At 32.8% G+C, this 72,089-nt stretch overlaps 4 protein-coding genes, 1 long non-coding RNA gene and 1 pseudogene across 9 annotated transcripts; 3 read left to right on the forward strand and 3 right to left on the reverse strand.

Annotated features, from left to right (window-relative positions):
* Positions 1-18,542: 18,542 nt before the first annotated feature.
* On the reverse strand, positions 18,543-20,875 carry LOC148622243 (uncharacterized). Its single transcript, XM_088571950.1, has 2 exons — positions 19,709-20,875; positions 18,543-18,899 (listed from the first exon to the last, which is right to left on the reverse strand). The coding sequence occupies exons 1-2, from the start codon at positions 20,813-20,815 to the stop codon at positions 18,642-18,644; spliced, it is 1,365 nt and encodes a 454-aa protein (XP_088428076.1). The 5' UTR covers positions 20,816-20,875; the 3' UTR covers positions 18,543-18,641.
* Positions 20,876-23,137: 2,262 nt separating this feature from the next.
* Positions 23,138-27,256, forward strand: LOC148622244 (uncharacterized; annotated as a pseudogene).
* Positions 27,257-30,075: 2,819 nt separating this feature from the next.
* LOC148622245 (uncharacterized) lies at positions 30,076-39,814 on the forward strand. The gene is made up of 4 exons (XM_088571956.1): positions 30,076-30,302; positions 34,876-35,464; positions 36,749-36,834; positions 38,971-39,814. The coding sequence occupies exons 2-4, from the start codon at positions 34,944-34,946 to the stop codon at positions 39,192-39,194; spliced, it is 831 nt and encodes a 276-aa protein (XP_088428082.1). The 5' UTR covers positions 30,076-30,302; positions 34,876-34,943; the 3' UTR covers positions 39,195-39,814.
* LOC148622246 (uncharacterized protein KIAA1958-like) lies at positions 30,298-34,513 on the reverse strand. 2 transcript variants are annotated; one of them, XM_088571958.1, is made up of 2 exons: positions 33,959-34,511; positions 30,298-31,045 (listed from the first exon to the last, which is right to left on the reverse strand). In XM_088571958.1, the coding sequence occupies exons 1-2, from the start codon at positions 34,397-34,399 to the stop codon at positions 30,995-30,997; spliced, it is 492 nt and encodes a 163-aa protein (XP_088428084.1). In that variant the 5' UTR covers positions 34,400-34,511; the 3' UTR covers positions 30,298-30,994. The 2 variants fall into 2 exon arrangements, with proteins under 2 accessions (XP_088428084.1, XP_088428083.1); XM_088571957.1 differs by lacking the exon at positions 30,298-31,045 and adding an exon at positions 31,375-32,467 and having other exon boundaries at positions 33,959-34,513.
* Positions 39,815-40,053: 239 nt separating the features above from the next.
* LOC148622247 (tolloid-like protein 2) lies at positions 40,054-52,528 on the reverse strand. 4 transcript variants are annotated; one of them, XM_088571952.1, is made up of 9 exons: positions 52,379-52,528; positions 49,132-49,219; positions 48,494-48,602; positions 46,623-46,732; positions 45,148-45,306; positions 44,607-44,697; positions 42,959-43,077; positions 41,231-41,467; positions 40,054-40,528 (listed from the first exon to the last, which is right to left on the reverse strand). In XM_088571952.1, the coding sequence occupies exons 2-9, from the start codon at positions 49,208-49,210 to the stop codon at positions 40,242-40,244; spliced, it is 1,191 nt and encodes a 396-aa protein (XP_088428078.1). In that variant the 5' UTR covers positions 49,211-49,219; positions 52,379-52,528; the 3' UTR covers positions 40,054-40,241. The 4 variants fall into 4 exon arrangements, with proteins under 4 accessions (XP_088428078.1, XP_088428079.1, XP_088428081.1 ...); XM_088571953.1 differs by lacking the exon at positions 52,379-52,528 and adding an exon at positions 52,162-52,218; XM_088571955.1 differs by lacking the exon at positions 52,379-52,528 and adding an exon at positions 52,073-52,195.
* LOC148622248 (uncharacterized) lies at positions 48,619-55,991 on the forward strand. Its single transcript, XR_015920611.1, has 3 exons — positions 48,619-48,833; positions 55,030-55,092; positions 55,502-55,991. It is a non-coding gene; the product is annotated as an uncharacterized LOC148622248 (long non-coding RNA).
* Positions 55,992-72,089: the final 16,098 nt, after the last annotated feature.

The raw sequence follows: 72,089 nt of genomic DNA on the forward strand, positions 1-72,089 counted from the left end.
TTTGATTACCGCTATACCATTGCTTCCCTTGATTACTCAAGCACACAAAAATATCAATAAAACGCATCCAGCGAGATTAAGTGAAAGAGTAATCAAGGAATCCAAGACTCCAGCAGAAACCAAAAGAATGGAATCCAGAGCGTAAATATTTATTAACGTTAAATGTTAAGTAGATTTGTAGCTCAAAATTTGATACAGTTTTGTTATAAAATCTCAGTTTTCCTGAATCGTTATTTCTTATATGAGTCAATTGTTTTTTATATCGCTAATAAAAATGAATCGACCAAGTTACCCTACTGTAGAGCCTTAGTCAAGTCAGTTGAAATGCATATTCTTCGCGATATCAACAATAAACAGGTCTAAAATCGTAAAAGCTTCGCCTAAACCCTTGAGATTAATAAACCAGAAATAAGACATGTACGTATGCCAAGAAAAATCAAAGACTGCAGTCTTCAAAGTCGCTAATCGTCAAATAATTACTGTCACTGATTTTGGCTTACTTTCAACACCCGAAATCGTGCGAATGCGATATGCTCTAAAATTGGGTGACTTCCGCTAAAATCTTGGTTCCCATGAACAGGGAACCAGTTTAGGAACCAGATTGATCAACTGGCAATGAATATTCATAAATATAGGGGCGTGCTAATGTATATAACTGTGTAATGTTTCCAATTTACTTTTTACCTTTTTACATTTACTTTTGTTACTTTTTTATGTATGATTTTAGTTACTTTATGTCCTTTGTTGTGTATGTCTGTTTTCCATGTCTGGTCTTTGTCCCTGGATTACATTCTTTTGATTACCGCTATAACCTTGGTTCCCTTGATTACTCGTTCAAAACTAACCGATCATTTCATGTGAACTTACCGTTTTCGTACAAGCAAAATATGTACATGTCCTTATTCACCTCAAATTTAAATTTGATACTTGTTTTATTCGAAATAACTTCCTTAGTTACATGTAGTAAGGCAAGGTTTGAAAAAAATATATAGGTGATCATTGCACATAAAATTCAAGATAAGTATTTAGATAAAAATAATATATTAGAGAAATGTTCATGATGCAACGACACTAGCTGTCAATTTAAAAAAAAATCTACAAATTGTGCCATGCCAACATTGCGTATGATTCGTGTCATCGGGCGGGCTATTAAAACTGAAAAGATACAAAATGTAACGACAGCGAACCAGTAAGACAATCTCGTATAATAGATAATCGCTCGTTTTAAAGATTTTGCACGATATTAATTGTTTACTTAAATATTAATTAAGAACCTGCATTTTTCATTTCCTTATTCTCATTTCATAAGAAAATAGAGTCTTGCGGTTACCTTCTTTACTAAAGTAACGAACTGGTTTTTATGCATACGTTTTTTTTACAATTTTTAATTAGATTCGTTATGCATTCGCGATGTGTTTGATCCATCCGTTAACTCCCCGTTTTCAATGCGTTCAGATCGTTAGAAATATGTATACAGAAAGTTGGGTTTCTTTCCTTATTTCATGCTCGTTCTGTATTCATTAACAAATCATTCTGAACAGGGGCGGATCCAGGATTTTAGATTTGGGGTGCACAGTTAAAATGTCGCCGAGAGGAGCGAGACGAAACATTTGTTGAGGTTAAATTTTTGAAACATTCTTCTAGAGTGGGTGCAATGTAAATATACTTGGTAGTGAAATTAGCGAGAAATTAAAGTTCCAACCTAAAACCGCCTAAATCTGCCCCTCACAACCTATGCTTTCCAAATTTAAGTTGGGCAATCCCGCCGCGCCCCCACCTGAATCCGCCCAAGCTTAATATACAATGTCCTAGGTGCGTATTCGTTTTAAGTTCTTTCAAAATAGGAACTCTTCATCTTCATCTGACTAGTGACTGACAGGTGATTTTCAAATTTTAAATTCGTTAACAGTTCCTTCGCACAATTCATTTAAGTGTACATCAAGAATAAAATTATAGCAAAGTATGACATAGCATTAAATGCATTAGTAGTGATTGTCCAAGGTGCAAAAATCTTCAAAATCTGTAATTTGAACTTTCTGTTTCATTTCATGAATCTGTAAATGTTTTTTTTTTTTTTGCAGTAGACAGCATAGAAACCAGCTAGTTACTTTAGAACATTGCTGTTTAAATAAACACAGAAGCATTACTTGCAGTACCGCACGACTTGATCGTATGTTTGTACATTAAACATCTTACCTACCACCATTTACTCTCTTTTTAATCTTGATTTTATTGGATCCAGTCAAACTTCAACACAATTTAATCATGTGTCTGCATTACATCCAAGCAAACAACGGAATAGAAATATGTTTGTTCAAATTTTCATCACATTTGGCAATTTGCAGTGCTTATTGATGAATTTGATCCGTCTTCGTATCTGAGGTAAATATAACGAGAGTGGAAATAGAGACAACAACGCCAACGGGATGAAAAATCTAGTTTTACCCAAAACGATATTATGCAAATTGTCGCACTTTTGTGTGTATTGTATCAATTGTATAAAATGTGCGCCTTGTCAAAAATTTGATCTAGTAAACTTTTGTAAATCAAGGATTCTTGTTTTTCAGACCTCCTTCATTTTTTTTACATTCAAAACCAATAATATAATAAAATAAAAGATACACATTCATCATCGATATTTGGCCATGCAACACATTTGAGCCCCTTATCGTTTTGGGGGAAATTTCATTTTCGACATAAACAAGGTTGCAATATATTAGTTATCTTTTCAGTAAATAAAACTTTATCTTCAGTTTTAGTGGGAGTCAATTTATAATGCATGAAAAGTGTTACTTAAATTTTTTCATCAAATTCTAGATACAGCTCCTTCCTGACAGAAACATAATTATGTAAGCATTGGAAAGCTAATGCAAATTATCCACTTATCATGATATAAATAAAGGAACGTATTACTAGTATGTCCCGCTTAAATGAAAGATGTCGCTTTTTTAATGCAACTGAGGATGATTTGCATTTCCTGATGAATAGTTATTTTTATGTAATGGCATACGGTGCGATTTGATCATGAAAGTTAAGAACTATATACAAGATTATGATACTAGATATGAATAGTTAATTATGATATGTATTGAAATCATATGCTCTGTTCATTTTTAATAGAGGAAAAAGATCTTTTCCTGTAACTTAATCAATATTTTGCTCATTTGATTTTTTTTAAATTGCAACAAGCGATTTTTAATTGGTAAGAAATTTTAACGAATTATCCATTAATACTTCAATATTTTTAGATTTAAAAAAAAATCACCAGTGAATATGTTGTACGGATTTTGATGTAGAAATGGTCTGGTAATAAAAAAAAATGTACAGATTCTTAATTTAAAACTTTTTTAAGCTCAATTGTATGTAAGTGAAGTTATAAATAGCCCAATGTCAGATTTTGGTATGTATTTTTTGTCTGCAAAGACAGTAAACAGAGCACGAAAATAGATGAAGACAAATACTCTAAATAGCCTGCATCGCTTACCCGGCTTAATAATCTAATTTTTACTTTATTTTTTATTGGCAAAAGCGGCATAAAAATATTGAACAGTCATATCTGCAGGAGGAACAATCAAATCAACTTCCACTGAGTTACGCCCGTTAGTTTCTGAAAAGAAGTAACAACATAAAAAATAGCAAAAACAAAAACAAAAATACAAAAACCATAAAAAAGGCATTGCATGGGTTAACAGATTTCCACGAAAATTTGACCACAGAAAGATCTAATCATGTTATTCACTGCCGTATGTCAGAATTTGGCTAAACCGATCGGTTTTGGAAATTTATGTCCAAACTGCTCTTTGACCCATATGTTCTATTTGTTAGTGGGTTTTTTTTTTGATAGATCTAAAATCCTTGCAATCATTTTGTGCAGGATAACAAGACAAAATATACCAACTTCTATTGTTGTTTTACACGAAGAGATATTTGAGTCAGAATTTGGCTAAACCTAACGACCTTTGGAAATATACTTAGTTTGCGAAAAACTGCTTTCTTTTCCTCTATGATATATTTTTAGTAAAGGCGGCCATGTTTTTTTTTTCACAGGTCAAAAATGCAACATTATTTCTTTGTGCAGTATACCACAAGTTACAGTAATACTAACTTTCAATGAATTCTGTCAAGAAGTACATGTATCTGAGGAAAAGATTTTTGCTAGTGACAACATCAACAATTGCAAACAATATGTCAAAAGAGGGCAAAAACTCGAACATAATGTCGATATATTCAAGTTGCCTACAAATGCTTTATTCTTAGATGCATAATAAATCATTTGATGTTTAGCTAGAAATGAAAACTCTGCGAGAATATAAATAGTCAACGATCATAGAAATGAAAAAGAGCAATGCTGAGTACAAATTGGAAGGTTGGCTTGTTTAAAGGCTTTATCAAACTAGAATTTTTAATTATTTTACACATGTAAAGAGGACATATACACATTCCAACTTCGTCACAACAAACATCTATTTTATAAATCACTCTCAATACATTAACAATTTTTCAAGTTCATAAAATTACATCACAGAAAACTTTAAACTCTTTTTAAGAAATAAGCGAGGTCTTTGTACACTTCAGTATGACATAGCTTTAATAAATTAATAAATTTTTGTTCATATATTGTAAGAAATAACTAAGTATAAATTTTTGCCTAAGTTCTAGAATTTCTCTTTTCTGACAAACGAGCAGATAATGAAATTCATCGCCTGTTACATTTCTATATAATTGGCATGTTCGTTTATCTCATGGGATTCCTGACCATCTCCCGGTTTCAAAATGATCTTCAAATTTGAGCATCTGAATTTAGAAATAAACAGTCTATCTGCTTGTTGTAAACGTAGCATGTAATTTTCTAGGCCTAAATTTTGAATAGAAGTCGCCACGACTTGAGTTAGACATGCCAGACTGCCAATGGTGTATAAACTGATCTTTCAATTGTCCAGAAAGCATTGCTTTTCTAATGGCATTTGGTCATCCCAGATGAACGATAATCCAGTATCATCAAAAATCGATTTAACATGGGAAATTCACTTGAATTGTCTGGTTCTAAGAATGCAATATTAACATAACTTGGTACATGATTGAGAATATTTTCGTATTGTTGAGCAGAAGGTTGTTCCAAAACATTACCATTCTACATTTGATTCTAATATTTAAAGTAAATCGACCTAATTTTCCATAGATCGTATAGTAAGATGTGGTATTTCGAACTCTCTAAATTTTCTTACAAAATTATAAATGAATTCCTTCCATTTCATCTATTTTGTCGACACCCAAAACTTCAGATGCAGATAACAGTATTGGACTTATCAATGTGTCAAAAAGTTTAAGCGGTAAATCAATTGCTAAGCATGAAGGGTCTTTTGGCTTTGATCACACAACCTGTTCTTTGCTTTGTGAAAACTTCTATTGTAACTAAATAACACACCTAAGTATGAATAAGTGTCTACAATATCAATATATTTTCCATTAAGTTTGAATTTGAATTTATGATTTGATATTGTTTTCTTTTTTACTGAAAACCACAACTTTTGTTTTACTCATGTTTATACTTAATTTACTCGTGTTCATACTTAATTTACTCGTGTTCATACTTAATTTCCAACGCTCACAGTATCTTTCAAACCATGTCAAACTCTCTTGCATATCATCTCTGATAATAATGCCATATGATCAGCATAAAGAATAATAAACATTTTACAAATATTCCTATAGACTCTTGACATATATCAAAAAAGGTCCTAAGACTTTCGACACTGTTTTCCGTGGATTTTTTTTCCAAATCATCGAGGTCTATATATACATTATTTAACTACAATAAAAGTCTTCTATTTCTTGTATTTTCATAATTATACTTGCCAGAGATGAAGAATTATAAATTAAGCTGTGGAAAGGATCAATAAAATATTGGCGCAATTTAACTACGAAATTCGAAAAGTAAACTGGCACAAAAGTAAAACGTCCTGTTTAGTACAATACCATGTCGTATTGTTCTTCAGGGTCAGCATCTGCACAAGATTTTTGTTTCCAAACACTTACACCTTTTAACCACATTTTTATAGACACAACCTACCATGTCCTCAATTCTATCGGACTCAACCCAATCACAATTTATTTCTACAGTTGCAGTTTTGGATTTCACATCACCTACTTGACCCATTAGTGATTTAGGAAACATCTTATACAGAATTCAACCGGGTTTGAAAATGCATATAAACCACGATCAAACTGAATTAGATTGTTAATGTATGGGTTTCTGGTTTATCAAATAAACTATCTAAAAATAAACCTGTGTTTGAACTGATGGTACCCAACGGTGCTTGCATGTTTGATGCATTTATGCTGATTTGCTTGACACTTTTTTCTGTGCGATGACCACTTTTGTTTTTCATTGTCAGACACTGGTGCCTGGTAACTCTCTTGGAAACCGGATATCTGTGGAAACTGTTCTGTAAAAATTGAATGCACATTATTCATGATGTTTGACACTTTTGACCGGTTAGGATTTTTGTCTGTTTGACTTAACGTCCCTATCAAAGGTATGTTTGTCTGCCTGTATTTGTTTTGCTTTGAAATCGAGTTTCCTCTTCTTCATAGATAGGTCAAATTCACTGTCTGTAATGCTTGTCCGTTTTTTGGCTGAAAAGCATGTGGTCATTTTGGACTGACATCTCTACATGTACATGTACGTGTTTCATTCAGAGTGTCATCTTCCTCGATTGTCTCTAAATCAAATTGTTCTCTTTCTATTGTTTTTTTTTCTTTTGTTATGTACGTCAATAAGTTCAAGTTCTATGCTGTTTTTTTTTTGTTGATAGGATATGGAAGCACGTTGTTGTAGATGGACATTGACATGATTCTTTGGGAAATATTGTGCCACAATTGTTGTTGTTTTTTTTATTTATATACCAAATAGGGAAAACAAACCCCATTTGAAACACGGAGTGAAAAAATTCTAAGGGTACCCATTAGCATTCAATTGTTTACGAGGAACACCCTTTACAATATTAATCAGTCAGGCAATGAAGATACATATTTCAGCGATATTTCGGCTTATACTTGCTTTGACAATAATTTCATTCAGGAAAAACAAAGTATCAACTAATTGTTTTGCAATGATATGAATTTAGTGTACGTTATTTATACATTGTCATCTTTTTTTAATGTTTGAGTAAATTTTACCGAATATTTGATCTATGTTTGATTTTCGGTATTGTGTTTGTTCTACATTGAGAACCCCTTAACTGTGAGTAAATCATCAATTTTTACAAAAACTAGTCACAAATCATTGTGTAAAAAAATATTTTTGAACAATTAGTTTTCAACAGAAAATAATTATAAATAACAGTAAAAATCAATCACCGAAATTACCGCCGTAATTATCGCAACACGTCCGGATTCACTTGACCGAACATTGTAGACCTGAACATGACATCAGATGATAATGCAGCGCGTGGCCAACGCTTAACTTTTATTTTATTTCAATTGCAGAACATTCTAACCCGAATAATCCAGTCGTTATAGGTTACAGACCACCAATTCAACCAATGAGCATTTTGAACCTACGCAAAAATAGTCCTACGAAGAAATTACCCCCCTGTTCCTCATAGTGCTGTGAAAAAAGTTCTCATCTTATTTAAAAAATTTAAACAGTTTCTGAAAGGAAAAACATTTCTGTACATTTTATAGGTGCATTTTGCTTCTTGTGATGTGAAGCCTAATCTCCATAATGGTTTCTAAATATACCCCTATCTTGTGAAAACACTGGGATTTCCCATGCTATTTATAGACCCTTCACTTCCGGTGACCAGTACTGCACTGCAAGTCTGCTAACCCAACATGCCATTCTGAGGATTGTGAGCTGACATATGTAGAATCATGCTGATATATAGTCCTCTGCGGGTTAAAGTTAAGGTAAAGTCCAGAGAAGCCATTGAATATTGTGAAATTAGCATAGAAGCCTATGGGAAGTGGAATTAGTGGTTTCTAGCCTATATTACGTTCCCTACGATCACTCCATTCCTCGAGAGTGAAGTGAAACGGATACGGAGAGGGACTGGATTATTCGGGTTTAACATTTTCTTGAATAATTCGATTTACTGATACAGAACCGTGCTCTAAGTCAACATTCATCAAAGAAAACGATTATCATGCGTGATTAGCATTGCATAACTGGTCACATTGATAAATTCCGGGTGTTTGTCGAAAAAATAATCAGAAAAAAATGAATAAAAACAATATCCTTCGTCAAATAAAACACATTTCAATCAATTTAGAGTATATTTTGAGGTATTCTTGGATATTTCTATCGTCCGTATCAAAGAGTCCATCAAATTGGTATATCTTTATTCTCAAAGAGCCAATTTACATTGGTACAGAGAAAATCAACAAGTGCATAACATACACATTTATGAACAAACACAACTATTTACAATGTGTACAAAACTGTGACAAAGTGACGGTACAAACAGATAGTAAGAGTAACCAAGGGAACCAAGGTTATAGCGGTAATCAAAAGAATGTAATCCAGGGACAAAGACCAGACATGGAAAACAGACATACACAACAAAGAACATAAAGTAACTAAAATCACACATACAAAGTAACAAAAGTAAATGAGCAACTCGGACTCCACTAACAACTGGGAGCATGGACCAGGTGCACCGGTAGAAAACCCGCCGAGTTGCTCATAAAGAGTCAAGTCCGGAGTAGACAAACGAGGAAAGGAAAACTATGACCCGTTGAATAAATCAGTTTCCATGGTGCTGATGGATACACCATAACGATCCACGAGTTCATGATGACGACCATAAAACTTCTGTAGTGATGACTTCAATCTTGTAGCAACATAACCCTCTTCCAGAAGCCTATTTGTTAGAGTTCTAGCGCGATACAAAAAGTCTGCGTAGTTTCGGCAAGCTCTGGCATAACGTATGAGTTGTGATATGAACACTCCATACGCAGGAGCCGAAGGGATGTTGCCACAGATGAAAGGAAAGTTGACAATTCTGAATGAAAAGTCATCACGTTTGTCGTAAAGTTTGGTCAATAGTTTTCCTTTACCATCGATTTCTTAGTGTAGGTCAAGATATGAGGCTGACTTCACAGTGTCTGTAGTATCCTTTATCTCAAGTTCTTTTGGATAGATGCGATGTACCAAATCCCCGAAATTAGGATTGTTTGAAGATAACACATCATCTATATAGCGGAAACTGAGATTGAAGGATCTAGCTAAACAATATTCTTTCTTTCTGATCAAATCAACTATAAAGTCAGCCTCATAAGAGTGAAGGAATAGGTCAGCTACTAAAGGGGCACAATTTGTTCCCATTGGAATGCCGACCGTTTGTTGAAAAACACGTCCACCGCACTGGACAAATATGTTGTCGATTAAAAATTCCAGCATTTTGTAAACATCTTCCTCTGTATATTTGGAACATGATTTGGAATTATTTCTTACAAAGTATGAGGAATCTCTACCAAGAACTATATATTTGTATCTAGGTGTACCATCTTTTTTGGAAAAACAACGATGTATAATGTTTTTAAGTCGGGATTTTAACTGAGTATGTGGAATAGAAGTGTACAGTGTTGAAAAATCATAGGTTTTGATGCTATTATATTCAGATAATAGTCTTGAACTGATTGTCTCCAAAAGATCTTTCGAATTTTTCAGGATCCACATTGAATTAATACCACTACGGGAGTAACAATTGTTGTGGTAGGACTGTAGACCCTCTTTGACAGTTGTGAGTATAGAAGTTAAAAGTTTTGAAAGAGGTTTGGTGGTACATTTCGCAGATCCAGCTATGAAACGTTGTTTGTATGGATTCTTGTGAAGTTTAGGAATCCAGTACATAGACGGTAAATCACAATCATCGTCCTTGGTAGAGAGACCAAAAGAGGATAGTACAGATTTATGGTTTTTCACAATCTCTTCTTTGGAAAGAGTGATAGCAGTGTAGGTCTTATCACTGCTATTATTTTCTATGTCTACCTCTGATAATAAACATTGGATAGAAAACGTTTTTCAGACAAAGACATTGTTGTTTTGGGCTTTGTCTGCTGGTACGACAACATACTTGTCATGTATAGTAGACAATGTTTTTGCTACATTGGGGTCTTTGAAAACTGATGTAGCCTTGGCACTCATTGACCTACTTAAAACTTTCATTCGTTTCAAAATTAAAGACCTCACCGCCTTCAACCACTCTGACAGAGAGCCAGGAGATCAAACAGTATCGTTAATATGTTTAATAAATTTACATAAATTGTTCAATAACTTTTTGTTTTTACTTGACATTAGTTCAGAAAACTTAAAGGTGTCATGAGCTTTCAGATAATACTTAGGTAAAAGTCGTTTGCGTTTTTCGGTTAAATTTATACATTCAACTGTATAGTGGTATTCGTCTCCTAATTTTTGATATGAGCAAAGATGACAATGTCGGGTTTCGCTATCTACGTTTTGCCATCTGCCTTTTTCTATTTGTAATTGATGGTTTGCAGTTCTGAACCTACAAAATTTTATTGCGTCAGATTTTTGTAAAATATTAAAATATTCTTCAAATTCAAACCTAATCTTAAAGATTCTATAATTTGATGCTTTTGGAGAGTCAAACATAGTTGAATGCCAAGATTGTACGAATTGGTCTATTAGACTTTGCCTTACAACACCTTTAAGCCAGTTAACACTTTCGAAATTTTTGTTATTCCATATGTATGAAAAGCCACATTCATTCAAAATTTTCTGTATAAACGACACCCAGCATAAGGATAAGTTGTGTTCTTTGAATTTTTTACATATTTTATATAATATGCATGAGATTTTTGTCTGTTTACCAGATACAAGTCTTCCCCAAAATGCAATGCATCTTAACTTTATATCAATTTCTAGTGGGTATCTACTCAGCTCACCGTATATCACATAGTTAGGAGTGGAAGATTTCAAATTTAACAGAATTTTACAGAATTTCAAGTGAACTCTTTCCAATAAATCATTATTACCACATCCAATAACCTGACAGCCATAAAGTAATATAGGTTTTACCATTTTATCAAATAAATCAATTTGAATACTAATTGGAAGTTTATAGAGTCGTCCCAATTTAAGAAGCTCATACACAGTTCTAAGAGCTTTATCGGCCAAATGATTTTTTGCCATACCAAAATTACAGGTTTTGGTAAAGACAATGCCAAGATAATTGAATTCTTTAACAACTTCAATATCAGCGGTTCCATAAGAGAATTTTAAGTCTTTGCCGGTTCAGCACAATCCAAAAGCCATGACTTTTGTTTTATTTGCATTTACCGTTAATGTCCATGTTTCACAATATTCCTGAAAGGCATTTAATTGAGTTTAAAGATCCTCTGGTGATTCGGCTAAGAGAGCGGTATCGTCGGTATATAAAAGAAAAATATTTTCAAATATATTTTTGATTCTTTTTCTACTTCACAGGAAACAGTTTGTAATCCAAGAATTTTTTTGTCAAAAGAAAATCTCCCAAATCATTCAGAAAAATTGAAAGACGGAAAGGTGGCAAGTTTTCCCCTTGTTTTACTCCAACTTTCCATTTAAAGTAATCTGATAAACAATTGTTATAAGAAATACATGATTTGATATTGGAATACATACTGAATATAACATTATACATTTTTCCATTAACATTATTAATCAGTGGTTTGTGAAAGAGACCATGTCTCCACACCTTATCGAATGCTTTTTCAAAGTCGGTAAAAGAGCAGTACAATTTTTTTCTTCTTAGATCTCAATAATTGGAACAGTGAAAAAAATGAAAATATATTATCAAGAGTAGAATAATTTTTGCGAAAACCACATTGATTTTCTTTTAGTATCATGAACTGATTGGAAAAATTATTCAGTCGTATATTTAAGAAATCCGTAAATAATTTGCCGAGACAACTAAGTAAGTTATTGGTCTGTAATTTTTCGGATCATGGCGATCCCCTTTGTTCTTGTAAAAAGGTTTAATGATATCGGACAAATAGCTTTGGGGCATTATTCCGTGTCAAAGATCAAGTTAAAAAGTTTTTCATATATTCCTATATCGAATAATGGTTGATTTTATATACTCATTTACAATTTTGTCCTCACCACAGGCTTTATTATTTTTCAGATTTTTTTTACACATTTCAGGATCTCGTCTTGGGAAATGTATTCATTTATTTTTTTCATTTGCATTTACTGATTTTCTGTAATAAGTATGTTTTCTTCTTCCGGGGCATCGCTGTTAAGATTTTTGAAAAAAATATGCAATAAATAAGTTTCAATGTTAGGTTGTTTTTTTTCTATTTTGGGACTTGAATAACTTCCAAAATTCTTTTGGATATTTCTTAGAGGAATCTTTTATTTCGTTTGATATTTTCTGCATATATTATATATATTTTTCATCCATAATTTTCTTATACTCCTTTTCTGCGATAATCATATTGAGTCTATTTTGAATAGTATTATTTGCTTTATAAAGTCTCTTGCACTTTCGGAAATTTTGTCTGAAAGTCTTGTAGTCTCTATCAAACCAGGGTTTATACAACTTTATGGTTATTTGAACCACTATTATTTTGTACATGATAAGTTCCAAAAGTTTTTGAAGATGAATCTGTAAAAAAATTACCTAATTCGTTTACCAAAAGGTCAACCGATAAATTATCAACTGAGTCAATATCACTACATTAATATTTTTTCTAAAATCCTCAACTTTTTCATTGTTCCATGGCTTAGTCTTTATTTCAGTCGACCTAGGGGCGGTATTTAAATTGTTAACATCAGATATAAAATTATCTACCGTAAATACAATATGTAGTGGTGAATGAACATCAGAGAATAATTTGCTAGTTTCTAAAATATAAAATTCACATAACAATTATAGTAAATCAGGAGAACAAATACAATAATCCACAACGCTAGCGTTCCTACATGTAAATTTACCAATATTTTTGTCGTACCTAGCTCTACCATTCAAAATAAACATATTTGTTAACATCAGATATAAAATTATCTACCGTGACATCTTTACAAAAATTGAGCAAAAAACGTCCATATCTGTTTTTAATTTTATCCTGACTCTTTCTATGAACAGACATTTTGGCTTCATCAAGATGCCTAGTATAATCTTCTATAAATTCAGAAATATCATTTTCAGCATGCTGATTTTGGTAAAAATTTACAATCATTTTCATTTGTAGTTCGTGCATTAAAATCGCCTAATAGACATGTAAATTTAGAATTGTCTGAAAAGAATATAACTCGCTTTCTATTTCATTAAAAGCATCCTCAGATGAATATTTGGAATTTTCGGGCGTTATATATACCACACCAAAAAAAAAAACACAAGTTGATCAGTTTTAAATAAGGATTCTCTACATTTGAACCATAGAATATATTGACTTTCGGTATTTACAATTTCAACAAAATTGTTCAAGGTGTCTTTAATCCCAACAATTATACATCCAGAACGTCTATTTGTAATTTTTTCCCTATTTTTCATATGAAATTTGTAACCAGGAAAATTTATGATATCTATATTGTCAGTTTTTGTCTCAACAAAACAAAGTATTTCATAATTCTGTACAAAATTTGTAAACTCTGGATATTGTAACCTCGTTTTGATATCACAGCAATTCAAACACCCAATACGAAGTAAACTCGTATTGATAGGATTATGAATTGCCATTTAAATTTTCAATTCTTGATTCATTCGACATGGTTTGATTAATAAATTTATATTTCCTTTTGTTTTATTGGGTATGCGGACGGAGTATTATGAGTAAGTCGGTTATAGTTTGGGTATTTAAGGTCTGTTTGTATCATTTCAAGTTATCGAGTTCACACCAAACCAGTCCGACAAGTTTATTTAATAATGTTATGTTTTGTAAGTTAATTTAATGATGTTCATACAATTTATATTTTCTAGACTACTACGACATGACAGGATGATGGTCGCCACTGACAAACTTGCAGCTTTGATTTTTCTTTTTAAATAAATTGCTTTGGTGTGCCTCTCCTCCTATATTAGTCTTTTTACTTGCCCTTATAAAATGGAAATGATTTATGTTCGGACGAACGTAGTGAGGGAGAACATAATGTATATTTTCTTTATCTGTTTATGAATTAACATTTGATACAACTTCCAATTTTATTTCTGTACAATTTTCATAAAATGACGTATCAAAATTGGTGCTGCTTTCAGTATAAAAGATATCTGAATCGTTCTTACTGGTTTTATTTGGACTATAATGTAGTTCGACCTGACAAGATTTCTCCTCATAAAACCACTGTTGTGAGACTGATTAAGATTCTATGTAGAACAGTATACCTCCAATTTTCTATTTTAACTACATTACATTTTCATAAAACATATATATATTATGTCGATTAATGAAGATTTAGTTCTTCCTGTCAAGATTTTGGATTTACCTCTAAATTAATTTAAAAAATCTATACATTAAAATGTAGCAAAAAGTATAAGCTTTAAGAATATGATAAATACTTTCAAAGTAGCTTTATTATGGGCAAGGATTTATAAATTTAACTCCTTGTTATAGCTTTAAGATAATTAAACATTATTTGATAGAATGACAAATTTTCTCAATAAATAACTTTATTCAACATGTCCCCCTTTTTTTCATCGCCATTTTCTTGTCAAGATTTTCACTTTATTTTTGTCATTTTCAAAAAAGATAAGAACACTTTTATTCTTAGAAATCATTTAAATTTTTATGAATTCCATTGAGTAAAATTAATGTTAAAGCCATAAATGTATTGGAAAATGTCCGTCCTGTTTTGTCTCGTTTTATTTTTAGACCAAGGAAAATGGGTGTACCTACCCCCTCCACTCACTTCTGGCTCCGCCACTGGCGTAACACAGGTGTAGTGGTGTGTAGACAATGTAGGAAAAAAAGAAATATAAAGACTTATTTTAAAGCTAAAATAAAAAAAAGAAAAGAATAATATTGGTGTGAAGCGTAAAGTGTACAAGTGGTGTGTCTAGACATTTGCAAATGTCATAACAAAAAATGCAAGTAATATTCTGAATAATATTACTCTCAGAGTAATTTACTGACGCCACCGCGTCTTTTCTGTGGAAATAAAATATTTAAGATAATTTAAAGTAAAATAAACTTCACATAGATGCATGATCTAGATAAAAAAAGAATTTAAGAAGAAATCAGTTGAAACTTTAGGACTTATTTCCCCATAACGAGTTTGTCAACGAACTGGGAACGAATGCAATTTTTTAAACGCTCAGGGTCGACAAATTCGTTCGGTCTAGCATTCATTTCCATTTTTGTACGAAGAAAATTGATTTCAGGAATATACGGATCCCTTTATTTTAATATATAAAAAAACCACTTTGAAGTTTGTAGAAATGAAGGGATTTGTCTCGTTGGGATGTAACTTTTAGAGTAAGTCATTTTCTTTTACAAATCTTCATACAACTAACAGTTGTTTTGTATGTTAAGTACATTTTTTTTTGAATAATTAATGGAAAGCAACATCGGAAATTATGTAAAAGCTCAATTTGACTATGGTTATTTGCAGATCTCTCGTGATATTATTAAGGATTATAAGTTTTAATATTTAAAAAAAACCAAAAAAGTGCCACCAGTGGAACTTACTATGCATTTTGGTGAGAGTGAGAGCAAACATAGGCTTTCCAATCCCATGATAAATTCTTATATATCGAACCTTATCCTTATTAACTTCAAATTTAAATTTGATACTTGTTTTATTCGAAATGGGTTCCTTAGTTACATGTAGTAAGGCCAGGTTTGAAAAATATATAGGTGAGCAATGCACATAGAATTCAATTTAACCTGTATTTACATGTGCAAATGGTGGAGAACCAAGATATCACAATAGTGGATCCCGAGAACAAAGAAAACTATCATATATGTACTATTCTATTCAATGTCTGAGTAAGACTGATTTTTTAAATACTGATTTCCGTGCCTTACATTGAAGAGTTGTAAAATAATGTTATTGTAAGAAAGTGACGCCAAAATATCACTGCAAACACCCGCAATCCAGTTCTAACAAGACTAAGATATTAGATAAATGTTCGTGATGCAACGACACCAGCTGAAGAGATACAAAAATTGAAGACAACAAACCAGTATGACAATCTCGTATAATAGATAATCACTCGTTTTTAAAGATTTCGCATGATATTCATCGAATTAAGACCCTGCATTTTTCTTTTCCTTATTCTCATTTCATAAGAAAAAGGTTAGGTTCACTTTATTTATAGGTATTTCTTATACATATCATATCTAATTCTATGCTATTTACGCCAATAAACAAACCAATTAACAAGATTTACTGCGAACTGTATATGCTCATTAATTTGGTTTGTATTAACAATGATCCAATTAAAAATAATTGACCTCTAATCTCGTCTGTACCTGTTTATTTCTATGCATTTATACTGGAATAAACCAATCGTTCATTACATTATATTCAATATGTCGATATATTCAAGTTGCCTACAAATGCTTTATTCTTAGATGCATAATAAATCATTTGATGTTTAGCTAGAAATGAAAACCCTACGAGAATATAAATAGTCAACGATCATAGAAATGATAAAGAGCAATGCTGAGTTCAAATTGGAAGACCTGTCTCCTAGTATTTCATACAGGGCCTGGCGGATCTTCATTACTTACAAAATGAAGGCAGTGGTTCCGATCCAGAAACTTGTATAACGAACGAGGTTACAGACAGAAACTACACTTCCTGCTAATATTTCTGCTAATTTTTTGCTAAAATGTTAAGAAAAGGGTAGCATAACCGAGCATGGCGAGTGTTTCCTGCACCAGACATAATTGTTGAAATTTTATTCTAAGACTTTTCGTTTTGTTATTGTACGTGTCTCAGGAACTAGATGCCAAGAAACTCAGCGTTTTTATATGACACATAGGTGTCTATGCGATAACTTGTGGGACTTGAGCTTTATAGATAGTTGAGAAGGACATGTATCTAAAGACATGCTTTTCATTATTTCAATGATTGTGGCTTAAATTTGAATGATTTGACAGACAGTTTGGACCTGGAGATCTTTAATCTAGAATTTCAATGTGACAATTTCAAAACTTGGAAAGGGCAACTATAGTAGTTTGTAGTTCAATTGTGCTGTATGTTGGATGTTTTGTGTTAATTTATCAAGGTGTTCCATGTAAACCAACATTGAACTTGAATATTTCGCAAACTGGCGCACTGCATGCTACGATGCTTCACGAATTTTATTTGTTTATTATCAGAATGGTGAAATTAAAAAATAAATCAAAAAGTTCAATATTAACTATTTACAACAAAAAGCTTGTGTTTAGATTCGTTTGAATTCGATCCTGTACATTCCTTTTATCCTTGCTTCTATCCAATATTTTTTTCAATTTGACGATTTGAGGCGTAAAAATTCAAACGATCAATATAAATTGATTCAGTACATGAGTACTTTGATTTTTATAACCGCTAACAGGTTTGTCGACAGATCGAAAATCGAAACATTAACTAGTGCAGAAAACCATAAGAAAATCATACAAAGTTTCATTGAATTCTGTCCAAGTCTAGATGTTTGAAAAATGAAAAAAAATGATAACGTCAACGACGACTACGGACACCAAGTGAGTAGCTTGTGCTGCATGGACAATTATTCATATTGGATTTATTTTTTTTTTTGGGGGGGGGATCAAGTAAGTCTTCAAAATGTTCTTAACTAAGTTGTTAGCTTGAGGCAACCAGTTAGATCAGACAGACAGGCTGATGGAATGACAATGAAATGCACACTTTTGGCGCCGACCATTTTTATTCTAAGGACCGCAGTATTTTGAAAATAATAAAATTCATATAAATTTGAACCAACATTTTTTTAACTTAGCCATGGACAGAAAAAAAATATGATTCAATACTTCCCCCATTGCTAAAGCATGTAGATTTTCAAATATTTTTTCAAACTCCGACTGCAGCTGAAAAATATAAATAGCGAGAAAAATATTTCTACCTCAACATAAAATCCCCCAAGAAAGAAAATGGTACGTACTGTATTACCATGTCACTATGTATAGGGTTTGATATAAAAACAAATATCACTCCAGTGAAAAGTATTTATTTAACCGAGTTGGTTATTTAGAAGCTGAGAACCTTTGTCAGATATCACTTCTTATATTCATTAGTTTTCCAATCCGTTTTCTTCTTTTGTAACAAAATTTGTTTTTTAGATGGACACTTGTGGGTCTTGAGCTTAAAATTTCCATGTTTTGTTGAATAAAAAAGAAACGTGTTGTTATCCGTTTTATACCGGATATTGCAATTTATGCATATAAAATTGCTAAAAGATATGGATCAAGCGGGGCAGGTCCCCATTTATGCTGGAAAATTAAAGTTGATATAGAAAATCAGAGATGTTGAAAAATACGTCCCCCCCCATTATCAAATTTTCAGGATCTCCCTGGCTAATGCTGTATATTTTCAGTAAGAATGTGAGAAATTGAGGTATTTGACAAATAACAAAATAACAAATGACAAAAAATAAAAACAAACGTCGTCAGTATTTTAATAACAAAACATTTCTGTTTACGTTAGCACTCTACGTGCGCTGTCATATTTAACAAAACATCGATTGTGTGTCTTAACCACTAGGGGTTGGTTTGCAGAACTTGTTGACTTTACCAGAGAGCACACCAACTTGGGTAAGAAGGGTTGTAACCATGCCTGAAACCTGTGTGACCTTTGCCTCGGCTTGCTTGATGTCAGCTTGTGTTTGGTTCTTAATTGAATTGATGAGCTGAGTTGGATTGATTTTTCCAGAAGTACCTAAATTAACAGGAGCTTTTAACCCAGTAAGATCGGTCTTCAGTGAAAGGAGTTCGCCTCCTTGGGCGGTCAACTGTAAAAAAAAAGAAAGAACACGAATACATAGTACAGCAGAATCTTTTGATAATTTAATGTGTTCTTAGATCAAAGTATTTTTAAATTTTTAATTTTTCAAACAATGATAAATGAATCTGCTGTTGACCGAGTGTATTTGTAGATGAATATCAATGAGATCACGTCAAAGTACTTTAAGTCCATCCCCTGTCCAAAGTCAGAAATTTCAGGCCTTTGTATTTATTGTTTCGTTTTCACTTTAATGTTGCTGGAGTATATAGAGGCAACCATTTCGCTGTACCTGTGTATATCGTTGTTTTGGGGCCAGCTGCAGCTTGCCTTGCCTCATAGTTCATTAAAGACCTATAGGAGACCTTTTTCACCCCAGAGGGTTCTTGTCTTTTTGACATATTCACCATATCCATTCTTGTTATATTAAGATATTCAGAATTAATTAACAAATCATTTTCATGAATTGCCAAGTTTTGCTTATTTTAATGTTATTTTTTTCCCATACATTTGTTATAGCCAGAAAATCGTTAATATCGTACTGTAATTTCGCCTACTTTCAATTTCATGAGATGGTTTATTAAGGCACAATGCACAAAATAACTGTTTATGTCTTACCAGCATCTTAATAACATTTATATTTTCATTAAATGCATGATCAATTATCCAAAAGAGTTTGAAAGATTAAACTTACTATTCGTAATTACCTTTAAATCTATGGCGTTGATAACAGACACAGAGATAATTATCAATGTCAATGTCTAGAAAAAAGAAAAAATTAGCACCAACACAAACTATATATTTACTAGAGACACTTACCTGAGATTGTATTTGCTGGAGCTCCTTTTCAAGATCATCTGCCTGCTTCTTAACAGCACTAACATCCTTATTCTGTCCCATGTTTGCCATCATTCCAGACATCATTTGCTTTCCAACTTGTTGGAGTTGTTTCTGAACATCTTTCAGGTCATTTGTAAGAGCAGATGCTTCTTGTGATAGAATCTGTAGTTGAGGTGATGTCGACTGCTTAAATTTGTCAAAATCTTGTTTAGTTGTCTGGATAAGTTTTTCTGTTGCGTCAAGTTGTGTCACGGACTGATTCACTGTCAAGGCGACGGTATCGATGTCGTGAGACTGGTTCATCAACTGTGTCATTATCTTGTTTGTTTTGTCAGAAAGTCCACGGAATTGTTGCTGTTGCAACGAGTCCACAGTTTTTAACTCGGTTTCCAGCTGTTGGAATTTCTGCTGTAAAGTGGTCAACTGGGCATTAGATGGGGCACTTCCGGTCGGTTGTGGCAGTACAGGGGCACTTGGTACTTTGAAATTTTTAATCATATTTTCTAAATTAAGAAGTTTCTGTTCTGCTGTGGCTAACTTAACGGCTTGGCTATTGATTTGTGTCTGAATGGCAGAATTCACTTTTGATTCTTCAATAGAATTTCTCTGGAACTCTGACGACAGGTTGAATATCCTACCATTAATGTCACTGACGGCCTTTGTCAAAAGATCTTTGGTATCATGAATTAGTTGGTTTAAGTTTTGGTTGTTTGATGTACCTGGGTTTACGGATACACTCGGTTGACCAGAATTCAAATTCTGTTTTATCTTTTGTAATTCAGTGTTCAAATCTTGCACTTTTGATACGTACATGTTAGTTTCCGATTGCAGCTGGTTTAAAGTTCCTTGTACTGCACTATTTTGTGAAACATACTGCAGACGAGTTCTGTCCAAATCTTGTTTAACTTCGTCAATCTTCTTCTCCAGCGCTGTCGATGTAGCCGAACAAGCTCCTTTTGTATCAGGCACCTGGAATTGATATGTACACGTCGGCTGTTTCTTTGTAGAACCTACATTGATTGGAATATATTGAGACTGTACATATGCAAGTCCGAAAATAAACAATAATGTTACGGAACGTGCCATATTAGTATGTGTTCAGATCTCAATTGCGTTTTCCCATCTGAATAGAAATTGGGACAGATGGAATTTATAGGTTACAGAGGCGGAGTACTGATTCGTTCAGTAAATTAAGAGGTGTTGTTATATACCGATTGGCGGATTCAGATATGATAACTCACCGTTGTTTTCCGTGTTTGTTTCCCATGTTTGCATACAAGCAGTCTATCCCTGGTGACGTTTCAATGGTCCGAAATGGCCTTGTATATTTCTAATAAAAGAGATATTTTTCTAAACAAATAGAGATAAAATGAAATCTTCAACCGGATTTAGGATCTTAATCGTAAAAAATCTTTTACGGAATCGAAAAATTCTGACTAAGTAGTTATTGACGCCGTTGTAGTCTCATATCTTCCGCTAGCGATGGTGCAAGCTATAAACAAATCTGATAACAGCAAACACAGGACTTTCTACTTAATCTATCTATATTTAAATGCAATAACCAACAGAATAGATACTTTGGTTCTTTCATGTGATCAGTGAGGTCGTGGATATGTAACTCTTTCTGAAAAGCAAGTTTGGAGAATCTATTATTTAAGTGTCTATACCAAGTATCAGTCAATTCATTCGGAATAAAAACATGAGACATTTTATTTTATCTACTTTTTATTGTTTGTTGATCAGCTTTTTGAATGAACGTAGTAAAAGAAGATTCCATTCGAAACAATAACCATCAAAGGCCGATAAGTGGTAATTGTTTTATCGTCGGAATTCCTTTTACTTGTATGTTTTTATCTTATCGTACGTTATATAACATGGTCCCTAGCAACATCTTAGAGTTTGAAACAGATCACAGCAACATTAAACATTTGTTCAGCTTACCCTTAAACTAACTTTTTGTAAGATTTAATCCTTATTGTAGCTGAACGTGATGTTTGCCGGATGTTGAGGGTAATACATGGCTTTAGTAACGCACATAGATTAATGTTTTAGGGACAACTAAAATATTTGTTTTTTAATCCCAGAACCTTGATTTGTACACTTTTACACTGAAAATGCTCTGGGAATTTGATTACAATTAGAAAATTATTTTGAATGCTTGAGAAATATGTTCGTTTTATAGAATAATAACAAACAAATCGATAATGTTCTTTTTTTTTGTGATAACATATGAACAAACAATCGTTGTATTTGAGTAGTTTTGTTTCTACCTGTATCTGTTCAGTCTCATGTTCTTGTTCGTCAATGTTTATCAATACGACTTCGTAGAGTAACAGTTTTTTTCTCTCTTTAGACACTTCCTATTTATAAAATTGATTATAGAACTAAAAACAAAGTCAAGTAACAGTGAGGATTGTACTATACTATGACAATCGTGGGAAAAACATCTGTTTTCGAGAGTGTTTCTACGTTGTTTGATATCCATAAAGCAGTCATCACATTTATACACGATTTCTGTGAAAAATTTAAGGCAAACATTCCTTTCAATTAGTTTAACTGGAAACAAACAAACCAATTAGTATATTGTATGGTTAGAGAAGTTACATTTAAAACCCGGCTGTATCACAGTGTTTGCTTTATCACTGTTTTATCTAACGTCGTTCTAACGGCTTACTGGTAACAAGTTCCACCCGTATTAACCTTAGTGACCAGGGTAGTTAATAGTTTAAGATATCACTTTTTATCATTATTTACTTGTACATTTATACAAATCGAGTGGTTTGATACCTCTAGTGAGTATTCCTATGATCAATACACATCTAGTTTACTTAGGGAGGACGGTATAATTGAGAAAAGTGAGCACACTACATCTTTATGGATTATTCTCTAGACCAATTGACATTTTTTTATGTTAATAAATATGTAATTTCATATTGGCCCTGTTATAGGTTTGAGGTCTGTCATAATATTGGTCGAGGCGGTCGTATTGGCCCCGAGGCATCGCCGAGGGCCAATACGTCTGTCGAGGTCAATATGAATGACCGAAACCTGTAACAGAGCCAATATGAAATTACATATTTATGAACCAACTCAACTACATTATTTGTAGAACAGTTGTTTTCGTGTTTTAAGAAGAACATGTAGGTTTATTTGCATTTATCAGGCTAAAATATCCTTTTTGTATAAAATAGAAGATTTTTTTTGTGTTTCTGCAGCTTTTAGTCCTGGTGGTCAAAGTTCATGAAATCCAATTCTAAATCAAAATGACAATGTCAAACGACCGGAAGTTCTGATGCCGTATTGGCCCTGGTTTGATCCACATTGGCCCCGTATAGATGAATTCATATAAATTAATTAATATATGTATATTCGTGTGCGCGTACAGTCCAAGTGTTTGCATGATCTGAAATGGGTAATATGTCTGTTCAAAAGAAACTTGTCTTTATTGTGTGGAAAATCCTTTGTTTACTTTCTGTGCATTTAGATATATTAGAAAATGATAAAAGAGTGCAAGATTACCTTGAAGTAAAGGGTTCACATTACATAGCTTTAAATGTTATTAATGCTGGCTCTCCTACTTTCATTCGCGTATTAAAATATCATTCATTTAACAAGGATCTAGCACAATGTATTTCACTTCCCTCCGTCGTCTGCCGTACAGCCACTTATTCATATGTATACAACAATAACTATATGCATACGTTATAGGGACGATCAGTTGCATAATAACTGAGGCGATGAGAAGGGTTCTGTCATAATTAAGTGGGTGGGTTGGTATACATGTATCATAATTTTTTAAACATCAGTATTTTCACTGTTAATCTATAAAGAAAAAGGCGTGTACATCATTAACTCCGTGTATATCTGATATAGAGAAATAACATCGCATTACATAATACAAAATTGTTATACATCGTAAGAAACATATCGGTTGGTGGTAAATTAAGTTATTAAAAAAATGTATTCAAATTTACGTCGTGTGTGTGTGTGTGTGGGGGGGTGATAAACCGGATGCTCATTAAAACTATCCGCTTAACTTGTACGGAGATTTTGAAATAAAATGTCTTCTCTGAAAGAAAGGAATGCAATATGTGATCCCATCACTCTCTACTTCCGTAAAAAAGAATAGAATTTGTTGAAACACTTTATATTTTAAGAGATATTTTCTAATATTACATATGGCGTACCAGTCTTCTTTGTTCATTGGTTATTATTATCACGTGAAGCAAAGCATTTTCCACGTACATGAAGCCTTGTTTCTATTTTTAAATATATTGACGCTATGTTTCTTTTTATATGTATATTGACGCTATACTTCTAGGTTTAGATCCGGATATAAACCGTTCCGTTCCGTAATTACTCTCAGCCAATCAAGACGAAGCAGACAAAAAGAAAGTACATTATCTACATATGTAATGTACAAATTAAGGCCTTTCATTCAATCCATACGTTATATATGGACCTGTTAGATTATATAACGTATTGACTTCGTTAAAAGTCCATAATTGATAACCATCATTTTTCGACAATTTGATATTGCCTTTGTCTGCAACTTTAAAAAAAAATAATAATATATATGAACATGCTGGCCTTAATCAAGGGAAAAATAAATTTAGCATTGACTGTGAAATGAAATGTGTATAAAGAACAAGTGTATGGGTAAATTTTTGATAATTAAAAAATTTCAATTCTATAATTTTTACGACCTTTCTTTGAAGTTTGTTATTAGATACCTAGTATACATGTTTCTGATTGGTCACACCTGATGAATTTTTTACCTGGTAAAATTACAGAACATTTATTCACTTTCGGTTGATGTTGCATGATTAGACACATCTAAATTTTTAAAGGATAATAAACAGTAAGCTCACCCAGAGTCTGATCCAGGTTGTCCTAATAGGTATTATGACTAGGTAAAGATAAGTTGAATTCTATTTTCACCGACTGTACAGAGAGTTGTCATGTTTGTGCTAATTCACAATCATTACTTGACATATTTGGAGATGACGGTCTCGAAACTTTAATTGACATTCATAACAAAGTCTTCAATTCTAAATTACCCAATGTTTTTAGGTGTAAAATACCGGTTTATTCAAAACTTAATATAAGTTTTTTCAGGCTATTTTAGTACATTATCAGGATAGGGATGTTTCAGAATTTTTGGAATATGGATTCCCATTGAGTTGTGAGGGTTTTAATTCTGAGTATATTTCAAATTGTAATCACTCAGGCGCTACAAATTTTCCTGATCAAATGATCAATTATCTCAAGAAGGTGTGTTCGTATGGTTGTATTTTAGGTCATTTTAAATCAAATCCCTTTGTTTCTAACATGATAATTTCTCCACTTAATTCAGTCACTAAAAAGATTCTAAGGATCGTAGAGTTATTCTGGATTTAAGTTTCTCGCAATCTGATGAGTAAATTCTCATATCTCAAAAGATCCGTATTTAGGTAGTCTAGTTAAACTTTCCCATCCACCTGTTGATGATCTTGTAGATTTGATCAAAAGAAAAGGGTCAAGTTGTTTATGTTTCAAGAGGGATTTAAAACGGGCTTATCGTCAGATTCCTATCTGTCATGTTGATTGGAATTTAGTGGGTTTTTCATGGTACGGTCATATATTTTTTGATAAGGTTTTGTCTTTGGGTTTACGGTCAGCTGCCTTTATCTGTCAGAGGGTGACAAATGCAGTACGATTAATCTTGGCAAGTCATTTTGGTCAAGAACTCATCAATTATCTAGATGATTTTGCGGGTTGTGAGTTGGTTGCAGACGCATCTGTTGGTTATAAGAGGATAGGTTGGGTTTTACAGGAGTACAGTTTAGAGCAGTCTGTTGAGAAGGCGGTGCCTCCCCCTACAAAAATGGTTTTTCTCAGTGTGTTGTTTGATACAGAGAGTTTGACTCTTTCTATTACTCCGGAGCGGTTGGTTGAGATTTCAAGTTTGGTTAATCTATGGTTAGTTAAAGACAAATGTTCATTAAGAGAACTTCAGTCTTTACTCGGCAATTGCATTTTGTTAGTAATTGTGTTAGACCGGGACGTATTTTTGTTTCTCGTTTATTGACATGGTTAAGTACTTTTCTGACTGGTTCTAGTAGTTTTATGAAGAAGATTCCCAATTATGTCAAAAAAGATTTAATATAGTGGAGTAGGTTTCTTTTTACATACAATGGTGTTTTTATGGTGAGCCTAGAGGAGTGGTCACAGCCAGATATAGTAATGTCTAGTGATTCTTCTTTGGTCGGTTGTGGTGGTATTTCCGGTTCTCAGTATTTTCATGTAGTTTTTCCTACGTTTATAGTAAGAAAGGCTCTGCATATCAACGCTTTAGAATTTGTCGTCAGTGACAGTGATCAATACGGGTGCTTGTAGAAATGTTTTCATGCAGTCTTGTTTGCGGGAAATTAAGTTTTTAACAGCTGCATATGAGTTTGAATTCAGGGGTCAGCATTTATCTTCTGAAGACAATAGGCTTGCTGACATGCTCTCAAGGTGGTCTTTAGGTGCACAGTTTCGAGATTCTTTTTAAGCGGAGGCTGAGAATGGTGGATGGGAGGAAGTGGATGTTCCGGATAGTTATTTTCGGTTTTTTGCTCCATGGTAGTTTCAATTTTTGTTTTGTTTACAGATGTTCACTTAAGCGAGCTAGTGCAAGATACAGTGATCTCTAAAAAGGCAGCCTCTGCTAGAGGAGCTTACAGAAACCTCAAATTTCAGTTTACTTATTATTTCTTGTTTTGTGAGTTTTTTTGTTTAAAGTCATTACCTACTACTGTCGATATTATCTCTTTAAGTTTTTAAGTCGTTCTTTTAAGAGTGTTGCTTCTATTCAGAATTATGTAAGCGGTGTTAAGGCTTTGCGTTTTCGGGTTTCTAGATTGCATCTACATTTACCACGTAGAGCTTTTCCTACCACTACACTGATATTGTTAGATATGTTCAAGTTTTTTTTATATGTCTAAGCATAATGATTCTACATACTGGTGTTGTTTTTTGTTTGCCTTTTTTCTCAAGTCTCGAAAATCGAATCTGGTTCCAGATTTTTCGTCCACTTTTGATTCGTCTAAACAGTTATGTCGTAAGGATGTTATTCTTTTTAATGGTTATTTAAAGGTAGATATTTTGGTCTAAAACTATTCAATTTGGTCAAGACTTCTAGATATTCCTTTAGATTGATTCTCCTTTGTGTCCAGTAAAAGCCTTTCTAAATATGATTAAGCTAATAGTTCAGACCCTGTATTTCTTCTTGCCGTTGGTTTTCGTCAGCGGGTTCTTACTTAGTCAGATTTTCAATCGAAACTTCGTCAGTTATTGGATTTGTGCAATTTAGATTCTTCTCTCTATTCTTCTCGTTCTTTTCGTCGTGGGGATGCTTCATGGGCCTTTCATTCTCGAGTACCATCTGAATTGATTCAACTACATGGAGATTGGCAGAGTGATGCCTATAACATCTATTTAGAGTTTAGTTTTGAGGACAAACTATCTGTTTCTAGAGATATGGCTAGTTCATTATTTCTTTAATTTCAGCCGAGAATAAGAAACTAGTGCTGTTAATTTCTGATTCTATCAGTAGACATTTAAGTGGTATTCACATGTTGGAGATTATTACTATTCCTGGCGCTAACATTTTTCCGTACACGAATTTATTAAGGTCAATAAATCACATATTAATACCTTCAGTCATCTTATCTTGTAGGCACTGAGGATATTGGTAGTGCTCTTACTCTTGATTTGATTGTACGGTATTATTTTAATTTATTTACTTTGATGACAGATGTGCAGAAATGTAAGGCTATAATTTCGACTATTTTACCTCGTTTAGCAGATTTTGACACTTCTAAAGGTATTATTATCAGAGTAAATGGTCGTTTATTAGATTTGTGTAAGAGATTTAAATTTTTACTTGTTAAATCGTTTAAGCCTTTTGTGCAGCAGCCAGGTTCTATTCCTAGATTTTCTTTTTTTGCTAAGGATAGAGTTCATTTAAGTATTAGAGGAGTTTCAGTTTTTAGAAATTTTTTCATAGGAGTTGTTAATCATTTAAAATAGATTTCATTTATTATGTTATTTTTGTATATTTATTTTGTGGTTCTTTTTATGTATAAATCAAGGTATTTTGTGGTGTTTTTCTTTCATTTTTCAGAAGACCTTGATCAAGAAAGCTTCTTGGGCTAGATCATTGCTTCTTGGACCTGGATTACCTGTGGACCCTTATTAGTCTACAGGAGCAGGTGCGATGGGCTTTATAATTATAGGTATGTTAAATAATTTAGTATTTCCTTGCACACTTTATGGTGGCCTTTGGCTTGGTGCTTTAGGACTATTAATTTGTTTGAATTATGAATTTTTTACATAATGAAATTGAATACGATCACAACTATTTATATATATATACAATTTTCGGCCAAATATTATTATCAATTATTTTGCGTGTTGTCTTATTCTTGCCTTAAGATTTATTTGAGAATATTCCTCATATTATTTTGATTCGGTGGAGTTATATTGACATCTAAGTTGAAAAAAGGAGGATTGAATTATAACTTACTGTGAAATCTCATTGAACAAGAAGCAGACATAAAATCGATCATGTACGGCATCACCAAGATGATACGTACCAAAATCAAATCATGTTGTTGCGAGAGAAACAAGAAAATGCAACTAAAGTGGACGGACGCACGTTCGAATCTTGATCCTTAATGCTAAGGAAGCCAAAGGTAAAGGCTGAAAATTAAAAAAAAACAAAAAACAAAAAACAAAAAAAAAACACACACACACACAAAAACAAAAAAACTCTTAAAGTACTGCTTATAAATAACAAGTTTCAATGACCAACTTAATAGAGATCTCTGTCCACTCCCGACGGGGGTCGTCGCTATGGAGACTTTTGCAGAGCACTTCAAGCCGAAGGTGTTCATCTTTGTCATAGTAATATTTTTAGATATTATACATCCAAATGAGTGGCTTTATCCATATATGTTTTATAACATATGGCGGTCATGTTTTTTTTCTCGGATCAAAATATATATATAGGGGTCTGAAAAATTCCCAACGATGTTAGAACTGTCAAATTTGCGACGCAAATTTTTGGTCGTTCCCTCCGCGGGACTCAGGGGTACGAGTTCGAGTCCCGCGGAGGGAACGACCAAAATTTGCATCGCAAATTTGACAGTTCTAACATCGTTGGAAATTTTTCAGACCCTTCCATAAGTTTTAATCTTCCCTGTATCACTTTGATTCGATGGAGCAATGCAGCGTATAGAGTCGTCACATTCTGACATTCTGTGACGTTTATATATATATAATCTTTAAAATAATGTCAATAAGATGTTTAAAAGAAGGTATACAGATGACGACGGCCACCAAGTGATGACAACGTAGATCAGCTAAAAACATTTCATACCAATATAATAACACTGCTTCGTTATGAAGTAAATTGTATATTCATATTCATATGTTGATATTTCGATATTCGAGACTTTATATCAAGTAAGGCAAAGAAATTGGTTTTATTCTAGTAGCTAAAGGCGGCTTAGTTTCTCATAATTCACCAAAGGATGGAAAGGGAACGGATAATTATAGTAAAACGAAAGAATTACACCGGCGTACAACTAAAATTTATGCAAAAACAGAAATCTATTATCTATACCTGACCTAAACACACTCAACCATTATACGATAATTTTCAGTGCTATTTTTTCCGTTTGTAACTGGACGTTTTCAGGTTATGACGACCAGTGTAAGACGAAATCATGGGCTCCCGTCTTTACGAGTTGTATAATACAGGGACGTCAAAGGCGATTAAAGTGATTTGCAACGTAACGTTACGAAATGATGGAAGTATTTTTCCACACTATTGGAAGATTGACCATAAAATGGAAGAAATTGATGGTTAAACTCGACTGCCCTTAATGAATCTCAGAGATATCTTACACTCGTGAGAGGAATTAATCCCCTTTTCCCTCATTCCGAAATAAAATTAAAGAAAGATTTGAGAGTTTTCACTCCGCAATGGAAAACTTTTCCTCTGTGATCGAACTTGATATAAGTTAATACTAAATAATGTTATTTCAATCTAAGCAAATTAGATCACTAAAATATCTTGCATGCATCAACTGTAGCTTGGCAATAGAGTATTACAAAACATTTATGACAACCCGTTATCTCCACATTACAATGCAATATGAAGCTGGTTATATAACTTCACATTCCTCATTCAAAATATGATTAAAGGTAAACGATCTGAATAGAAGTGGTATTATAAATTTTATACAAGCACTCGACATCTTTTTGATATGCATGCATATCTGTTGCGGTTGAATACACATTAAAACGTTCTAAGGTAGAAAACATTATTGTATGGATAATAAATGTTGCACACTTACACCACATTAAAGAAATCGATTGAAAATACAATATTTTAACATGAATGTATGAAGGTGCGCACAGTTTGTGTCAACTTGTGTTTTCACATGATGTAATATAGTAAGACATGTAAATATACTACACGTCTTCATGTAAAAATGAATGGTTGGCACATCGAAGAAAAGAAATCTAGAAGGGAACTAAGGTAAGCAGACAGATTTTCTACTGTCATAAATAATACTCTATTTGGTAACGTGAAAGGTTGCCTTTATATAAACACTGTTGCTTTTTTCATAGATAGGTAAACAGGGGTCTACACAATAATTGTTTGGTGTGAACCATGTAGAAGGCTAGACGTAACTCCCTTGAATGTTGGAAAACACCGTTGTTTTTGGGTCGTTCTTATATAATCATTTCCATACCTATCAGTCGGAATATTTTGGGTTAAATTTGTGTCACGCTATCGTGTCCATTGTTTACACTTTGTTCTTCATAGAATGTTGACGAAGCTAAGAAAAATCACGTTGGAAATTAAACTGACTGCAGTTGGTTGACAAGTTTTAAATATGTTCAAATGACAGGTTGTGAACTATTCATTTTTCAAACTTTAAGCTGTCTATATATATTTTTGGCTAGGTTAGATTCTTTTTTCCTTGGAAGAAATTAGTGCCGTATACAAGTTCTCTCCACATTTCTCGGTCCTGTGCTGATGTTGCTGCCTCAACCCCACGCTGCTTCTTTTTCTTTCTACAGTTCTCCGCCGGTTTTTTTTTTTTGCCCCTTTACTTTTCTTTTCCCTCTAGTGTCCATGTCAGGGCAATTCTTACATGTGGGCTGTTGCTGAGAACATGGCCTAACCATTTCCAACCTTTGATCTTTACTTGAAGGCTGATGATTTCAACTTTTGCCATGTATATTTTTGTCACCTTCAATATGGTTTATCTGTATCTGTACAAATAAGGAACTATCAATCTTGTATTTTTAACATTGTTTCTTAATATCCAGGTGAAATAAAATCGATAGAAACATGTCAGATTCCTTGACAACACAATTATCTCAATTATACATCGTTTCTGCTAGTGGTTTGCGGTCACGGTAAAACTAATTTCTCGTGAGAATTAGTCAATTGAATGGTTGACTATTGTGTCTTACATAAAAACGTAATGAAAAATTGTCTATATGTGTAAGAAAAAGATTGTTCGCCTACAATAACATTATAAATAGCACATAATTTATTAATACAGTAACTACAATTGTATGAAAAATGAATACTGGAATTTAAATTTAAAAAAAAATATTTTAAGCTTATTTAAGGGAGTGCAAGTATTTGCTGTACAAAGAAATGATGCATATATAAACTTAATAAGCATGCATATTTCGCAAATGCATAAAAATATGAGTTTACGACATTTGACGAAGACGGAGTTTCGCCCGTTTTTAATAGTAGTAATCCATGGGCTGGAAGGGTCCACCATGCATCCCCCACTTATCGTCGTCATGGTAATTTTCAAGTACCTTTATACCTCCAATTACCGAATCAATTTGTCTCCAAAGAATATTCTCGGATATAGGTGACTGACAATATTTACCACTAACTAATACAAGTCATTTTACCCAGTTTGTATTTTAGAATGCAGACGAAGTATTCTGCGTTTTTTTTCTATAAGTAAGTGTTAGAAATACAAAATGTACTGAAATTACAGGTATATCTTAGTTACTATGCTCTTTTAATGACAGAGAAAAGACACAAAATGAAAAATTGTTAAGAAAAGAAGTCATGAAAACGAACAAAGGGGAACGAAGGTATATAAGAATGATAATATCAAGATAATCTTCACATCACTTTTCATGTGCACACTTCCAAATTCACGCTCGGACCTTTTGAAAGAAAGGAAGTTTGATAGTGACCTTCTAGGCCAGGAAAATCATTTTGGAATTTTACCTGTTTTTAATCTCATTTATTCCTGCACCTTATTATTCTACAGTAGTTACTTACTAGCTCTTTTTATGTTACCAATCAATACACATTGGTTAATTAATTAATTGACTATATCCAATTATGTATAATGAAAAATTATTTCAGCTGTTATTTTCCTCATTGAAGTCTTTTAATACCGTATATCCAATTTTAAAGATAGTTCAGCTGTCACACATTATACCAATTTACTACTGAGAGCTCACGGCACCATCTTAGTTTTAATATATTATAAAGAAATCAATACTGGCCCATCGTATTGTTTTTAGTTTGCAGCTATTGTCGTTTTCATGTACAGCTATATAACTGATACGTCTGTTTTGCAAGGTAAGGCAAACTCTAAATAATCTTGGCTTAATTCTGGTTGACACGTGTATAAGAAATGTATTATAAATCTAGAAAAAAAAGGAGAAAAATGTTTATAGCTGTACAAAAATCTATTCGTTTGTGGTAGAAAACGACGTAAAAACAACAAAATAGTAGTTCCATTTCAGAACGTACTTTCATTTAGAAGTTTTAAGAAAATTTTAGTTCGAACAACTTAATTACTGCTTTGCATAAAATGGATTTTGATTTCTTTCTTACTTTCAAGGGTGATAGACTGTTATTAGGTTGGTAATTTTATATTTTAGAAAAATATACTAATCAGTGTTAACATTTATTCTAAAAAAAATGCACACATTGTAGGAAAAATTAATTGCATTTACATAGTTCCTCCCTTTATATACATTCTTCATGCAAGTTGTTCCCCAAAAATATTACAAAAACGGTTCACAAGGATTTCATGTAAAACGAAAAGTTTCTTACACATGTCGATACTGGAAATTAGATTTCTTCCCTTCATGCGAGAAATTCCTCGTATTTCTACTCAGTCGTCTTTTGCACGACTGGAAACTCGAACAGGAGACGGAATATCTCAACACTCTTGTTAGAAATCACAGATCTCGTTCTCAGCAGATTATTGGTTCGAATTTGATTGTACTTTTAAGCTGGGCTGTGCTCTTCATGTTTAACGTTATTAACACAAAGAGCACAACCAAACAGAATCTTTTATCGCGCTTCAAACTTCATCTTAGATGTGTCAATTTTCAATTTTAAAAGAATCGGCAAGCCTTGCATATGTGATGTGTATAATTATCTTGTTACTGACATATTCCGGTATCCTGACCGGGACATATCAATATCACATATGTCAGTATGATAAATAACTGTATAACAGCGCACTGATTGACTTTAAAGAAAACGGATTATTTTTTAACATCATGAAGGCGAATTAGTAAAATAAATAATATAAATACCCCAGATAATGCAAATCAAGCGCTTCGTGATACTTTTTTTCCAATTTAACTATTTATTACATACATTTCATTTTAATTTTTAAATAAAAATAGTGCTAGATATTATAGATTATAACATGGCAGTTTTCATATCACACCTATTATCAGCCCTAGGTCATGATATTGACCGTGGGCTGATATGAAAAATGTCATGTTATGATCTTTTTATCATATACTTCAATATTGGTGTTTCATATAGTTCCCTTTGCACTCTCTTTATCAGACGGAGGCATGTGATATCAATTTAACTGAAAAGTTTTGTTTTTTTTCAAAATGTACTGCACACACATTCACTCCATAAACATTTATTTTTATTTCTGTCATCTTGATTAACTGATGCGATCGACCGACAACAAAACAATTATTATTTCATGTGTAGGTTGGGGGAGGGAGTAAATATTTTGACAAAGATAAATGAGCGACTGGGAAGTCCTAAACTGCGACGATGATGAGGACAGAGGTATAAATTTTAGACTTTATGTGGTTGCACTATAACTTATCAGTTTTATGACCAGTTTCAGATCAATAAAAGAAATTTTTAACAATTACCTGCACCAAAAAGTCCTTTTCATAAAGCAAATTTATCTCGTCTGTAGTGAAAGGATCTGAACGTCTCTTTTTGGCCCCCATGTCCATAGATTTCAACTCTTTCATTTTGGCAGATAACACCTCTCTGGAGTGATGGAAATCTGTATCTGTGATAATGTTTATGTTCCGTTTTTCCATTATAAATCTAGAAAAACTACTTTGAAATGACTTGATTGAGGTAGGCTTATATGCTGTGCCATCATCTTTGGTGATTTTCATGAAAAATCGGGCCAGCACTTTGTTAAACTCCACAGCGGGTATGTCCTCTACATTACGTAAATCGTTGTTCCTTCTCATCCATTTTGTCAAAATGTTCATATCACTCAAAGTTTTTTTGTTGGTATTGGCATTTTTAAGTGAATTTATGTAGTCCTGCGTTTCGTCTTCGCTGTCGTCTGCCATGTTTTGATTCTGGGCGATAATAGATTTCTAATCGATAACGGAACAGTACGTGGCGCGATTACAGAATTAGGGGTGTGATAACAACCGGAAACGTTTGGTATGAACCGGAAGCGTGTGATATAACAATGTCATGTCACACGGCTGAGGCAATTCGGAGATTTAAGGGAAAATATATAAATTTGTTCATGTTATTGTCACATTATCATAGAGTAAAATTTTGGCATTATTTTCTATAAGTGTATGATGGATAAATCTATCCATTATGGTCTTTAAGTATGTTTACATGTATCTTCATGCTCCTCTTATATAATTTTTATAGTTTTAAAAGGATTGTTTAATGAAACCATCGACCTGCTCGACATATCATGGTTTTTTCCTCGTTTCAATGGTCATTTGTTCCTAACTGAAAATCCTCGCATATACATCTCTCTGTATCAATCGAACATATAGAAATATGTTTATGCATTTACTTTCAGGTGCAGCCAATTTTCGATCGAAATAGCTATTTGTTGTAAAATGGAGGAATTGTAGCTTTAAATTAAAAATGCAAGACATAGTGCGGTCTGACAGTCGTAGAAATCGAGATTTGCTTGAAGTTGTAATACAGAAAAATGAAGAAAAAGCTAACGATGATACACGCCATCGCTTGCCTGGAATCTTGTCGAAGGGTTCGGAGGAAAATAGTGGACCGTCAAGTTACACTTCAAAACGAAGTACAACTTACTCTAGAGAACGATTCAACAATGAACCCGATGATGGTCCTCGCATTAGACAAAAGGAACCTTATGTTCATAAGATGATAAATAGTCTTGGACTTCTTTGTATTGCCAATTTAGTAATGACCTTTATTACATTACAAGTTATAATAACAATATCAGAATTCGATGTCGGTCATCCACGGAATACATCTATACTGACGTCACAAAAGTCTTATGGCGACCTCCTGGAAGTAACGTCAGCATTTGCCTCATTTGTATTTGGGCTTGACATGTGTTCAATGATGATTTGTTGTATGCAGTTTTATTTTTCATCAAAAATACTCACTGTTCAAGATGGCAGAGAACGGTAAAATATATTTATCATTATATATTAATTTTATATGCATCTTTCAAATGACCTACTGCTTGACACATGTATAAGAATTTGATTCTTACATTTGTCAAATTTATGACAAGTATATACCAATATAGTTGTACAATGTACACTCCTTGAAACGTTTACGTCTCCCATTTTAGCGTTCGTGCATCGTGCGTTTAAACGCACGCTAGTAGCGTTCGTCTATCGTGCGTTTAAACACACGCTGGGAGCGTTCGTTTACGTGCGTTTAAATGCACGATAGAAGCGTTCGTTTATCGTGCGTTTGGTGAGCGTTTAGCGTGCGTTTAGGTATCGTGCGTTTGTTTGTTTTGTTTGTTGGGGTTTAACGTCCGAGCAGCAATATTTCAGCTATATTCAGACGATGAACATGAAATTGATGATAAAATGAACATAAAATAATGATGAAATGAAAAAGGGATGGGACACATGGACAATGGGGTCGACAAATTTTGATTGCCACTGGAAATAGGGAGAGATGGGTAGGGTCGGGCAATTTAGCCTCCTATGGTACCTACTCCGGGAGAATACCACAGTAGGGTTCTTTAATGTGCGAGGAACGTGGCATCTTTCCCCAACACGGTGCACCACTATGGTTTACGGTCAGGTTTTCCGTATTATAGCCTGACAACCCCAGCATGTAACACGCCAGGGGTACCCTATTTCCACCACCTGGGGCACACATCCCAGTTGCTCTGTGGGCAGAGCGCCCTAGCCCCCGGCTAGGGTTCTAAGCACTATTTAGTCGCTTTTTACGACAAGCTTAGCGCTGCTGCAGGCCTATTCTTTTAACACCCGGACCTGCACGGGGATGGTATCGTGCGTGCGGGAAACCTAAACGTCTCAAGGAGTGTAAGCATATCCCACGATTCTATTTATTCAGGGGAGAATGTAGGAATATACATTTGTAAGTACACAACTAACTTGTTTTTATGGATGATGCTTCTTTTTCGTAGATAATTGTAAGTCTGTTATTTTAAAGACACAAGTATATAATTACTTGAAATATTGTACATGTGATGTGTTACTGATACTATTTCTTTTCTTTCGTTTACAACTTAGCCTCTTTTTATTGTAAATTCGACAAATCTTTTCCCCCGCCTACAGGTATACCTAAACCCAATTTTTGTTGAATCCTGAAATTTTATTTGTTAAACTTCACAACATCGGTTGTGTTTCTTTTACTTTATTTACTATGACAGACCCTACATATTTCCTTCTAATACTAGTGAAATGTTTGAATTTGAATTTCAGGGCTGCCAAATATTTAGCAGATTGTTCGAGTAGTAGATTTATAGCAGTATTAGGGTTCTTCATTTCCATTCCAGCCTTTCTCATTAGTAAGTTTCGTCAACCAGTTGCAACTCGAACAGTTGTTTGTTCAAAGAAAGACAACTCAAACTACGATTCGTCATTAAACAAGCGGGGTATTGAATATTTATTTCACAAACAAAACGAACATCGCTCATTTCAAGCATGTTAAACAAACATCAATATGTGTGATTATACAAAACTATAGCTTGTACAAATGCTACTAATTCTTAATAAGGAGGTATAAACAAGTGTTATGAATGCTTAAGGTGCTATTTTATGAGGCATAATCTCGAAACATAATCTTGTTGTTTATGCTTAATTTGTTATGAATTTGTTATGTTCCCTATTTTACATTAGAGCTCGACCTCTTTTGTATTGAATTTTATCGTGCCTTTTTTATGTGTGTATTTTGGTGTCTATATTTGCTGGAGTTAGGGGGTTGTGTCCATCAAACTACTTCTTTTACGCCTAACACAAGAAATGGATATCTAGTTTTTTTGTAAGACTTTAACTGTCTTTTTACAGTCTGGTATGGTTGCTGTCTGTTTGACACAATTCCCGTTTCAACTTCACTAAAATTACTGTTTAGATCGATCATATTATGAGAGTAAAAGCTATTTAAAATTACATCTGATCTATACAGCAATTAGGTAGTTTTTTGTTCAATTTTACTCTCGGATATTTACCTTCGTTTAATTTAGCTGAAGCAACTTAAGATCTTCTATGGAGTATATTTCTGTCTTTCTATATTCCCCCACTGCTCAATTCCAATTAACTATCTCCCCACTACGGATTTTTCATTTAATGGAATAAATTGACATCGTCGGTTTTAAACTGTAACCAACAATGCACCGTGTCGTTACCTAATAAAACACCATTGTTTACGTTCCACCCATCTCATTCAACCCTTCCACATTCACTATTGCCACAAAGTTTAAACTACAAATTATTAATTTTATGCAATCAATTAACTTAATATACAATTGATAGGTTTATTCCTCGAATGCCAACATCCTTTGATCTACCGATAATTTACCTGTAAAATTTTGTTGGTGTTCAAGGAATAGGTGTCAGTGGTTATCACAACAAAGGTGCATGCTTATCAAAACATTCATATTATTTAACAGATAAGTAAATTACAGGTGACTTATTTCAGTTCATATTTATTCCAGTTGTTAATTTTTTTCCCCTTTTCTTTTTGCGGTTTCTTCACAAAATCATACATGTATATGTATAGCACAATATAAGACTTGAATTATTTTTGTATAGTCCAATAACTTGAAAATGTTTCAATCTATCATTCTACTTTATGTATGAATACTAATACTAGAATAGTTACTAAGTATGAGGTTTTTGTTCAGTTAAATAAAATATTTGTAATTGCAACACAATGTAGAAGATCCGTTTTTGCATTAAGTGGTTTAAGGACTATACTCTTATTACTATAATTTAAAATCACATGAGGCATGAAAAGTAGAAAAAAAATATATTCATATTAATTAGTTTAAACTTTAGAATAATAAAGAATGAAATAAATCATCAATATAAAGTTCAGAGTTTGAAATCATGTTTATTGATGTTAAATTTCTGAATTTCTTTAATATTTTTGTGTATAGTTTATACATTTCTTAGAATAAAAGATTAAATTATATTAAAATTTTATTGTATTTTTACTACTTTTTAATTATTCAATTTTATTATATTCTTACACATTTTTAAAAATCGTTTTTTTTCCATATAAAAAAGATACAAAATGTTACCAACTTCACTAAATAATTTCAACGGTTAAATATTTATCAAAACATTTTAATTGTTATAAAAACAAATATTGTTATAATATAACATAAACATCTATTGAAATATTTTTGTTGGCATTCGAGGAATAGGTAACATACAAAATGTTGGCATTCGAGGAAGACACCAATTGATAATATATTTAACTTTAATTAATAATTAAATAGCTTTGTTAAAAGTGCCAAAACAATACCCATTTCTTATTTCCACATAACCACGCGATAGTTATGCTCTATATGTGAACCACCATATGTATTGAAATGCGTTCTTTGTTCAATTTTATGACACAAAAGTAATCCGCATATTAAAGAAAAGTTAATAACGTTCCTTGTCTTGGTGTATCAAATCATTTTATTTTTTACTTGCAGCTATCATATGTTACGTGTTGATGAAAATGCGATCAACCCCTGCTATAACTACGGCTGTCATTCTTACAATTGCCGTGGTTATTTGTGCTGTTAGTATTTTTCAAAATGTATACCATTGGCAGGACGAGATAAGCCAGGCAAATGACGGACTTCCTGTGCATGTAGATTCTGGGCGGACCTCAACAAGAAAACGATCCAAAATCGAATTAAATACATTGGTTTAATATAATTCACCTCATGTATATGTATATGTATATATCAGATTAATCTGAGCGAGAAGAATTTAGATGATGCTTAATGTTTTATATAAACAATGGCTGTTGAAGCATCAAACTGGGCGAGAGGAGTATAGATGATGCAGAATGTTTTTTTGTATGACCCATGGTTGTTGAAGCATGAAAAACAATGTTTTATTTTAGTGGATTCTTGCAATTACCGATCTAGAGTCGGGTCTTGTCGCTCCTTGTTTGACAGTTTGAGTTCGTTGTTTCATTTATTCAATATTTAAACATTTTGATATGTTCTATGAATACGTTTTACACCTTGAAGATCTCTTTTGCTTTGTTTTATACCAATACATTTTCTAAACTATTATATATATTTTAGATTGTACCATGAATTTGAATGTGTACTGCAATGGTGGTCTGGATAGTGGTCTATACACTTACACACATAGTATCAAAATGTATTAACATGGAATTTTTTTTCAGGAACCTTAATTTTTATGATTTTCCTATTGTTATCTGGAAGTTTGTTAAAGATTTTTACCATGATAAAATACGGATGTTTGTGGTATAATTTGACCAAATGTTTGGAATCGTATTAACGAAAAAAAAAAAATAAACAGATAGGATGGAAGTATATAGACAATACCAAAAACAAATCAATTTACTCCCTGTTTTTAGTGGAGCCCGAGTTGCTCATTTACTTTTGTTACTTGGTTCCCTTGACTACTCTTACTTAAGATTTTCTAATCCTTATTCTAAATTGTCACAAAGTTTTAACCAACTAAGCGATTTTGTACTGTTAGAAACTAGAACTGTGGACAACTTCAATGATATTTAGTCAATCAATTAAAACTCACACAAATCATTCATTTAATGCAAAAACATAAATAAGTTAAGAAATAAATATAAACAACATTATAACACTCTAAGGCACTGGAAATTGATTATTTAACAAAAGTATGCAGTAAACGCATATGAAATGCCAAATGGAACACATTAAAGTTGCTTTCACCGAATAGCTTAAATTGCCACGATTATCTTAATTTACCACGCTGTAACCCGTTTGGTAACACCATTGATTCCGTTTGTAATCTGGTGTCCATTCATAATTACAGGTTTGGTATGTGAACCATGAAAACTGGGTCGACGTCTACTGATAGTTTTTATTGGTTGGTTTGATTTGACGGCTTTGATTGGCGAAGACGAAATGGTCTTCTCCAAAGGAATTCTCAATCTCATCACAATACAAACAGTTGTTATTACTGTAAATGATATTAATCCCAAGGACCCAAATACTAGTCCTATCAATATCTCAGCTGTTATTGTAAACCCTGTTGAAACAAAACAAAGTAAAATTGATATAACTTGTGAATGTGTGACTAGAATTAGTTGCAGACTTGTTTCATTTCAAAGCAGAAAAAATATGTTCTTTCATGATATTTTTGGATAGGTTTAAGGGGTTACCAACATCTTCACCACAATTTAATTGGCTCGTTTAAATTTCATGAAATTTTATTTAGTGTTTTTCTTTGATAAAAGAAGCAAAATATAAAAACAAATCAAGAAATTTTAACTACGTGTTTCATGGGAATAAATTCAATGGACATATAATATCTTAATCAACAAAACTTTTAATCACTAAGATGCTTTGAATTTAATATTAGAATGTCACAAAATAAAACGTTTAGATTATTTTTACCGATTTATTTTCCTTAGGTGTCGTGTACCCCTTAAGTATTATTGTCTACAAATATGATCAATTATTATTGTATTAGAATCACAACAATTTGTATTAACTTATTTATTCTTATCGATTGTGCTATAAGAGACACACTATTGTTCATCTATTGAAAAGCGTTTTCAACAAAGTTTCTTATTGCATCACATCTATATACAAAACAAACACTTTCAGTAGTGAACAAAGCCAAAACGACAATCTTTGAAATTCTACATAAAAGTGTAAAAGAATTTCCTGATTGTCGAATCGTCTGATCGTTTGTTATGATATAAAGTTAGTTATATATCATCCTAACCTTCTGCATTAGATTCTGAATTACTGCTAGCATTAGTTGTACTTGTAACATTAGTCGTCGTTGTCGTCGGATTAGGTATACCTCTATAACGTAATAGGAAACCTCTCCTATTTACAGAGCCATCACTCTCGAATGCAACGACTACTGATGTACCATTCGAAGTATAATTGTATGGTGATGTGGTAGGATATTCATTGCATACAACGGTCATTCTATTGTAATCACATCGATGTTCACCTACAAGTCACCAATACAACATTAAATCAGTTTAAGAGTAACCAAGGGAACCCTGATTCCAGCGGAAATCAAAAGAATGCAATCAAGAGACAAAGACCAGACATGGAAAACACAATCACAACAAAAAACATAAAGTAACTAAAATTATACATACAAAGTTACGTAAGTAAATGAGCAATCCGGAAAGTAAATGAGCTACCAAAAACTGGGAGCATGGCTAAACAGTTTTTTTTATTGGAGAGTGCAAGCACAACAGTCATTTTAACCAAAAACGAATATGAGAATACAGCTTTCGTTAATCACAGTCTCATCGAAGTTCATATAAAAGACAAGTCTACATCATTAATTCTATTGTTATCACAACTAAGTTTTTAACATAATTTATTAATAGTTCCACAAGTATTTTGGTATTTTTTTATTTACATTGTTGCTACTAAAAAGTGACTTTAACATCCATTTTATTATAAAGCAGTCACACCACAAACACTTATCAAATATCAATTTTAATGACATCACTGTATTTCTTTTTTTTATGCGCGTGTGTGCTTATGTCACATTAACTAAAAATAGCGTTTATATATATATATGTGACGACTCTATTTGCTAGACTACTCCATCGGATCAAATATCAAATTGATACAGGAAAGATATCTAAACGTATAGAAAGGTCTGAAAAATTGCGATGCAAATTTTTGGTCGTTCTCTCCGAGGGACTCGAACTCGTACCGCTGTGACATCTATGGCAACACCGCTTCCACAAAGTCCAGCGCCCTAGACCACTCGGCCAGCTAAGCTATATAAAAATATAGCTTTCGGTGGCCGGGTCATTCCTCCTCGTAGGATTAATCTAGGGCTGTAACTTAGTACACGATGTATGGTAGTACGGGACAGTTCATTTAGATGTTATTATGTAGGATAGAGGATCAAATTAATGATGCATGTCACAACAAATCAATATTATACAAACGTCTCAGAATGTGACGACTCTATTCGCTACACTGCTCCATCGGATCAAATATCAAATTGATACAGGGAAGATATCTAAACGTATAGAAAGGTCTGAAAAATTCCCAACGAAGTTAGAACTGTCAAATTTGCGATGCAAATTTTTGGTCGTTCCCTCTGAGGGACTCGAACTCGTACCGCTGTGACATCTATGGCAACACCGCCTGCACACACACACACACACACACACACACACATATATATAATACTGAGTAGGGTAAAAAAAATCATTACATGGAACAAGCATAGTTGAACATTGCACAATTTTAAGGATATCCAAAACTACCGGTACAAATATATACTATTAAAAATTATATACTAATAAAAATTGTAATATTTGTACAAAGCAGACAAAAGGAACACATTATATAGCCTTTTATATTTACCGAATGGTGAGTCTCCAATCGAGAAAGTTGGAATTAGAATTATGGGGAAGAATAGAAAATATTCCAATAACCAGTATTTTTGGTATTTTTAGAAACTCACCGTCATAAATTTGATATTTGTCGTAATCACATGATGTAGCATCTTCTATATCACCAAGTATAACATTAATTTCTACAGTCCCTAAATTATAAGCTAGGTTCCATCGACAATTACTGCCACTAGAAGGAATGAATAATAATTAATATGACTGATGGACAGTACGTTATTAAACAAAAACAATGAATAAAATGATTTTTAGTGTTTCCTTTTCAGTTGCATTTATTTCCCTTGGCAAACAAAGTTTAGGGAATAAATGTTCCCTGTCTCTCCGTTTACATATCTTGTAAGCAGAACTTCCATTTGATGTAATTTGATGAAAGTTTAGCGGAAGGATAGAAATTGTATATTGTTACACGAACGGAGATAATTATCTGTATTGTCGGATCCAGAAATGGGGAAAGGTTTCACATGTTCCCATCTCGTTAGCACGACTTCTTCCTTACAAATCAATTGGATGATAATGAATATGAATAGGAAGGTCAGGCATCATACGTTGATTTGCATTTTAAAAAATAAAAATATTTGAAAATAAAAATATTTTCACCATACTGTTGCACTGCATGGTGAAAATAATAAAACTTTTTTATATTTTAAAGTCGAAGTGAAGGTGGGTTGTTCATGTTGTGAGCTTGCTTACACGATTTCTAATTTAATGGAAGAAAAATAACATAACCAATTCATACAACAAATTACATTTATATTTCGACCTTTTATCACGTCTGAAAATGAACGCAATTATCTGACTGCTTTAATTTGGGTGAGCAAAACTATATTCTAAAGTTTTCTAACAATGAAAGTTTAGCTGATATATTTTGAAGAAAAAATCAATGCGAACTTTATGAATTATTCTCTCAGAAAGAAATGTAAAAACAACAAAATATCGGGAAAAATATGGGCATTTTTTTCTCATTTAAATAGTTACAGTTGATTAATATAATAACTTTTATAGTACTGAAATACCACTACATCTTGCGTTTAGTACTGCCGATTTCGTTTTGTACTTTAATCAATAATACTCTGGAATAAAGTTCCTGAAAAGCTGGGGAAATTACCTTTCAAAACAGCTGACCGAGAACTAAGACCCAAAGAAAATACAGACATATCTATTAATAAATAAAGCAAACTGCTAAGCACAAGGTCTTGATATAAGGAGTGACTTTACAATTAATCATGTGTAGAGAAAATGAATGTCTTCATTTTTTACCTTGACTCTTTCTTCCAGGGTCTAGAAAGAAACCTGTCCCATTAAGGGGGGGGGGGGGTTTAAGCATATTTTGTTTATTAGTTCATTCAAAGAAACACAGAAATCCTCTTTAATTTTGACGGTTTAAAAACATTATCTGTTTTCTACAATAAAGGTGTCCGTTTCCGCTTTTCAACATTAATAAAATCTTGTATCATCTTTTGAATTTAATATATTTACAGTTTATAAAACGTCCTGACAAACTTCATAATAATATTTTAACCTATAATATGGTGATGCATAGTCTCCGCTTCAAATATACCCAAAAGACCTGTATCGGACGGATCAGAACTTGGGTTACACCTGTTATTCTGTATTGGCTTAGTTTGCCAATTAAAATTTGTTAAGTAAATATTAAAGAAGTTATTTGATAATTTGCTCTATACAGTATGTTCGCATACACACCTTGGATATTTTTCAGGAAAGTTGGGACTAGATAAGAATTGGTACTCCTCCGTGATCGTTCTATCTTCTCTGTTAGTACACCCAGTACTAGCTGAAAAAAAAAGAAATAGCCACAGCGTTGATAAATTCAATAAACGTCTCAGAATGTGACGATTCTATTCGCTACACTGCTCCATCGGATCTAATTGATACAGGGAAGATAACGTTAACTTATAGAAGGTGTGGAAAATTCCCAAAGATGTTAGAACTGTCAAATTTGCGATGCAAATTTTTGGTCATTCTCTCCGCGGGACTCGAACTCGTACCGCTGCGACATCTATGGCAACACCGCCTGCACTGAGTCCAGCGGCGTAGACCACTCGACCAGCTAGGGGAGATATATATATACACTCAGATTTTTCAAAATATATTAAATTTTAAAAGCAGATATGGAATTAAATAATACCCCAAAAGTACAATATCATCAATAAAATGTAGATACTGTAAATTGTCTTTAATTACGAGAATAGTTATGTTAAACAAACTTCGTCAGTTTCATTACCATAATTTTTAGCTGCTAAATATTCCAACTTGAATCCTGATTTCTCTGTTGTCGAGTCTGTTTTCATTTCTACCCGAATGTATCTTTGAGTCGTGGAATAATGTACTGGTGCAGAAGGAGTTCCACAGTTCGAAAATAACGTAGATGTCGCGTCCACTGCTGTAAATAAAAAAAATAATTTGGTGATGGCTCTATTTTTTTTGCTTTGTTATAATGATTTACTTGGTTTATTCACGATTATTTAAGATTATCCGAAATTGGTGTATTATACAAATTATTCATTATATGCACTTTTGTTAACAATATATTAAGAAACGCATTGGTTTCTTCAATTAAAACAACTAGACTTGTTAAGCACCAATACAGACAGGAAAACACGCTTTTGACATTCTAGTTAAACCTGTACAAAAACAAAGTTAAAAATTCAAAATTCCACTATAACTATCAAATATTCCATTTTTTCTGCTTTTGAATTTAAGAAAAATACAACAATATTTACACAAAGGCAAGTGTGATTTACATTGCTGAAAAAAAATTCAAAAGAAAAAAGTTTCTCAATAGTTTAAAATTGATACAAAATACTTATTTGAAAAATATGTTAAATGGTTTAGATAAATTTATACCATTTAAGTAACTAGACCTATCAAGTACTATAAATGATTAAACTTATTATACGTCGCTTCTTGGTGGAATACTTTATATTACTTATTACCATAGTACTATACAATTGCCAAGTATTTTACAATAAAGATAATCGTAAACATATATTTACTGTTGTTTGGCGTGTTAAAACGGACAAAAAGAAGGTTCTCTATAGAGTAGACACGGCTTTATAGATAAGTGGTAAAATTAATGGAGTGACAATGACGACATGATGCTATTTGTTAACAATATCCTTGAAGAATCGAAATGTAGTACAATATATGAATTACTGCCCTCATTTCTTTAGTTTTTAAGAGTACAGACTCTGTCTATTCAATACAAAAAGGTAATCAACTTAAATTGAGTAATTCATGTTAAACACGAAATGTTTGTCTTTTTTTTTGTTAAATAATGTACTTTTCTCAATAGCATTTGAACACAACGACATTAACCCCAATATGGTACTGAAGAACTACTAAGCATACCCATTGTTTAACCAAAATTGTGCCCTACATTCATTACTAAATACTATGTTTTGTTCAAAATTAAGGTCCTGTTCTTTCACATAAATAGAACGGACCTTCTCATTTTAATACTCAGTGAATCGGGTGTAAAGATTGAAACACTGGAAAAGTAATCTTTTATCTTGCACACTTTTTTACAGTTACGGTTGGAAATCTTCTTATGGCTGAATACCCAGTTTTGATTTTAGGTATACCAAACGTCTCTCTCGCTCTTTCTTAAAAAGTACTTAAAAGCAAATGCAATTTAACAGTTATATTCACATACAACCGACAATAAAAGAATGCAGATATTGAATAAATGAAACTTACAATCATACAGTGATATAGTATCACCAGGACACGCTATATCGTAGGTGAGGAACACAAGCAACTGTAGACTATCGTCACCAGAGTCTATAATCCACCAACAATCTACATTCCTGACAAAATTAAAAGAATCATAACTCAATGATAAAAACCGATCAAGTACTAAAATAGTTTTCTGACCATTGATAAGTGCCAATGTTGACCTTACTGTGTGACAAAGCAACTACTTATTTTTGATACAAATGACAGAGATTTTATTCAAAGAGAATTTTCTTGGTCTAAGTGGAGTTGATAAACTTTCATTAAAATCTTAGAAGCTAACGCATGAAAGAAATAAAAAGGTCGTATAATTCTCTCATAAAAAGACTCAGAAAGTTTGCCATGTACATTAAAAAGTAATGAGTTTTGATTTGATCATTTTAAGATTAAAATCAACATATGAAATGGCGTCGGGCAAGTAGTAGAGTTTTGTATTATTGATCTTTTTCACCGTTGACGCCTTACTTATAAAGTCCTTCTGAGTGAATCAAGATGTTGGGTTGAAAAGATATCCCTTAATTTTTCAGGATTTATCAGGAAAACATTTATACCTGATCTTGTAGATGAATACTGTGCGCATTAATGATATTCATGTCTTTAAAGCAAAACATCAAATTAAAAAAATATCATGTTAACGGTGAAACGAGTTTAATAATAATAATAATAATAATAACAATAATTTAAAAAAATAATAATACAGAGAGAAAAAAGATTGAAATACTGTACTAGCACTTGTGAATCAAGCAGTGTAGATTACACAATTATACTAGTCAAATTAATTTGAATATTCTGAGTTTATTTTTTCTAGTAAAAATATAAATATAAGGGAAGATAAACAGAACATTTTTATTTGCAATATAAAGAAAAAATGTGACAAATGACGTCAATGAAAACAATGAAAATGGACAGATGAGTGAACATTTAATACAGTAATAAGGTATCAAAATATGGCCAAGAGTGCCGAAAACAAACATATTTAACGAGCGTGTGGAGATTGTTCCGTCGTGAGTTAAATCTTCAAGCATGCTTAGCACGAGTAATTATATTTTGGTTATTCGTGATAACCAATTGAGTATCCTATTTATATATAGAATTTCTCCATAATTTATTGCTATTTTCAACAGTGCATAGAATTAGGCTATGAATATGGCCCAAAATATCAACTTTGCCGAGAATTGCATGTTTTGTAGTTTTTGCGACTATATTTACATTTAGAAAATGTCCACATCCGATAAACAACTTCATATTTTCACATATGATAAACTATGTATTATTTCCAAGTTTACAATACAGTTGTTTACGCTATATAGACGACGTATTATCTTTAAACAATCCTAATTTTGGGGATTTGAAACATTGCATCTACCTCAAAGAACTTGAGATAAAGGATACTACAGACACTGTGAAGTCAGCCTCATATCTTGACCTGGTTTTTTTTGTTTTGTTTTTAGATATTCTTGTAAGTCGCCCGCTTTCTTTCGTAGTACTGATTTTTTTTCAAATTTTATCGTCGCCTCCTTTTTAATGATCATTTTCTTTAGATGATTAATGTTTTTTCTGATTTTGTGGACATTAAGAACGTATACAAAAGTTATCAAGTAGCTCAAACATTTAAAGCCCTTATGAGGTACTTATTCATTTAAAATGTTCGAAATTTGTTTTCTGGAAAACTTTATGACTGTATTAAGTTTATAAATAGAATTTTTTTTTGAAGTTTTCACATATATGTAATTATGTAGAATACATTTTATAATAGCTATTGTCATTGAAACTAATTCTATACTTAGCAAACAGTTTTTTCCTCGATTGTCATTTTTCAAACAACTGGTCCTTACTTTTCATATGTTCCTGTGCCTCCGTTATAACCGGGTGACGTCATAGACAACAATTCCGTTGGAATGGCGGTAAAATTCCGATCGTCTGCTGAGCACGACTGGCTGCTTGCTGAAATATTCAAACACATCCTGTCTGGTTTCCTGTATACTCCATTTGGACAAACCCATTTGACATTTCCCTTTGACTTCAAGTATTTTGTTCTAACCTTTATTTACAATTAAAGACAGGAAATACACTAAAGTAGTGATTTTATTCGATTCGCGTAGGATGCAACTTTACACCATTTCCTTGATTGCCTGCGTTAGTATCTTCCGCTTTTGAAATCAATGAAGTCATATGGTAGGTAAAATATAAGTCTGTTAGTTTTTGTCTTTAACAAGTAAATGAATTGTAATGATTTTAAGTATATTTTCTACAATTACTGAAGAGTGATTTATATTTTCATCCCACTAAAACGAACCACAGTATTTTTTCATAATTAATAAATCAAAAGCTTACATAAAAAATGAAACCAAAATCCCAAAACAGATTCTTCAGAATCAAAACTAGAAAAAGGTAAGAAAGAAATTCAAGAAGTAAAAAAAAAAAAAATAAAGATTCACTTGTTTTTACCATGAACGATGACAATAACACTTACCGTAAAATAAATTCTTGATACAGTAGAAAACGATGAACTCAAAGGTTATCAGTTTCAAACCAACAGAACTAATTGTCATTCTCTAGTACTGGAAAAAGATCAGCTCAAAGTCAATGAGTAAATAAAGTAATGAAGCCACTTGACTATGATGTATAGAAGTTCCGATGTTAAAATACGATTCCGAAGAACATTTTTGTCTTTTATACAGCACACGGAAGATGATCGAGATACTTCCGAGCCTCTATTTAAATTCAAAACCACTATGCAGAATACATGTATGAACATACCCCATAAGTAATTATTCTCCCCGTTATTAGACCGCTTTGAATTGAAATGAAAACATAGTGATTTTAGAGTCAATGCGGCATGCAATTATTGTCACAGGTCGTTGTGATATAAGCAAGGTATTAAACGGTTCTATTGACAATGGTAGATTTTGTATATCAAACTGATCAATAAGAGAACACAACGATTAAAATCATACCTTTAATCAAAACTTGATAAAAAGTTGGTGAAATAACACAAAATTCATTGTTTTTAAACATCTTGGGGTTCAAATCGGGCACCTGCGTGAATGAAAGTATTAATGGTAGTATTTCGTTATGGACTGCTAGAGGTCCATCGCACAAAACTACGTGATGAATGGAAGTAAACTATCCGTGGTAGATACCAACTTGATAAGATTTAAACAGATTACGGTGTACAGAATTGTGTACCCGCAATGATTCAGTTATAATGGGTTCTTTAATATGCAAACTTCTAATTCATTATTACAGACTTAAAGGAAACAAAGATAGGTGACTTATTGTATGATATATATTGTGATTTTGTAGTACACGTATACAGACTGCAAAACAATACTGCCTAAAACTCTGAGGTTACTCAATATTTCCATGGTATAAACAATAATTATACAAACAATAAATATGTCATTGTATGCAACTTTTGGGATTAAACTGTGCAAGTATGAACAGTCACTGAAAGAAGCTACTGGCAAAACTAAATCAGTACCACAATAATGATAGTGATCAAAATAGTCTTAATTTTAACAAGTTAAAGATACTATCTTGCAAAATATTTATTACGCCCTTATAAATGTCTCAATGTATGTTCTTATGTCTCCCAAACCAAATAACATTATTTCATTTTAGTTTTTCGCGAAATCTTTCATTGGTAGCTATTAATTTAGTTTCACTGTAATTCTTAATTTAATGTAACATTTTAACAATTAAAATTTTCAACATTGATTTTTTTTAAACATTCGATTGTTGTTGCTTACCCAAAAGAATGAATGCAAAGGTGGAAACATTTATTCTTTTCTTTTAACTGATTCGACTTTTTAAGAGAGACCAACGGTGAGTTTGGTATTCCTTTGGAGCATACGTAACAACATATTGACAAAACAAGCGATAAAGTGAAATTTTTATAGTAAATGTTTCTGCCATTACAAAACACTGCAGGTGTATTTCCAAATAGTCTGTTCATTTAAACAATTGCAGAAACGTGTTATTTAATATAATTTTTCCTCTATGATTTGGTCGTTTTATCTACTTCTTGGACGGCTAGATATTTGAGATAATCACACCATGGACGATATGAAAAATTTTTTGTTGCGCTTTGTTGTTGTGTGATTATGTATCATTTTCTATAAAACTTTATAAGCGACATTGTGACTTTTCTAATGTTGTTCTCTCGGCAACATCGCCATAATTTCCGCCACAACAGATACTTAATTTCAAGCGGCCATAATAATTCTCATGAATCATAGAGAAAAAGGTCTTATAACTCGTGAAAATTGAATATCGCGTAATATCAACTCGCTTATTTAATTTCAACATCATAACAAACTCGCCCAGGCTCGTTTGATATGATGTTGAAATTAAATGCAACTGCCACTGAATGGTAATATGTTCCAACTTTTATCTCCGGTATCATAGAGATAAAGCAAAACTGACGAATTTTATGAATGAACCACCAATCGATAAAGTGAAGGTCACCGACTGAAATAAGTTTATTGATGTGTTTTCATTACACAGGAAACACTTGTTAAAGTCTGTACAGTGGTTGGAGTCTTTCGTTTACACGAAATTAATTTTTCTAAGTGGTTGCTCTTGGACAAACAAATTTTGATTAATTAGATATTTTTACACACAATTTGATATTTCAGTATTAACCCTTTAACAACAATTATTTACGAGGACATACCATATAATGTGACACTGTCGTTACACACTATAATTTTGACAAAACGTTAGTCTAATATGGTTGTACTGCCCAATTTCTCTCAGTTAACAGTTAATTTGTTCTTAAAAGGTAAACCTATTGTCGATTATAAAGACTAACTTTAATACATTGACTTTCATCCTGTAGTCCTTGACATTTTCGCAATGTTTTCTATAATATGTCATTATGAAGCCCCTGTTTATAGTTTGTGGTTTGCGGAAACCGTTATCCGTGAAATAATTTGGTCTTTTATTATATGGCAGTTTATAGCTTGATAACACAGTTGTGTGTATATTCTTAAATTAAATTAATTAATGATAAAAAACAGATTAACAAATCAGAATAATTAAATGAGGAATTCATCCGTCTTCTTTTTGTATCTACAAAGTCCCCTTCTGGTGGTAAAATTCCCTTGAAACAATTAGATTAGTGTAGCCTACTACTATATTGTAGTAGTCATTGAACTGTGTTTCAATTCATGGAAAAAGGTGCGTTTTTAGTGAATCGGAAATAATGTATTCGACCTATTATATTTTGTTTCTTCATTTTAGCTTTTTTATTCCTATTTTAAAACAATAGAAAACAGCGTTAAGAAAAATGATTTACCTTTGACTCGCCTATATACTCCAGTAAATATTAATATATCTCCTCTGGTAATGATATTGTAATGATTTTATAATTATTTTCCGTATTTACAGAAACACCCGTGTCCACTTACAGTTATGTGTCATAATAACTTAATTATGTTAGTTGCACCCAATCTTATGTTTAAAAATAATCCTAAAGAACTGCAGTGTTTATATGTACCGGTCTTTTTCTGGCCTCGATCACGACATCCTCTCAGTTAAGTAGTTAAACTTCAATTAAGATAACTATTAGTACGAATTTGAGACCAGACTATTGAAAAGAACGATAAATTTGATCAATAATGACAATGCCTAATTACAAGTCATCTCACAACTACTGTGGTCCTCGTGTTTAGCCTCGACCAAAAGATTAGATGCTGATAATGACGTTGTCTTACCTTTCTTAGCTGTATTATAGATCTTTTCAACTATTTACTGGTTCTACTGATACCCTCATTGCCGAATTCTATTATATACCCATTAAATTTACTTCATAACACCTGTTTGCAAACGGCTATGCTTGAATACACTGTTTGAACATTACATTATTTTCAGTAAATTAAATTTATTTCACATCTCTATTTGGGCTGTCATATGCATTATAAGTTTTTATCGGTCTTCATTACATTAGCATAATTGATGCACCTTTAACTTTTATAACGAAATATACATTGAATTAAGAGATTAGAGACGTCTGTGTATCGGTGTATACCACTCTCTGTATGATAACTAGCACGTTGGTACAAATGTAAGGAACACTCGACCGAAATTATCCAGATAAGGAAATCAGCGATTTGATTAAGAATGTGAAATATTTTTTTAATTGGGTGGTCTAGTACGGCTATTTGTAGCCACTTATTATGTAGAGTATGCCAGTTCAGTTGTCTTCCACTTTCCATCTAGACTGGGTCGAGTTTGACCTTTGTTTAGTGTTTATATCTTGGGGTAAATATATTCGATTGTATAACAATATTAATGACTTTTCTATTCATCAAAGTAAAACCAATGTCAGTCGATATTTTGATCATGAACGGTCTCGTTTACTTTTGTACTATGTATATCAAGATCAAAAGACACTGCACCCTACGAGCTTACACTAGTGTTGATCAATTTGAAGTATAAACTCAATACGTGCATAGAAATAATAATTACAAATAATTAAATTCAATTATCAAGTATAGGAAATAAAATCTAGCGAATCATGGTTAAAAAGATTCTAAAAATCAACAATCAAGAAACACAGATGTGGCAAATAAAACAGTAAATCTGAAACAACAAACAGCAGAAACAAAACAAAAATTATCAAAATAATGAGAAACTCTGGCTCCATCCAACATTTGGAGTATGAAACGTGTATACCGGGATGCAAGCGTTCTTTCCTCTGGCTTGAACACCTGCTAATTTGCCAGGGTGCTATGTTGGGTAATATGGCGACAACTAACTCCACGATGATTGCAATATATATATATCAATTAGATGTAGATAAACACGCCATGTGGGTTGGTAACTTTGTGACCGTAAAGATTTGTTTAAAGTTTTTTAGATAATATCAATTTAGATATTGGAAAATAACCATGACAGTTGATAAATTTCTTTAAAAAAAAATACACATAAAATGTATACCACTTCTTGAGTAACAAAAAGTCACGGCAACTCCGAATGTTTGTTTTGACCAGTGTAATTATTGATGTTTAACAACCATCAGAAAAGGTTTTGTTTATAGATATTATGTACCTCACCACGTAACATTTCAATGTAAAAAAATTGCAATTTAAAAAATACAATTTTTTTTAATTTAAAAAATTGAAGCAACCGCAAGAAAACATGTAAATAAACATATAATGTTAGTCATTAACATATCGGTATGTTGCTTGAAGTAAGTGTGGCAGAGTTAAACTTTATAGTTTTTATTTTTAAGTAATAATTTTCATTTCCGTAACATTGTACTTGTATTTATATGATTTGTTTTTATTGCATATACTTGTATGATTAGTACATGTCCATTTAATACATATTTCTTTCAGTGGTAGTCTAAGTTCATTGATTTCTATTGGTCGTTTTCAGGGTCAGTGTTCAGGGTCATTTTTTAAAAATTTCGGCGGGTTTCCTTTGTTCAGTTTTGGTATTGTCTTCGAACTGTTGACATTGTTCATTGTACAGTGCTTATTGAAATTTGCCAGTCTAGTTTAGAGATCATTTCTGTATTTAAGGTTTGTGCATTTACTTTAATATCTTTAACCTCACTAATATGCATTTCTTCTGTTTAATTGTTACGAATGAATAAATAGTTAAAAAGACCGTTTTAGCGTATGAAAAGTGCGTGGTACCGTGTGCGTATGGCATTAAACTAGTTTAAAACTTAAATCGGCAATGGTATCAAATGAATTTCCCGTAAAAGCTCTAAATTCATTTTGATCGCTTTATAAAGGTTAAATGTGTTAAGGCTAGAAACCACTAATTCCACTTCTCATAGGCTTCTATGCTAATTTCACAATATTCAATGGCTTCTCTGGACTTCACCTTAACTTTGACCCGCAGAGGACTATATATCAGCATGATTCTACATGTCTGCTCACAATCCTCAGAATGACATGTGGGGTTAGCAGACTTGCAGTGCAGTACTGGTCACCGGAAGTGAAGGGTCTATAAATAGCATGGGAAATCCCAGTATTTTCACAAGATAGGGGTATATTTAGAAATCATTATGGAGATTAGGCTTCACATCACAAGAAGCAAAATGCATCTATAAGATGTACAGAAATATTTTTCCTTTCAGAAACTGTTTAAATTTTTAAAATAAAATAAGAACTTTTTTCACAGCACTATGAGGAACAGGGGGTAATTTCTGCGTAGGACTATTTTTGCGTAGGTTCCAAATGCGCATTGGTTGCATTGGTGGTCTGTAACCTAAATAGTTGAAAATATCAATTGCCGCAAATAAAGAAGATTGAGATTGTTTATTTTAACATTAAATAACTCTATGAATTTAATGTAGTGCATTTATTTCTTTTACCGCATTATTTATGAATCCATCATTTGTTCTCTTTAGGTGGACATGGCACATGCAAGATGAAATAGTTGTTATTCACAAAGCATTTGCACCTCATGCAGGGTATGTAGTTCATGTTATATTTTTTGCCATTTTATCAGTTTTGTATAAGTAGTTCTAGTTAAAGTCGCTAGAATATCGTTAAGTACTGTTTTATTTGCATTCTGCATTATTTATTTATTTCGCCTATATTTCACAGTAAATCCGTATTTTTGCTGTATTTGATAACGAGATGCGTATACGAAAGACGTGCATTTTATTTTTGGTATGTTTCATGTTAAGTTCAGAATACAAAGTAACTATTTTTAATCTTATGTATAAGTCATTGAAATAACATATTATACATGTATGTGTTGAACTGATATCGTATACTATGATAAAGAATCCTTTACTTTCTCTACGATTTGATAATTTAACATGTTTTACATGTTTATTGTTAAATTGCACTAAGTATTCTTTATTATTGTTTCAGTGCTTTTATTGTGAATTGCAAATTATGAATGGAATAAAAGAATCCAAACCACCTGTACTTAGTTACTAGAAGCCATGTTACATATGTGCAATCAGTTTTGAGTATTTGTCATGTGATTTTCTAGAACTGTGAAAATTAAAAAAAAACGAATTTGACTTCATTTATTGACTTTCTATCACCGGTTGTTTCATAAAACTTTCTCTTTTTTGTTGTTGATTCGTTCAAGGAATGATATGTATGCTATAATCTATGTTTTCTGTAAATCAATCACACCCGTTTCTTTAGAAAGGAGTAGATTTCCAGGCGAATTCTCAATAAATTTACTACTTCAGTGTTTCATCATTACCTTTCGATAAATATGGGTTTAATTTCACCACAAAGTCCCTACAGAATACAGACAGAACTGTGTATCTAGAATCAATTTAATGCAAAATATGCCCTAGATATGAGAAAGTTACATTAATTTTATGTAAAATTAAATCAAATTTAAACCTGACTTTTACTATACAGTTTTTACCAATTCCATATTTTAAGTGATGCCCCTTGTGAATAAACCTTAAGAAATCAAGCAGTTTTATGCATCACCCTGTGCGGTTCAAAAGCTGATTCTGATTCTTTTATTTACACTCAGACACAAGTTATCTTTTACAACTTTCAAAACAGGGTCATGCGGCATTTTTTGTTCATTTTCATGGCTTTTTTACATACAATGTGAAAATATGGTAAATTGGAACAGCAAATAAAAAACTGGCATATTCTGAAGTGCAAAATGATTTTTTTTTCAAATTATACTAAATTGAAAAAAAATTATTCAATCCCTTGGCCACTTGCCTTCTCTTCTTGCAGATTGTTCTCCCCCAAACGAGGCGGTCCTTGTGACGTCATGAATATTTACTATATTTATACATATAGACTAGCAACAATGGGAACTAAAAAAACAACTTCAGATGCAGAAGGGAGATTTTGCTCTTGAAAAAAATTGCCGGAATTGTAGTCATACGCAACTCAAAGTAGTTCTATCCACCAAGTGGCGCTAAAAACTTTGGTTAGATATCACTAGAAAAAAAGAACAATTCCTCAGTCAAGAATTTTGGCGCAAAGCGAGGAGCAAGAAAAAAAGTAATGGTGAATATTTCAACCAGTAAAACTATTTTCAGAATCGGATAATCGGTCAAAATTCCGGACAGATTCTTCCGCCTAGTGCCTCCGAGGTTTTTCTTCAGTGTAACTAGAAAGACTGAGGAGTTCCAATTGAGACTAGCACATCAATTGGAATAGAGTTCACCTTTAAGGTATGGGAAACAACTCAAAACGATTTCCCAACTACGTTTCTTAATGTACTCTCTGTACAATCAATAAAACAAAACAAGAGAGGAAAATCAAGTTAAAGATTTCAATTTTTTTTAATAGAAAATGAATTTGAATTTTAGTTATCTAGGTCCAGCCATGTTTTAAATTCATTACCAATTGTACAGGTTTATCTATTGTCAGAAGGAAAATTGTCGTGAAATTAAGTTCATATGTTTCAACAAGTGATAATGAACTTGAAAATACAAAATTGCAAATCATATATATATATCAAATTTCGATATGCTGTACACGTGCTACAAGGAGTAACCTCTCATCAGTAGCATTAAAATCAAATATGATATAGGAATTCGATCTCAATTAAAAAACTTGTCTACAAGAAAAAGAGTTTTGGAAACTTCTGGCTGTGTATATGGCAAAAATATCTGCACAATGCTGCTATGATACTTGTATAAAACAACGAACTCATTGAAACACGCAACTGAATAAGCATTATAATCCAGGAACCAAGTCACCATACTATTTGTCTTCCTATTAGTATTTTTATAACTGTGAACTGACTCTCAAATATGATTGGACCGACTCAAATTAGCACTATCAGTGAAATCTACTGTATGAACAGATTCTCAAATATGATTGGACCGACTCAAATCGGTACTATCAGTGAAATCTAATGTGCTTCTCAACTCTACCATATAAATCATACATTTCTTCTGCATAGTGTGCACTCGTCGTGTTATAAATGATAAAAATCTGTGAACATAATTATTTAATTGATCAAATTGTATGCATTTATAAGTTTTTTTTTAAACAGAAGTCTTACATTTTCTCTAAATATAAAATATCTGTACCGAAATATACCCATTTTAATCGCGATAACCTTGTGTTGTGGCAGAAGGACCAGTCTGGATCAATGTGAGATATAGACCCATTGGATAGAATTCGATATAACGTTGACGGATAAAACATCACCTCTGTCAATGCGATATGAACCTGCCTTTCATAAAAAAAATGAAATTACTAATTATTCCATTGCATTTCCGTCAATTGTCAATATATATAACTTTCACTTACGTTTAAATAAAGGAATGTTTGATATTTGACCATTTGAGATTCAAAAAGTAGACACGTATCATATTTTAAGCTAATTAAGCAATAATTTTTTTTTATTAAGTCCTAGGTTATTCTCGCCTTGTTAATTAAAAAAGTTTATAATTTATCTACTTAAATAACTTTTTTACCATTTTGTTTTTCATTTCCTTCCAAAAATTGAGCTGCAGTGTGACGTTGGAAAACGCGTGGCATTTTCTTTGAAGTCGAACTATTACGGGTGAAAGTGAAAAATCTTGTATATACTTACAAGTATTCTTCTAAATCTATTTAGGAATGTTTTCAGCTCTGTTTAAAAGTAACAAGAACTTCAAAGCATTGTGAAGATCTTTCGTGCTAGAACAATATAAATAGACAAAATTATTGGGTCAGTGTACTCATTTTTGGGATATAAGCATTTTAAATGTTTGCGGGAAAGGGGTTTCTTTTGTTTTTACATAGGTTTTGTCTTAGTATGTTTTATCTCAATGAAAACCCCGAAGAATTTAAACGGATTTCTTAAATACTTCCCAAGTAACATTCTAAGGTGTGTTTAATGAATTAATGAGAAGAAAATTTGAGGACACTACGAACCTGGATAATCCGGTCGTTATAGGTTACAGACCACCAATTCAACCAATGAGCATTTGGAACCTACGCAAAAATAGTCCTACGCAGAAATTACCCCCTGTTCCTCATAGTGCTGTGAAAAACGTTTTCATCTCATTTAAAAAATTTAAACAGTTTCTGAAAGGAAAAACATTTCTGTACATTTTATAGGTGCATTTTGCTTCTTGTGATGTGAAGCCTAATCTCCATAATGATTTCTAAATATACCCCTATCTTGTGAAAACAATGGGATTTCCCATGCTATTTATAGACCCTTCACTTGCGGTGACCAGTACTGCACTGCAAGTCTGCTAACCCCACATGCAATTCTGAGGATTGTGAGCTGACATATGTAGAGTCATGCTGATATATTGTCCTCTGCAGGTTAAAGTTAAGGTAAAGTCCAGAGAAGCCATTGAATATTGTGAAGTTAGCATAGAAGCCTATGTGAAGTGGAATTAGTGGTTTCTAGCCTATATTACGCTCACAACGATCACTCCTCGAGAGTAGAAGAGAAATGAATACGAAAGGGGTTGGATTATTCGGGTTAGGACATTAGGCATAAAATTTCAATGTTATAAAATGGATAAAACCAGAGAGAAAAATACTGAACATGAGCAGCGAACATCCATAAGAGCAATGACGTGGATTTGTTGCAAAAATGATAACGTATGTTTGTTGAAGTGGTAAAAATTTAAGAATCACAATAAATTTAGACATTGCCCCTAACGGAACTAGTACCGTTGAACCTCGTTTATTTGAGACCACTTTGGGCACACGATTCATACTGGACACATTTTTATGGGGGATAGATGAAGCAATTTTAACACACAAATTTTCTGCCATTTCTAAAAACTCCAAACCGCAGACAGTACTCTTTTTTGTTATTGACAAATTGATGACTCAATGTTATTGCAAATTTACTCTAAAAGATAAAGTCCTGGCAATATGCACATCCCAGCATGGTAATTTAACACCCATTAAGTTTCATAACAATCATGCAGTCATTGAAGAGGAATTGCAGACAAAGCATGAGACCAAGTTTTCCTGAAAAACGCTAACCTCAAACAACCGTCACTTCTACAATTTTGCCCTAACAAAAATTCATGACATTATTGGTTGAATGGGGTGACACGTCAGAGTATTTATTGTGTTGTTTGCTTATTTCCTTTCAAATCGAATTTCTTTTATTTTTCCTTTCATTTCTGTAGATCGGTCGAAAAAGTCAATGCGGAGATTTTGCACTTTTCTTGTAGTAACTTCTATAGATGTATTTAATGTCTACCGTACTTTGTTTACAAATTACCAAATCGAACATAACAACCACTGCCTTTCGCAAAGAGACAATTTTAGACTCGCTACAAATCTTTCTGATTTCAAAAGAATTCAGGAAAATCTGTAAAACCACTGCAAACTGACTACTAATTATCAATGACCTCTAATTTCCAATCTAAAAAAAATATAAATATCTGATGCTAATGATATCAAGTTTTTAAAAATATATTTTAAATATTACAGATATATTCGTAATAAATCTATAAAAAAAAGAGTGTTACTGTTTATATGTATATTAAAAGAGAGTGGTTTGCATTTTCACGCGAGACACACGCTGAATTCGAGTAGGAAAGTAATAATGTATATACAGGTTAAAAATCTAAATATGTTTATAATTGGAACAATTTCTCAGCCTTCGTTCTATAATCCCGTTTTAACCGTCGCCCTTATCACGATCGCAGCTAAAAATGCCCTATAATTGCTGCCAAGTTGCTATGAAACGATCACATCTTGAATTACAGGAAAGGTCCGTTATTATAAAGGTGGCTAAATTGACCAAAATGTTATTCTAGGGAAATGGAAAAAAAATCTTAATAATTGGCATAATCAATCATTAAGAAATATTTCTAAATCTTACAAACAGTTGATTTAAATGTTGTTATTATACATTGTTCTCAACTGTAACTGAAGAACGATTACATAAGACGTAAAATAAGGTTCTCGAATTAAATTTAGATTCCTGTTAAGATAATGACAACATTTGTTTTATTTCAATAGTTACTATTTACCACAAGTCTGTTTGGTAGATTCATCAGAAGGTGGAGTACTTACTGTTATGATGTCATCCGATAGTTTCCGCTTGTCATATATAAAAGGCAACTTTATAATTAGAAAAAATATATCTTAAGTTACGCAGTTCACACTTTTAGATGTATACGTCACCTGATGCTCATAATAAGAGTCTGAAAATAGGAAATCTGAATTAAATATGATATATATGTCAATTGCCACATATTTCCACAAAAGGCGTTATTTTGGTGTAACCTTCTCCAAACCTCGGTCTAGAAGTGTCTTCTTACACCCACATATTCTTTGTGTCAGTAATGCATTACAATAAAGTTTGATGATTAGAATGATAATACAAAATATGCAATAATATCAGCATATCATTTGACAGTATGTAACAAGTGGAAGTCACATCTGCACTCAAGGGTAAATCTCAATAACAGACCACAACGGCCACCCCCATTCTCTCCAGCTGTACAGGACGGTGATTGTGACCTGTGGCAGTCTTAGATACATAATTATGCATTAAGTATTTAAAAGATATATCCGAATTGCTTCAAAAACGTGCAATGAGAATAACCATGACATTTAAAGTAACGAAATTATTGTTTTGTGAGCATTATTGCCAAAATCTTAAAGACATGACAAAATACTTCAACTTCTTATCGTACAACAACATAGAAATATATTAATATTTATTCCATGTGCTATATATTGGGAAAAATCTGAAATATAAGAACTGTAGTAAATATAATTACAACAAAAAATCAGTTTCCAGTTTGATTGGTTGTTTATACGCTCTAATACCAGTTCGATACAAGAGCAAATTTTATTAACCTTCTACAGCAGAAAGAACAACATTATAATATGTTCTCTGATCTGGTGTTTCGCTATAAATGAGTTTCAGCAAAATTAAGATATGACTTTAGAGCATTTATTACTCAATGATATAAATGATAGCAACCTTATTGAGTCTGACTCTAATCTATATCCTGGCCTATACATCCAGCAATCGAATAAAGAAGACAATGGCTAAACGTGGTATTCGTTTTGTGCTGTCATTTTGCTAAAAACATCTCATTTCTCATATTTGTAAGAGTAATCAAGGGAACCAAGTTTATAGCGGTAATCAAAAGAATGTAATCCAGGGACAAAGACCAGACATGGAAAACAGACCTACACAACAAAGAACATAAAGTAACTAAAATCATACATACAAAGTAACAAAAGCAAATGAGCAACTCGGACTCCCCTAAAAACTGGGAGCATGGACCAGGTGCACCGGTAGGGTAAGCGTCCTCTGCTTTTCTAGAAACACCCACCGAGTTGCTCATAAAAAGTCAAGTCCGGAGTAGACAATTCATGACAATTTTGTTTCGTGCTGAACATCTTTTATGTAACTTCTATATTTATACTAAATTCATCATGTCAGTAGTAAACGACCACTATCATGAATTTGCTGTGTCTCCATTTCTTTCATCTGATATTTTTGTCATGAATATTAGTCTTACTGTGCTTCAGACTTGTGATTTTAAGACGTATTGAATAGTAAAGAATATTACCGGAGTTAAGTAAATCTTTGAATTGTGTGGCGCTAAGATCCAAATCTAGGGCAATTGTTCTGAAAGACGACGTGGTAAATACAACCATGCTCCTGCAGAATTGGCGGATGATTGAAATATGTTTTTAAAACGTTGTCCTAAATTAATGCTATACGATTGAATGCGTACGTAAAATACCTTTCATTATTCAATTTTAATGTTAAAAATGTCTTTTCTAATTGTATTTTTTACATTTCAAAATAGTTTTCGTTTACATTGTATATTTTATAATTGCATAAAAATGACCTTTTAAAAAGATTGAAATAGAGGTGGAGTCGTATTTCTTAAGTTCTCCGGGTCTATCCAATATACTGATAATTACTTAATCAGGTTCAATTTAGTTGTACCTTATAGCCATCTTATTACAATACCTAGACCCTGTGACGTGCTAGGTATAATTGATGCTATTATGGGCTTTGGTTCGTGTATATATCTAATGGCACCTACACTTTTGTCATCATTACTGTAATTACCCGGTATGATATAAAGTGTTCTAATTACTAAATACTTTTTAATGAAATGCACCCTCAATCGAATGAAATCCTTAGAGCAGATATGCACGTAAAGTTCGAAATCCTTGACCAACTAATAATGCTTATTCTTAATAACCCCGAGGGATTTGAGTGCACCATATGCTGGATGGAACTATTTGTGTAGCAAGTGTCTTGTCACTGAGTAGACTAGCCAGTGCCCTGATCCGGACCTTACATAACACTTTTTAAAAGAATCAATGTTGCACTAATAGACGTCTGTTTCCAGAATGTAATTTTAATATGACAGATACCAACTTGGAGCCTTAAAGAAGAAAAAAAAACAATTCACTAGCATTTTGTGCGAGTTAGCTGAGACCAACTTGAAGTTTTCTGGAAACAATCAATTCACTGACTTTTTGTTCTCGAATTGGCATTAGTATAAAGTATAGATAAAAATGTCAAAAAAATCAATTAAAATGGACAAAGACTTTAAAATGGGTTTCCAAAAACCAAACTTCAAAATTCCAGAGAAGATCAATGTTCAAATTCAAATCTTTGGACAACATGATGGTTATTAAGGTTAAGATGGTATAAGATCCTATAAACTAGGTGTAATTTAAGTATTAGACTAGGCGTACAAATTCGTCAATCATATACTAAACTGAAATATTAAGCATAATATATTCCAGTCAACAATTGTCGTTGCTTTTGTTGTAAAAAAAACTTCTTGTATTGGTTGAAGTTCGGTTCATTGTTATGGGGTGTAGTCGCTCTTGTTCAAAACGTTTACACGTGACTTTTACTGACAAATATTTTTTTTAAAACTGGTATAGGGACTTTCTATGATTTAAGTGGAAGAATTACCATAGACTTTTTGAAGCTAATGAGAAAAGTACATAAAAAATAAGTTTAAAATAGGGGCGGACCGAGAAATTTAAAAAAGGAGACGTACAAGAAATCTCCCAGATTTGTCAAGTCACAAAATTGTTCACAGAATTGTCCTAAAACGAGACAGTTATTTGTAAAACCAAAAGGCACAAACTGATGAGCCAGCTTTAGATCCCCTTATCTCATTCGTAAAAAGTTTGGCGATACAAATACCACTTAATCCCAAAATATACGGCATCATACATTATACCAGTGTTCGTCCTCCGGGAAGGTAAAATATAACTTGTCGTTCACTTACACATGGCTCGAAACGCTTTTTTTAAAAATGAAATTCATACATCCTGGTATTGCCATCTTTCCTTGTGACTACTACCTATACCATATCAGGTCGGTAATTTTTTTATTACCCTTCATAGCAATTTTACTTTTTGCGTATCGTTTGTGTGTTTGTTGTTGTTGTTTTTTCATATTTTCCGTAAAAAAAATATATTAAGTGGCATTTCCAGAGAAATAATTAGACATTGGCCTTGCCTTTTTTTAATAAGCAACATGAAGTAAACGACATATTTTGGTACCAGTAACAGGTGACATGATGTTAGTATTTGAATAGCATCCAAGCATCCCTCCGAAATGTATGAAGACCCGACCTGAGACTTAAATTCCTGACCAAATTGTCGAAATCTCGCATGTATGCCGACAAGGACCATAATTAAGCTAGTTCTGTCTTTGTCATGGAAGAGGTCCACTCAATCGCACATTCTGATAAACTGACATTAATATCTCTGGTCTTGTTAAATATACAACATTCGCTAATGAGAACCCGATTTCTACCACAGAAGAAGATATCTACGTTGAAAAATGATTATATTATGAATAAGGTAAAAGGATTTGTAAATGGGTACAGAAACGTTTCTCACATAAGGATTTCCCAAACAAAAACTGTACCATTTTCACACCTTAATTAAATTCAGACAGATTACTTTCTAACGGAACAATTTAATTCTCCTTTTATTCAATAGAATCGACACACTCCAACAATATTTATCAATCTATAATTAGTTATTTGTTGTCATTTCAAATAATAAAATTGAAACTCAGTCAGTATTAAAGGATTTTGAAATAATCGAAGAACATGCATCAAATATACTTATGACTGGCGTCCATTTCATGGTGTAAATTATTGTTATTACAAAGCATAATAAAGTCCACAGACTAATGGGTGTGGTAGTTATTATAGCAAAAAAAAACTTATTAAAAACACTCTTTTGCTGAACTTCTAACTATTGTATGCTCTGATATTTTAAAAGGCATTATAAACTAATAAATCATTCTAAAAGGGAAAACTACTGTTTCCAAAAGTGATCCAAAGTTCGTCACATGAAACGAGCATGCAGTCTACCCATGTAGTTATTGATGAGCATCAATGTAGAATTATAAACCACTGTGTTTACCAATACTCATCTTATATATTGATAGGATTACAACCATATCACTAGGTGTATATTGCATTTTAATCGTTTTCAGATACTTTTATTGTGTTTGTTTATTAAAAGCTAAGATCACAGTGATTTAGTTCAATTGCATGTTACTGTAGTTATCAATCCTATTAGTTTGGGTTCAGGTCTTTACTGTTATGTTGCTACTGTGTGATGTCTCCATTTTGGATAATGGTAACAACAAAATTACCGAACACTAATTCCATCCATAATCAAGTCCAAAATAAATCTGACAATTTAGATATTATATCACCGGAGTAGCTGGTCCCCCAATACAGGCGAAGACGAAATGGTTGAATCAAGACTTTGGAAATTACCTTTCCCCCATTGGTTTAAGGAGGTAGACCTAGGGTAAGGGGCATTACTATTGAAATCAGTGATATGTTTGTATCATATTCAATTTCACCAAAGCCTATCAAACTTTCATTTGAAGCAGAATGAAATCAATCCATGTTACATTGATACTTACACGAGGTTGATGTCAAATGCTGAATACGAACGTTCCAATGATATGTAAGAGTTGCGTCTTTTACCTTAGGTCTATCTCCTTAATAAGGGTTTGTTAATAAAATCTGCTAAGGTATAACCGAGCGATACCTATGATAACTTTTGTTTTACTACGGTATTCCGACCAACAACACACTTGTGAGTTTACCATATAATTGTACATGTACATGTTTTTTTCTTTGTGTATGGTATTTATCTTCCGATGTTTTTAATGGTGTAGGTGTCACTTAGTCTGGTCGAAGCTATTGTCATTTATCTTCCGATGTTTTTAATGGAGTTGGTGTCACTTACTGTGGTCGAAGCTATTGTCATTTTGCTGCTCAAGTTTGTTCTTAAATTGACTTTAGTTTGATAGTGTTGTGTCCATATTTCACTAAGTTCGATAGTGTTGCGTCCATATATCACTAACCAATCACTAACTGATGGTTTAAATTCAAACGAAGACACAGACATATATTGCTTATGTTCAATTTGTACTGAGAGGACATAATAACTTAACCAGTTAATCGCCATTAACAATAAAAAGCGAGAACATGTCACTTTTTTCAAAAAAATATTGATAAGAACTAATAGAACTGATCTATAAGATTATTACTGGCATCAACATAGCCCGAAACAGCAAGTTGATTTCCTTGCATACAAGTTTTTTTTTCTTTTTATACGCATAATTGGGATATAAAATATTTAGTAACACTGGAATTTTTAAAAAGCCTTCTAATTATGAATGATTTTGTGTTTATGATATAGTATTACATAAGTTACGTGTTATTCTTAGCTTATCAAAAGCATCTTATATACACGAAGAAATGCCACACCATATAATTAAATAATAAATTCTAAATTAGATGGTTTGAAATTAAATCTGTATTATAAATGTCACCCAATAACGTGATGCAAGTATGTAAAACAATCCATAGAGAAAATTAACAATATTTCTGTACGACGAAATGCGTCTACCCGACTCGAAAAGTGATAAAAATACAATAAAACATCTCCTCAATGTTAGGGCTCTTGTGCAATAAGTGTCCGAAATTCCCTTCTAGTTGCATTGTTTGGAACGCAAGAAAACGTGTGATTTATATGTTGCGTTCATGGTGTCCTAAATCGGCAACATGACATCTTTTACGGACATTTAAAAAAATACAAAATAATGTTCGTCAGAATCATTGCATCATTGATAGTGCTTTTAAGTTACGAATTACTATTGACCAATTAATGTGTAATCGGGGGATATTATCAGAATGGTGACCAATTATGTTATTCGGTGGAAGTTATCTGAATGATATGTAAAGTAGTACTCTAGCTAAGAATCATACAAAATGTGATTCATGGTTAGAAAGTTAGAAAACCTACATATTTTTATTTTTTATATATTTTGTTTAAAATGTCATAGTAAATAGAAAGTAACATGTGGCTTTTCATATAGCCTTGTTCAAAGGAGAAAAAAATATATAGAATGCTCTGTTGAATTCAAAATTAAGGGAGATAACTTTGTAAATGACACTAAAATACAATAGAAACTGTTATATTTTCAGTGTGAATTGACTCTTATGAGTAGACAGAATGAAATAAATAATTATACATTTCATCATACAGATCTTCAATACAAAAATAAAAATATGTAGCCTTTTTTAGGTGTATCACATTTTACAGAGATCTTGCTGGCTATTTCCATTTGCTTTTAATCTTTGAACGCAATGAATTGGAAATCAGTTGTTGCTTCTACTTGTTTAACATTAAGTACATTGCGAGTTCGTTGTTATAGAAAAAATGTATAAATAACTAAAAATAGGGCCTTCACATAATTATATACTATATGTTAAACGTCACGATCACCTATACAAGCTTAAATATATTATCATTTTAACGTATTTTTATCTTTTTCATAATGGTAACTTAACTGAAATGTTTGTCTTTTTACCTTCTTATATTAGGTTACTATATCTTTTTTTTCTTCTTCAAAATTTGTTCTATTATTGATGCATTTTTTCAAATATATAATTTTAACCTTTATAGGCGACCCTAGAGCTTGAACATTTTGTTGATGGTCTTCACGAAAACTCGTGTCAGGTATTATACTTGAAAGACGTAGGTGACCAGAATGACTCGCAGACACAAAATAGTAGTCGCCCTAATAAAAGACAGCCCAGAAAACTTAGTTGCTACCATTAAACAACAACAGCGTCAAATCAGGAGACGCAATTCAGTCAGTGACTTGAGAGAAGTAGCTAATAAAAAAACCCTGTTCCTAGAAAATCACTAACTGACAAAACCATCGAGGCACTTACAAGCACAATTGTACTCGATAGACTTATACCTGAAATATCATCAAGGTTAATTGACACAATAACAACAACAATAACCAAGTCAATAGAAGTGTGTGTTGAAAAACAAATCCAACCACTGATCAACAAGTCAAATGAACAGGAGAAAAAATAATGAACAAAGACAAATGATAAGAAAACAAGCAGACACGATAGTGCACATGATCAAAGAGAAAGAAAACATGATAATGTATCTACAGGAGGTCCAGACAGACAATGATGAACTCTACAATAAAATGTCTCTACAGGAGGTCCAGACAGACAATGATGAACTCTACAATAAAATGTCTCTACAGGAGATCCAGACAGACAATGATGAACTCTACAATAAAATGTCTCTACAGGAGATCCAGACAGACAATGATGAACTCTACAATAAAATGTCTCTACAGGAGGTCCAGAAAGACAATGATGAACTCTACAATAAAATGTCTCTACAGGAGGTCCAGACAGACAATGATGAACTCTACAATAAAATGTCTCTACAGGAGGTCCAGACAGACAATGATGAACTCTACAATAAAATAGTTGAACTTGAAGACCGAATAGAAAATCAAGAACAGTATTCGCGCCGCACAAAACTCAGATTCCATAACGTGCCGGTTCCTATAGATGGGAGATGTAGCATTATACACCCTGTTGATGCTGGCAGTATTGTGAAAAATATATGTAAAGAACAGTTGTAGGTGGATAAATCAGAACAGGATATTGGGCGCTCACGTGTGATCGGACGAGTTAGGGATGGAAAGTGTCAAGTAATTGTCCATTTTATATCGTACCACAAGCGGGAGAAAGTATACAGTGCGAAAAAGGGACTTAAAGGCCATCCTGACAAAATCTCTATCACAGAAAACATCACAGACTACAGATAAAAAATTGTGTGAACCCTGAGTGAAAAGAAATACAACCGTGAAATAGAGTCGTACTGGACATCTGATGGAAGAATCTATGTAAAAAGCAGGGCAATTCAGATCAAGAACACCGATGATCTTAGAATATTACACCAACCAAGAAGACAACCGCCCTTTTTCGACAACAATGAAGTACAGGTGCAAGCTGAAAATGTTTTACAAGCTGGCGACAATATCAGAAACGGAAGTGCATAAGCCGAACTTTTTCGAAATAAATTGTTTGAACTCATTAATCATATCTATTTCAGTCTCCGTCATTATGTCACTTTAAGTATATAATAACTATATCAGGTAAAGTAATATTGTCAATCAACTTATAGTGTATCGATTATTGTTCTTTTTCTCACCATGATTTCCTTAAATTACATGCATGTGTGTATCTAAATCTCAAATTTGATTTTAATGCATGTAGATTGATTTCGCGAGTCGGTTTGAAACAACCATTTTTTCATATTTATAAAAAAATCATTCAAGTTTCTCATGAACTATAAAGGATCTCACTTTGAACTGGCAAAACACAGGCAATACACGTTCAAGCTGTTTTGTTTGTTTGTTTGTTTGTTTGTTGGGGTTTAACGTCCGAGCCGCAATATTTCAGCTATATTCAGACGATGAACATGAAATGGATGATAAAATGAACATGAAATGATGATCAAATGAAAAGGGATGGGACACAAGGACAATGGGGTCGACAAATTTTGATTGCCACTGGAAATAGGGAGAGGTGGGTAGGTCGGGCAATTTAGCCTCCTGTGGCGGAGCCCTATGGTTCCTACTCCGGGAGAATACCACAGTAGGGTTCTTTAACGTGCGAAGAACGTGGCATATTTCCCAACACGGTGCACCACTATGGTTTGCGGTCAGGTTTTCCGTATTATAGCCTGACAACCCCAGCATGTAACACGCCAGGGGTACCCCATTCCACCACCTGGGGCACACGTCCCAGTTGCTCTGTGGGCAGAGCGCCCTAGCCGCTGGCTAGGGTTCTGAGCACTATTTAGTCGCCTTTTACGACAAGCTTAGCGCCGCTGCAGGCCTATTCTTTTAACACCCGGACCTGCACGGGGTTCAAGCTGTTTTGTCAGTTATTGATTGTTCTCGGGGAAATTCCCGTATTATCACTAGTATGTACATACTAGTTAATCCAGGTACCATATAGTATACATTTCTTTATCACTTATCTAAGATCCGTCCAATGCTAAGAGGGAAACGAATTACCCTGAACTTTTTCTACTTTTGATATACTACGTTGTTTTATTAATTTTTTCTTCATTGTTTGTAACTATCTTATATAGATTGTCACCTGGTTAAAATTGCGAAATCATGACTATTATATAGTAAGTACATCAGATATCTATAGTTGGCTATATATTCCTACCTGGACTTAATCTAAAACAAAATATAATTTTGATACAAGTATACGGATAAATGTATCCAGGAAAGTTAATCCCCATGATCCAGGGGAGCCTATTTACCCATTTCCCAGATTTTTGAAGACAAAGCTATACAATGGTAATGAACATACAGCAATGCTCTGTATCCATATTGATACTTGCATGCACATACACGTTCATGATTATGTACATAAGTTACAATTCACTGTCTTTGCATATTTACATGTACACTTGTTTATATATCTTGCAATCAATTTGTGAACCTGATGACCTTTTTATTACATGTATTCAACTACTGCACTGTTTGTACTTTTCATTCTCTACTCAATTATTTTAGTAGGAAATATCGAAAGTAATCCTGGCCCATTAAATGATTCAACCTCGACACAAAATCCCAGAACAAATTGCTTCTTTTCACTATGAAATCTAAACATCGCAGCATTAGAAATAAAATAGAATTCCTAGATTACTTTGCTGATGAATATGATATTTTGATTCTAACTGAAACACACTTAAATGAACACATCCAAGACCATGATGTTCTAATTGATACTTCCAAGAATAACCCACTTCGCAAAGATAGGTCTTACGCAGGAGGTGGTATCCTAATACATTCGAAACAAAACATAACTTGAAAATCCAATTGATGAAATAATCTGGGCAGTAGTTCATGCGCATGGTCAATCCTTTCTGTTATGTGCAACCTGTAGGCCACCAGGTAGTGACAATGATTACTGGTTGCGTCTCCAATACTCAATAGAGTTGGCCCTCGAATTAAATGAGAACATCGTGCTAGCTGGTGATTTCAATTCAAACCTATTTTGTAACTCAAATAATAAGCTTCTAGATATCATAAACTCCTACAACCTAATTAATGTTATTAATAAACCCACCCGGGTAGCTAATGATAGTAGAACATTACTGGATCCAATAATTATTAGCGATTCGCTTTGTTCGAAGTACTCGGATGTTTTAAGTATGCCTAGAGAGATGATCACGACGCGGCGATTACGTTTATTGAATGTTCAAAATCAGTATCGAATACTTTTGAACGTGAAGTATGGATGTATGATCAAACTGATCGTGTTAACTTTGCGAATGAACTTTTTGAAGTAGACTGGAAAAAAATTGAATGAGTTTAAGGTTGTAGATAAAATGTGCCATGAATTCGAAAGCACACTTATCACAACAGAAAGAAAAAACACACCGACTAAAACGATAACCATACGTGCACATGGCAGACCGTGGTTTAATAATGATATTAGGCGAGAAATTCGTATTCGTGACAGAATTAGGAAAAAAACTCTCCGGGCAAAACTGGATAAAGATATTCTCAAGTATAAAAAAAAACGAAGAAATAAAGTAAACAATATGAAAAAAGTTGCCAAAGAAAATTTTGAGAAAAATATTGAAAATTATATAACGGAAAATTTAACGAATTCAAAAATGTACTGGAAACTAATGAAAATGCTTATTAAATCCAACAACGGTATGAATACTATACCCCATCTCATTAATACCTTGAATAACGACAGTTCATGTAATTTATGATGATAACGAAAAATGTAATCTGCTGAATGAATATTTTTCATCAATCTCGTCCCTTGATGACGGAAACTCCCCTCTGCCTGGATTCGATCTAAAAACGAATAATACGTTAAACCACTACGTAATATCGGAATGTGAAATATAATATAATTAAAATATAATACTAAATCCAAATAAGGCTACAGGACCAGACGAGATAAGTCATTGTCTGCTTTAAATATCTCCTGAGGTAATAGCACAGCCCTTTGCTTTAATATTTAATAATTCAATTGAAATTCAGATATTCAACTGCTTGGAAGGTGGGTCATGTTATACCTATATTTAATCAAAGTACCGAAGTATTGAGTCAATGAAGCCTTCATATTTTGCTCCGTTTCAT

This window comes from Perna viridis, chromosome 3 (genome assembly GCF_037379345.1).
Source record: "Perna viridis isolate PV_CMFRI_1.1 ecotype Kerala chromosome 3, ASM3737934v1, whole genome shotgun sequence".
In the NCBI taxonomy this organism is placed as follows: domain Eukaryota; kingdom Metazoa; phylum Mollusca; class Bivalvia; order Mytilida; family Mytilidae; genus Perna; species Perna viridis.

Bases quoted from the DNA above. Each gene is read 5' to 3' on its own strand.
- LOC148622243 (XM_088571950.1), bottom strand. From the start codon at position 20,815: ATGGCACGTTCCGTAACATTATTGTTTATTTTCGGACTTGCATATGTA. The intron at 18,900-19,708 runs GTAAGTGTCTCT...TTTTTTTTACAG, and splicing joins TCCAGCAAATACAATCTCAG to TTGACCGCCCAAGGAGGCGA.
- LOC148622245 (XM_088571956.1), top strand. From the start codon at position 34,944: ATGCAAGACATAGTGCGGTCTGACAGTCGTAGAAATCGAGATTTGCTT. The intron at 35,465-36,748 runs GTAAAATATATT...TTTGAATTTCAG, and splicing joins GTTCAAGATGGCAGAGAACG to GGCTGCCAAATATTTAGCAG. The intron at 36,835-38,970 runs GTAAGTTTCGTC...TTTTACTTGCAG, and splicing joins CATTCCAGCCTTTCTCATTA to CTATCATATGTTACGTGTTG.
- LOC148622246 (XM_088571957.1), bottom strand. From the start codon at position 34,399: ATGGCAGACGACAGCGAAGACGAAACGCAGGACTACATAAATTCACTT. The intron at 32,468-33,958 runs GTAATTGTTAAA...TTTTTTTTCTAG, and splicing joins AAAAGGACTTTTTGGTGCAG to ATTTATAATACATTTCTTAT.
- LOC148622247 (XM_088571952.1), bottom strand. From the start codon at position 49,210: ATGACAATTAGTTCTGTTGGTTTGAAACTGATAACCTTTGAGTTCATC. The intron at 48,603-49,131 runs GTAAGTGTTATT...TGAATATTTCAG, and splicing joins TATCAAGAATTTATTTTACG to CAAGCAGCCAGTCGTGCTCA. The intron at 43,078-44,606 runs GTGTGTATGCGA...CATTCCTTCTAG, and splicing joins TTTCCTGAAAAATATCCAAG to TGGCAGTAATTGTCGATGGA.